The sequence below is a fragment of the Pleurodeles waltl genome, chromosome 2_2 (assembly GCF_031143425.1).
Source record: "Pleurodeles waltl isolate 20211129_DDA chromosome 2_2, aPleWal1.hap1.20221129, whole genome shotgun sequence".
NCBI classification, from domain to species: Eukaryota; Metazoa; Chordata; class Amphibia; order Caudata; family Salamandridae; genus Pleurodeles; species Pleurodeles waltl.
In genome coordinates, this window is record NC_090439.1 from 948,354,213 (window position 1) to 948,426,301 (window position 72,089).

A 72,089-nucleotide genomic window follows, 5' to 3' on the forward strand; every position below is an offset into this window, starting at 1 on the left:
GTTAACTCGTATCCCTGACATGCAGCCAAATTTGTTAAACTCTTGTAGTACAGGATTTAAGCTTTCCTCTGGGTTTCTTAAATATAGTGTAACGTCATCTGCATATAGCGAGATTAGGATATGCCTGGAGGGGGTGCTGCTTGGATATTTGATATAATGCTGACGGAGTACCGCTGCAAGAGGCTCCATCGCCAAGGCGAACAGCAATGGCGAAAGCAGACACCCCTGTCTCGTGCCCCTCTCGATACGGACCGGCGTAGATCGATGGCCGTTGATCCGCACAGTGGCCACCGGACCAAAGTACAGGAGGGCAATTCAAGAAAGATACATGTGGGGGAAGCCCATGCGCTTTAAGATTGCCATTAAGTAATCTCATTCAAGGGTGTCAAAGGCATCTAAAAAGACTGCCATCGCTGGGATCTCGGGATCCATACTCTGCTGTACAGCAAACAAAGGGGGTCATTCTGACCCTGGCGGTAAAAACCGCCAGGGCCAACGACCGCGGGAGCACCGCCAACAGGCTGGTGGTGCTCCCATGGGCATTCTGACCGTGGCGGTACAGCCGCGGTCAGAAACGGAAAACCGTCAGTGGACCGCCGGTTTTCTGCTGCCCTGGGGAATCCTCCATGGCGGCGCAGCTTGCTGCGCCGCCATGGGGATTCTGACCCCATTACCGCCATCCTGTTCCTGGCGGTCGTGACCGCCAGGAACAGGATGGCGGTAAGGGGTGTCGTGGGGCCCCTGGGGGCCCCTGCAGTGCCCATGCCACTGGCATGGGCACTGCAGGGGCCCCCGTAACAGGGCCCCACTGAGATTTTCAGTGTCTGCCTTGCAGACACTGACAATCGCGACGGGTGCAACTGCACCCGTCGCACCCTTCCCACTCCGCCGGCTCCATTCGGAGCCGGCTTCCTCGTGGGAAGGGGTTTCCCGCTGGGCTGGCGGGTGGCCTTCTGGCGGTCGCCCGCCAGCCCAGAGGGAAAGCCAGAATACCCGCGGCGGTCTTTTGACCGTGCAGCGGTATTTTGGCGGTCTCAGCCAGGCCGGCGGCTTCCGCCGCCGGCCGGGGTCAGAATGACCCCCAAAGTGTGCAAATCATGCACGGTAGATCTGCCCGGTATGAATCCGGATTGGACTGGCCTTATTAAAAAAGTCATCAGGAGACTCAGGCGATTAGCATGCACCTTCACTAGAATCTTGGCGTCACAGTTTACAAGGGACAATGGACAATATGAATCACAGCTTGTCGCAGGTTTAATGGGTTTCAGTATGGTAGTTAAGAGGGCCTCCCTCATAATAGGTGGGAGAGCTCCCAACTGTCTTGCCTCACAATAAATATCTCCCAGCCATGGAACAAGTATGTCCGCATAGGTTTCATAAAACTCGGCCAGGATGCCATCGGGCCCTGGGGCCTTACCCGACTTGAGCTGCATCAGGGCCTCCCGAATTTCATCGTGCTCGAGTTCAGCTGCCAGAAAATCTCGCTTCGCATCACTGAGCCAGGCCAGTGCTACCTCCGCCAAGTAACCATCAATATCCGGAGGGTCCGATCTGGTAGAGGAGTATAAATACTGGTAATAGTCAGCAAAGGTTTTAAGTATGTCAGAGGAATCCCTAAGCAGACAACCAGAGGCATCAGATATTTCAAGTACAGTATTCTCCAGTCGGGTCACACAGAGGGTATGAGCAAGGGACTTGCCCGATCTCTCACCCTCCCCATAGGAGCGAGCCCGAGCATATTTGCCTTTAAGCAACACCTCACGTTCTGTGGTTCCCTGATACTCAGTAAGGGTTTCCCGTAGGCATTGTGCAATATCAGCCGACGGTGCCTCTGCCTGCTCCGACTCAAGCCTTTTAAGTTGTGCCTCCAACCCAGCAAGGGTGGCACGGAGGTCTCACAGAATGCCTACGCCCTTAGCCAAGCAGTATCCCCTTAAGGAGACCTTAAATGCCTCCCAGATCTTGGTGACGCTGTCCACAGTATCCTTATTTCTATTTAAAAAATCTGCTATTTCGGTTCGTAGTTCGGTATGAAAGACATCGTCCAGCAAAGTATTAGGGGATAGATGCCACGACATAAGAGGAGTCAATGGAAGGCGAATTCTCAGCTCCAGTGCAACTGTGGTCAGAATACGTGTGTGCCATTTGCGTGACCCCCATAAGCCATAGCACCATGGAGCAGGATATAATCCAATAGTCTAATCTCGACCAGCCTGGGTGTACCACGGAGTAAAATGTACCTTCCCTATCACATGGGTGTAACCAGCGCCACCCATCCACCATGCCCTGCGCCACTATGTCTGCCCTAAGACTCTCCATTGCCCTATGACGTTGTGGTGTTGTCCCCGTCTCCATGTCCATTCTTTAATCCAGCGCTAGATTGAAATCTCCGCCCCATACTAGATATTTCAAGCCCACCTCCACAATATAGCTCCATATGGTATCAAAGAAGGAAGGGTCATCAGCATTAGGTGCATAACAGTTGACTATGGTAACGGGGCACTACAACACCCGCCCCCCAAATAATGGTATACCTGCGCCCGCGTGTCATTTCTGAATCCTAGTGGGATATAGGGGGTACCTCTGTGTATGAGGGTGGAGGTCTCCCTGGAGTATGAAGAGTAAGCAGAGTGCTGGCTGTATGAAGACCAGCGATCCGCAAATACGATTTGTCTCCCCGGTGTAAAATGTGTCTCCTGTAGGAGCGCAATGTGTATCCTGTGTCATTCCAAACACGCCAAAATGTGGCGTCGTTTGCGAGGATCTCCCAGTCTCCTAACATTCCACGTCAGACAGCGTAGAATGTGTCCACCAGGTAAGCCCTGAGTTGTAACCCTAGGTGTCATCATGTGTGGTCTCTAAGGTAGGTGGTCATGGTCTGAGGAGTGCGTAGTCCACCAAAAGGGGGCCAATAGAGTGTCAGGTGCCCAAAAGATATATAGCAGTGTGGCTCAGAACAAACAATAAACTTCCTCACCCTCCCTCCTACCCGCCTCGGCGGCACAAACCTGCTTGGAAGATCCCTCCCCTTGACACCCATAAACACCAGATAAACAATTCAGCATTTCAAAAAATAGATGGGGATTTCCCGGTGGGAGGTCATCCAGAGAGCAGCCTCGAAACTCCCAGGTATCAAGGGGTCACCCGGTTAGATAGTTTTTGCCCAAGAGTGCTAGCGCCCGTCCGGTTCATCGAAGGGTGCACACCGGGGCCAGCCGTAAAGTCACAATCACATGGGGACGCCGCTAGAGGCGTGCAGGATCCCTCCTCACAGAGGGAGTCCAGTCCGAAGAGAAGAGTAATCTCAGTCTTGATCAGATAAGGTAGATGGGTGATCCGGGATCACCTCATCAGGATTTTCCAAAGTCTCTCTCCCACAGGCCCGCTTGAGATATTCGTGTATCTGCTGGGGAGTGGTGAATATCACATTTCTGTCTTTGTGGGTAATTTTCAGCTTCACCGGATATAACATAGGGTAAGATATATTCACCTGTCATAGTTTCTGCTTTACAGCTGTGAATTTTTTCCGAGCCTCCTGGACAGCCATAGTGAAATCAGGATAAATCGACAGTACGTTACCCTCAAACTGCAGGGAGTGTTTTTCTCTACTCAGTCTTAGTGCAGTATCCCTGTCCCTGTAGTTTAGGAGAAGAGCAACAATCGGCCTGGGCGGGGCACCAGGCGGCAGTCTGGACATCAAAGTCCTGTGTGCTCTCTCTACCACTAGAAGCTGTGAAACAGCATCTTCCACAAAAATTGTGAGGAGCAGCCGCTCCACATAGTGCTCCATCCGACCAGTGTTCATAGAGTCTGGAATGCCCACTATACGTAGATTGTTCCGCCTGGACCTGGCTTCCAAATCTTCGTTCTTGAGCGCCTTGACTTTGAGGAGTTTATCCATCTGTAGGAGTTCACGTCGTTTCTGCATAGTATCCTCAACATGGGAAATTCGCTGTTCAGCTTCTATTATTCTCCCTGACTGCTTCTCTAGCCCAGTGGTAAGCAGATCTAACCTTGCAGTCATGGTGTCCATTTTGCTGTCTATTGAGGACAGGCTAGACTGCATGGTAACCAGGACTGCCTTCATTTCGGACTGTTCACCCGGGGGGGGGGGGGCGGTGACACAGCGCTGTCCGCGTGCTTCGAAGGCACGCCGGTTGATCTTTTGGCCCCAAATTGCAGTTTTTGTTGCTCTGCGTCTGATCTCCCCATTGCAGCACCAGATGCAAATCACAGCGGGCCCCTCCGCACCACTCAGCTCCGAGGCGCACTGCCAAACAGAGTGCTCTCTGCATGATAGTGCAGGGTAAAGCAGGCAGCAGTAGATCAGTATGGTGCCCGGAGAGGGGGGGAGCAGTCCAAGCAGTCCCTCCGGTACTGTTGTCACCTGCTTTAACACTCCACTACTGCAGCACAATCCCAGTGTCAGTGACACCTCCCTGGGCCTCCAGGGCCCCTCGCACTCCTCACCTCCACTGCCTATACCGGGGTCTCAGTGACTCCTCCGCAGTCCGCACAGCGAGCCCTATGAGCTCCGGCCCTGCACCAGACGCCCCTCCTCCGCAGCCTAGGCCGCGTACAGCTCCCCAGCAGGTTCAGGCCAGCACCCTCTGTACACGGCTGAACCAACGTGGCCCAGCACGCACCTCATTCAGGGCACTTGTCTTCCGTTCTGCAGTTGCCATGTCGCGGAGCCACCCACCGCCCACCACGGGCCGATGGCTCAGTTCTCCGAGGCCTAGGGAGCAGTCCCAATGCCAGCAGGCCCGTCCTGCATGCGCTCCAAATGCGCTGGTGTTCTGCGGCGTCCTACTGAAATCAACGAAAAGTAGAGGGGGCCTGGTCACCAGCAGGCCCCCCCGCCAGGCCGTCGATCTCAGCACTTGATTTTAGGCAGGATAATGACATATAATTAGGCCGGGCCGCGGGAGCCTCACGGAAATGCGGCCATCTTGCTTGGCTTCTCTCTAGCGCCCCGGGTACCTAGGGTTCTTGATGAACCTACAAGCCCTATATAGCCCCACAACCAGAAAAGTCCAGCAGACGTAATGGTATATTGCTTTAATCTGACATTGCAGGAAAATTTTACAGAATAAAACGTTGAGAAAAATGGTTGATTTTGTTATCTCAATTTCAATATTTATTTAATTTAGCTGTTATTTTCTGTAGGCAAACCTTGTAGGATCTACACAATTTACCTCTTGCTGAATTTAGAATGTTGTCTACCTTTCAGAAATGTTTAGCTTTCTGGGATCTAGCATTGGTTTCTCACCCATTTCTGTCACTAACTGGAAGGAGGCCGTAAGCACAAACAATAGTAAAAATGGGGTATGTCTCACAAAAATGACAAACTTGTGTTGAAAATTAGGGTTTTCTGATTCTAGTCTGCCTGTTCCTCGAAGCTGGGCAGCTGGTGATTTTAGCACCACAAACCCTTTGTTGATGCCATTTTCAGGGAAAAAATCACAAGCTTTCTTCTGCAGCCTTTTTTTTTCCATTTTCTTTTTAAAAACAAGGTTTTCTCTGTATTTTGGCTAATTTCTTGGTCTCCTTCAGGGGAACCCACAAAGTCTGGGTACCTCTAGAATCCCTACAATGTTGGGAAAAAAGGACGCAAATTTCGCATGGGTAGCTTTACTTTAGGTTAATATCCAATACAAATCACAATTTGAGTTGGATCGTAAATACAACCTGATCAATTCACATCTGGTTTGCTGTTAGAAAAATACCTCAAAACTGACACAAAGTGGGACATTTTGAGTTCGGCGGATGGAAAACTCCATCCGCCAAACTCCCAACAGGGTGGCTTCTGCCTATGCAGCGACCTCCCCACCGGAGTTATTAAGGGTTTCCCAGTAGGTTGGTGGGCAGAAACCTAGGTTTCCGCCTACTGGCCTAGCGGGAAACAGGCTACAGCATTATCTCCGGCTCGTACTCGAGCCAGTGGCAATTCTGTAGCCAGCAGGATGTGCCAGCTCCTTCACAAAGTTCACTGTCTGTACAATTAAACTGCAATAGTGCTAGGCAGGGAAGGTCCTGCACTGCCCATGCCAAGTGCAAGTTACTGCCATGAAAAGGTCAAAATCTCCAGGGCAGCGATGCTTGCAGTGCAGGCCTGGCAGATTAGGATCTCTCCACTGCCAGAGCACCGGGATCCAAGAGCCTGGCGGAGCTGGCAGTTCCATGGAAGTCGGACCTCCAGGGTTGTTATGTGGTGGTCGGACCGCCACCGTGAGTTGGGGGTTGTAAGACCGTCACACTTGTAACCAGGCCTAAAGTGTTTATAAATTGGAGTCAAAGTTTCCAATTGGAAAAACAGGGGAACAGATAGAGGTCCCCTGAAACATTGCCTGCTCCACCAGATGCTACTGACACCATTCACAAAAGGCAAGATGTCTATAGGGGAATCAGTTATCTCCATCTTTAAAGTGCTGGTAACTGAAATGGTTCTGACAGTAACCATTATGAGATGTCATTCTGAATCTCAGGTAGGAGGAGATGCCTCTTTCATGCCTGTTCCAATTTTGATTGATCGTCGTTGACTACAATCATTTTGGAAGTTGGAAAGGCTTTTAATACCCACAACATGAGAAAACAAACACTTCAGGAGGGCAAATTGTGTAAATGATCCAATCTTGATCACAATTCACAGTCCTATTTGGTTTCAATGTTAATGATGATATAAAAGGAATCATCATGCAGTCAAACAAGTCTCCAACACTTCATTTTTATTTCCTGTGTCTTTTATTCATAAAACATTTTCTTTATTCCCATCATGAATAGACCCAGTCAACACGTTTCATTCCCCACAGAGGAACTTCATGAGGGCCTGAAAAACACATATAAATATCCATCATGGTACTAACAAGTACACACCTAATGCACATTATCCCACAATATTCTAAGGATTTTACAAAACTTTGATTAAAATATAATTAATCTAGATTCATTGCCCAATATGTATAACTGACCGATCAAAACCTGTACTTCCTTGTAGTTATAATCATTTCAAGCATCTCCTATTATGTTCTCTGGACAATTGTCTTACATCTATTCACTTAACTACCTAGTACATATCTTACCTTGTATTGTTATCAACCATATCACTTTCATTGAATGATGTTTGTAAACGATTCAGATGTCAAAAATAATTTATTTTCGATTTTTACTTTTCCATTCTTTTCGTTGTTCAATTAAATAAACATTCTGCTAGAAAAAACAAATGTAATTTTTATATTATATCTGTTCTCACTAGTTCCACAAGTACTAAATAGTTTCTTGTTGATTGCATGATATATAAATATTTAGAAATCTGACTTTAAGAAACCTTTATTTTTCTCACATAGCATGTTGCTACACAATTCAATGTGCAAGAACCTTCTCAAACTAAAAGATGACTGGCTAACAACCATGTTATATTGCCCATGAAATGAAGTTTAGCTGAAGACAGGTATCATTCAGCGTATTTAAAGGACAAGGTAAAGCCAACTATCGCTTGTATTATCTATAAAAAAAAATGCTATCAAAACAACCACTCTGCTCACAATTAGTGCTTCATACATGAGACGAGATTCAACATGTTAGAAACTATTTCTAATTATAAAGCAAATATCACAATAGTTATCGACCCTCGATTAGTATACCATGCTGTATGCAGTTGATGTAAATCTCCCTGGCAAAGCCCTGCTTTATTATCTCTTTCCTCAATGAGCCAATTTATTACATAGAGAATCTTTCCACTTGCAGTAAACACAGTATGTGTGAAATTAAATTAAAATATAAAGACTCAAGTCCAACATATCCCAACATCAAGTGCAATGAGCATTTGTGCAACTACCAATTCACACATTTTGTTCTATGCAAAAATCTAATTACTTTTATAAAGTACTACTTAGATTCTCCTTCTCTCTGCAAGTAGACTGGTTACCATACCTTCAATTCGGACATGACAAAACATTGGACAAGTCCATCATCACTGCTGTCATCTAGTTGTTCTCCTGCTGCAAAAGGGAACACATAGTCCTGGCCCTTAATATACTATAACCATCATGCATCAATTGCATTCACCTGAACTGGCCATGTTTCATCAAGAATATCGCGTATCCTTAAGTTATAACTCATTGCCTTGCAATGTTTTTATCTGTTAACCCAGTTTATGTACATCAGGGGTATAAGGACCATTTGAATTGGTATTATTACAACTATTAATTTGAGCTTATCTCTACCAATTACACTCTTGCGAGCACCTGTATTGGTTATATATATATATACATGTGACCCATTTTATGCACCATCTTAAAACTGCTGGAACTACCCCATTGTGTTCAGGTTTGAAGAATAGTCTTAAAACCCTGCGATACAATCAGACAATTTCACATCAAGCAGAACAAAGAATTGGGAGAGTAAGTAGGGATACTAAATTACAAAAGAAACAAAGGTGTGTAAAAGAAGAAGGTAGAAAGATGGCATTTGTGTCAACATACAGTCTACAACAAAATTACATCTATAAAATTCTGCAACATCTCTGGGAGCTACTAAGAGAGATAGCAGTCATAAGTATATTGAGTGAAAAACCCAGACAATTTAGTCACCAAAAACCATAGAGTCAAGAAAACACTTAGGCCCATATTTATACTTTTTGACGCAAAACTACGCCAACGCAGTTTTGCGTCAAAAAAGTTAGCGCCGGCTAACGCCATTCTGAAGCACCATGCGGGTGCCGTATTTATTGAATGACGGTAGCCGGCGTTAGCCGCCGGCGCTGTCTGGTGTGCGTTAAAAAAAACGACATACACCAGGCAGTGCCGGCGTAGGGGGAAAATGGCGTATGGGCGTCCAGAAATGGTGCAAGTCAGGCTGAGGCAAAAAATTCGCCACAACCCGATTTGCGCCATTTTTTTACGACGCCCATCCCCCATTGAAATGACTCCTGTCTTAGCAAAGACAGGAGTCATGCCCCCTTGCCCAATGGTCATGCCCAGGGACCTCTGTCCCCTGGGCATGGTCATTGGGCATAGTGGCATGTAGGGGGGCACAAATCAGGCCCCCCTATGCCACACATTTAAAAAAAAAAAAATACTTACCTGGTCTTACCTTAATGTCCCTGGGGTGGGTCCCTCCATCCTTGGGTGTCCTCCTGGGGTGGGCAAGGGTGGCAGGGGGTGTCCCTGGGGGCTTGGGAGGGCACCTCTGGGCTCATTCTGAGCCCACAGGTCCCTTAACGCCTGCCCTGACCCAGGCGCTAAAATCCGGCGCAAATGCAGGTTTTTTAGACCCGCCCACTCCCGGGCGTCATTTTTGCCCGGGAGTATAAATACGACGCATATGCATCGCAGTCATTTTTTAAGACAGGAACGCCTACCTTGCATATCATTAACGCAAGGAAGGTGTTCACGCAAAAAAATGACGCTAACTCCATGAACTTTGGCGCTAGACGCGTCTAACGCCAAAGTATAAATATGGAGTTAGTTTTGCGTCAAAATTGCGTCAAAAAAAACGACGCAATTTCGGCGCAAATGGAGTATAAATATGCCCCTTAGGCCCTCATTACAACCCTGGCAGTCGGTGTTAAATCAGCGGTAATACCGCCAACAGACCGGTGGAAAAAAAATGGAATCACGACCATGGCGGAAAACACCAACATAGACAGCCACTTAAACACTCCGAACGCCACGGTGGTAGAAACAAACACCGCGGCGGTAACCGCCAACAGACAGGCGGAACACAAGGTTCCGCCCACTGTATTTCAACACGCCTATCTGCCACCTTTTCCGGGTCGGAACCGACGCTATCAAAAGCATGGTGGAAACAGTGCACAGAAGGGAAACCACTCACCTCTCGACACCCAACGAGGAACCAGGACGCCATGGAGCCCGAACTAAACGTCCTGCTCATGCTGCCCTTCCTCCTTCTGTATCAGGAGCAGGACAGACGCCGACGACGACCACAGTGAGTACTGCACCTAAAACACAGGGGAGGGTGGGAGGGAAAAGAGAGTGACACACACACACACAATACCTCCACCCTCACCCACAACACCATACACACAAATACATGCAGCAACATTATATATACACCCCCTCACCCCCTGGAAGAACGCAAGGACAAAAGGAAATGATTGTAACAAGTGTAATCAATACAAATCAGATAGTGCAATTTCAAAAATCAGTATATACAAATATGTACACCAACTACACAAGTCCAGATAGTGTTCCAATCATTGTCCGTGGACCAGTGGTTCCAAAATGCATGGGTGAAGCCCACACAAGATACCTGACTCGAAACGGAGAGAACACTACAGGGGCATCAGACCAAAATGAAACAGGCACCTCAGGTGGAGGGGGGGCACCTCAGCCGGATGAACGTACGACACCACTGCTGCACGAGGGGGCTCCATGCCCACTACTGTATCCTGGGGAGTGCAAAGCCACAGTCTCTCAAGTCTTTCCAGTGGGTGGTTTGCCCACTGCTTTATCCTGAGGAGTGCAAAGCCACAGTCTGTTAAGTCTTTTCAGTCAGTAGTTTGCCCACTGCTTTATCCTGGGGAGTGCAAAGCCATAGTCTCTCAAGTCTCTTCAGTGGGTGGTTTGCCACTGCTTTATCTTGGGAAGTGCAAAGCCACAGTCTCTCAAGTGGATAACAGTCTCCACTGGTTCTGGAGGGGGCTTTGTGCCCAGAGTGCTTCATCCTGCCAGGGACTGAGGTAGTGGATGTGAATCTCCACTGGTTCTGGAGGGGCCTTTGTCTCATCCTGCCAGGGACTGAGGTAGTGGATCACTGGTTCTGGAGGAGGCTTTGTGCCCAGAGTGCTTCATCCTGCCAGGAACTGAGGTAGTGGATGTGAATCTCCACTGGTTCTGGAGGGGGCTTTGTCTCATCCTGCCAGGGACTGAGGTAGTGGATGTGAATCTCCACTGGTTCTGGAGGGGGCTTTGTGCCCATAGTGCTTCATCCTGCCAGGGACTGAGGTAGTGGATATGAATCTCCACTGGTTCTGGAGGGGGATTTGTGCCCAGAGTGCTTCATCCTGCCAAGGACTGAGGTAGTGGATGTGAATCTCCACTGGTTCTGGAGAGGGCGTTGTGTCCAGAGTGCTTCATCCTGCCAAGAACTGAGGTAGAGGATGTGAATCTCCACTGGTTCTGGAGGGGACTTTGTTCCCAGAGTGCTTCATCCTGCCAAGGACTGAGGTAGTGGATGTGATTCTCCACTTGTGCTGGAGGAGGCTTTGTGCCCAGAGTGCTTCACATGCAGTGTGGCTGGTCCTATTACCTCACATGGGTGTGTGTGCCACGAGATTGCCTAGGAACAGGTAGCATGATACACCATGGAGGCAGAGACATACCACACCCTGCTGCGGCTTTACCTGCCACCTGCAGGTGCTAACAGTGATGAGAGTCATGCCTCATGTATGCTGGAGAAGGGTCCAGGAAGTCTCCTCGAGCCTCGGGCAGCTGCCCACTGGGAATGATAGCCATGTCAGCTGTGGTGGCACTGTCTGAGCACGTCGTGGGGCTGGTGGCGGTGCTTGCGGTGGTGTCTGTGGCAGAGGTGCTGGCGGTGGTGCATGTGTCAGCACCTGTTGAGAGACACAGCAGGACGTCTCTTGCAGCCTCGGACAGCTGCCCACTGGGGATGATGCTGGGGACTGTTGCTGAGGCAGCAGACGTGCAGGTGGCGGTGCTGGAGGGGGTGCAGGTGGCGGCGCAGGTGGCGGTGTCCACCGCCATACAGGTTGGTGGACTGGTTGACAGAAGGGGTGTCTGTAGTCCCTCAGTCGGAGCCACCATGCCCTGTCCTGACCTGCTCTTCTGCTTGTGCCCCTTCCCCACCTTTGATGTTGCAGCAGGTGTCGTGCCGCTGTCCCCTTTTGGTTTGGAGGAGCCCTTGGTGGCTGGATGGTGCGACTTCTCCCTCCGGGATGTGGGCACCTTCTTCACCTTGGCAGGTGGCGGAATGTCCTTGGCCTAGCTAGGTGGCACACTGGCAGCCCTGTTGGGTGGCACACTCAATGAGGCCGCACTTGCTGGCACCACTGTGCCTGGGGATTTGGTGGCTGAGGTGCTGGGCTGGGCTGGGACCTAGAAAGCCTGGACCTAGGGGAAGGTCGGGGGGGGAGGTGAAGAGAAGAGGTCAAAGTTAGCCAGGAAACTTTTTTTTAACACACTGGGACAGGAAGATGGAGGGGGTTTGGGAGTGGAGGAAGCAGTAGTGGTTGTAGGAGGTGTACGTTTGCTGAATTTGGGTGAAGGTGCATGGGCCGGAGGCTGTTGTGAGGTGGATGACTGTTGGGTGGGTGTCTGCGATTGTGTACTTTGGGAGGAGGGCTCACAGACACACTGGATGAGGATACTGGGGATGTGTGAATGGTAGTGGGGGTGGTGATTGCATGTGAGCGGTGTGTGGTGATGGTCATGCTGGTGATGGAGGTAGTGGCTGAGGATGTAATGCATGCAGGTGTGAGTGGAGATGAGACAGGGAGGGAGGAGGAGGACGTGGAGGAAGGGGACACAGTGGAGGCAGTGGATGTTGCTGTGTCTGCATGGGTATGGTGCTTGTGTGAGCGCCTGTGGGATGTGTTGTGCTTATGTTTGCCATGTCCACTCTTGTGTGTTGATGAGTGTGAATGCTGGTCTGATGGTGTGCTTGGGATAGGCTGAGGTACAGGGGATTGGGTCTGGGTGGAGGAAGTTTGAGGGGGGAGACTGGACACAGGGACAATGGCTGCCATCAGTGCTGAGGCCAGAGCCTGAAATGCTCTCTGATGGGCTGCCTGCCCAGAATGAATGCCCTCCAGGTATGCATTTGTTTGTTGCAAATGCCTCTCAACATCCTGCATGACATTCAAAATGGCAGATTGCCCAACAGTGAGGGATCTCAGGAGGTCAATAGCCTCCTTACTGAGGGCAGCAGGGCTGACTGGGGCAGGGGCTGAGGTGACTGGGGTGAAGGAGATGCCCACCCTCCTGGGTGAGCGGGCACGGGACACATGCTGAGGGGCTGCTGGGAGGGCGGTGCTGGTATGGGGTGACGGCTGTACCTGATGATGCGGTGGGCACAGAGGTGCCCGCCACTGCAAGGGAGCTCCCATCAGAGGAGGAGTCGCTATTGCTGGTGTATGCTCCTGTCCTTGTCGTGGAGATCCCCTCGCCTTCCGTCCCACTGGTGCCTTCAGACTCTGTTACTTCGCCCTCCAGGGCCATGTGGGCTGCAGCTCCCTCCTCCTCCGGTACCACTGCTCCTCCGAAAAATTATGCTAATGCACGCAAGAACAGGGTGACAAAACAAAAAGGGGGGAAAGACAGAAGAAACACATGTTCAGTGCATGCAACACCACTACTGTTGGCGGACACAACACACAGGGAGCAGCCCTATGCACTAAGCCATGCACTAACAGTTCTTAGGAAATTCACATGCCCATTGGGGACGATGCCTAAGCACAATTGCTGCACACCTGGAACCCACAGGAGCCTGACTAGATGTAGATGAGTATTACCAGAAGTGGGTTTGGGGTGCCACAGAGCCTGCCGAACAAGGTACCTACCCTACCAAGTTTGCCCTGGCCTAGGGGATCCCACAGCCCACTCCCCCCAGCCAGACACCTCGTAAAGCATGCAGAGTCAGCTGAATGAGAGTCTACTCACCCCTATGTGGCTGCCGTGATGCCCTCAAGCGCCCACCCAACTCCGGATAGGCCACTGCCAGGATCTGGTACATCGGAGGTTATGGTGCGACGGGCACCCCTTCCACGTTGGGAGGCCATCCCCAGCTGGGCCTCCGCCGTCTTCTTGCTCCAGCGGCAGAGGTCCTCCTATCTTTTCCAGAAGTGGGTGCTCCGTCTATGGTAGACCCCCAGGGTCCGGACGTCTTTGGCAATGGCATGCCAAATACCCTTCTTCTGGTGGGCGCTGACCTAGAGGAAAAGTGAAGTTAGAATGGATGTTAATATCCCGTACATTTCATCTCACGCATTGCCAAACACCTCCCACCCTGAGCCAGACATACATACACACACACTATCCTGATATGCTGGCCTGTCCCCCTCCCCACCCTCTTCCATCCACGACACTCCATACAATCATGTGCCATCCACCATGCTCACAGTGTACTCACCTGTTTGTCTGGAGAACCGTACAGTTGCGTGTATTGGGGGAGGACCCCATCCACCAGTTTCTCCAACTCCTTCGAAGTGAAGGCAGGGGCCCTTTCCCCAGTCACTTTAGCCATCGTCGCTTCCAGGCACAGGTCACAGCAGCACTTGCAGTGTAGGTCCTCTCCTGTTGAAGGTCAGGTATCAAGTGAGAGAACAGTGAGAAAATGGCGGCCACGTCCGCGGCGGTGCGTACCGTCACCACCGGCGTACATCGTCATTGGCTCCTGGGACCCATTGGGCCCAATGTTAACTAATGCTGAATTGCTCCGCGGTCTTCGACCGTCTACCGCAACGGTGTACAACCCCATCGCAGTTACCTCATGTCCCCTTGTCCCACCTTACAGGTCAGACGGCCGCATTTCAGGGGGCCACATGGCAGGCAAAAAAACTGTGTCACACCTATTTAGGCCTGGAATACGGACAGATAAAGGCACATTGTAAATATCTCGCGTTTTAGCAAATAACACATTGTGATACCTAAGTGTTGGATGACCCTATGCTCACTGCTCCCCTCCATAGGGCACGTCTGCTGGGGCAGGTGATGAGATGGCGGCAGCCTCCAGTGTACAGACCCCTGGTGGACCTGTCGACAATGGAAGAGAGACACATTGTTATCACTTACAGACTTGATCTTGCAACAATCCAGGAACTGTGTGCCAGTTGGAGCCAGACCTGATGTCAGCTATCCGCCAACCCACTGGAATTCCCCCTCTAGTGCAGGTTCTGTCTGTACTCCATTTCCTTGCCAGTGGGTCTTTTCAAACAACAGTGGCCATGGCATCAGGGATGTCCCAGCCAATGTTCTCTAACGTGTTGTCCAGAGTGTTGTCTGCCCTGCTGAAACACATGCGCAGCTACATCGTTTTCCCTCAAGTGGAGGATTTGCTAACAGTGAAAGGTGACTTCTATGCCCTGGGACATATCCCCAACATCGTTGGTGAAATTGATTGTACACATGTGGGATTTGTTCCCCCCCCCCGGCAGGAATGAACAGGTGTACACAAACAGGAAAAGCTACCATTCTATGAATGTGCAGATGGTGTGTTTGGCAGACCAGTACATCTCCCATGTGAATGCCAAGTATCCAGGCTCAGTGCATGATGCTTACATTTTGAGGAATAACAACATCCCTTTATGTGATGGGGCAACTCCAGAGGCACTGTGTGTAGCTAATAGGTGAGCCTAAAGTCCCCACACAGTTTCATTTGGGGTCTGGATATGGGAGATTCCCTAATGTTTGGAGGATGTCTAACAGTTGTCCCTCGATATTTGCAGGTGACTCTGGTTACCCCAACCTGTCATGGCTACTGACCCCAGTGAGGAATCCCAGGACAAGGGCAGAAGAACGCTAGAATGAGGCTCATAGGCAGACTAGGAGGATTATAGAATGCACCTTCGGCCTCCTGAAGGCCAGATTCCAGTGCATCCATCTTGCAGGTGGATCCCTATACTACTCGCCGAAGGAGGTGTGCCAGATAATCGTGGCCTGCTGTATGTTGCACAGCCTGGCTTTGTGACGCCAGGTGCCTTTTCTGCAGGAGAATGGGCCTGATGGTGGTCTTATGGCAGCTGTGGAGCCTGTGGACAGTGAAGAAGAAGAGGCAGAAGAAGAAGATGTAGACAACCGAAATAACATCATCATGCAATACTTCAAGTGAGACACAGGTAAGAAGATGGAACTGCTTCCCACATCTAATACTATTGTTGGAGATAGCATGTCTGCCATTTTAACTCTGTGTATGGACCCTGACTTGTTACTTTGCCTTTCCATTTCACAGATCTGGGTCCCAATTTGTGTCCTCTGCTACGTTTACTGCTGGCATGCCGCTGTGTTACATTGGTATGTGAACAAGTACATTGACATTGCTATATTCCAGATGTTTTGCAATTACACACTTGTGAAAGCACAGACTGACTCCAGATTGTTTTGTGATTCAAGGGTGTTTATTTCTGTGCAAATTAGTGGAGGGGCTTGTGACATGGGCTGGGGTGATGGTGGACAAATGTCCATGGCAGAGTCCAGTCTATTTGTTTCACAGGTGCATTGTCCAGTGGGACATAGGAAGTGGAGCAATGGAAGTTTAAGGTGGACAGGGTGACAAAGTGTGACAGAAGGGTGACATTCAGGGGGGTCTTATTTCCTGGCAGGGGTCTTGGCAATGTTCTCTGTCTTGTTCCTAGATCTCAGGGACCATTTGTGGGCTGAATCTCCTTCAGCAGGGGGTGGGGTGCTGGTGGCCTGGTGTTCCTGTGGTGGTGCCTCCTGTCCACTAACGCCGGCGGAGGTGGAGGGTTGTTCATTATCCAGGCTAGTGTCAGGGGCCTGTTGGTGTGCCACTGTGTCCCTCATGGTGTTGACAAGGTCTGCCAGCACCCCTGCAATGGTGACCAGGTTGGTGTTAATGGACTTCAAGTCTTCCCTGATCCCCAGGTAGTGTTCCACCTGCAGCCACTGGGTCTCCTGAAACTTGGCAAAGTACCATGCCCATGGTCTCCTGGGAATGGTGGTAAGCTTCCATGGTGTTGGATAGTTCCTCGTGGAGTGTTGGTTCCCTGGGCCTGTCCTCCCCCTGTTGTACAGCAGTCCTCCCAGCTTTCCTGCTATCCTGTGCCTCTGTCCCCTGAACCGTGTGCCCACTGCCACTGACCCCAGGCCCCTGATTTTCCTGGGTTGGTGGGTTTGCCTGGGTTCTCTGTAGTGGTGGACACACTGCTGATTGATGTTTCCTGGGGACAGAGGGATGGGCCTGCTGGGTGGGTGCTGTGGTGGTATTTCCTGAGGGGGGAGGCTCTGTGGTGGTTCGTGACTGTGTCAGGGTAGCCGAGACTGTCCCGAGGTCCCTGATTGGCCGGGCTGGTCATCTTGATCCAGACGTGCAGAGCTGCTGTCATCACTGTGTGCGTCTTCTGTGGGGGGACTGGATATGTCTGGCACCTCCTGTCCGGTGACGTTGGGTATGGGTCCTGTTGGGGTGTGGATGCATAATCTTAGTATCTGTGTGTGCCATCTTGTGCAACGGGTGAATTAACCTCTACTCCTGTTCTTGCATTATTGCCGTGGCCCTGGTGTGATTGGTGAATCTGGGGCATGAGTGAGTCTCTCTACTGGACATGCTTTGCTGATGGGTGTCCATGCATTGCTGTTACATGCAGGGCTTGGCTTTGGGATGTGTGGGTTGTGGTAGCGGGGTATCTGTGGGGTGTTAGGGTGATGGGTGTGAGGGTGAGGGTGGGAGTATGTGATGGCATGCAGGTAGGGGGGAATATAGTAGTAAAGATTTGCCTTACAGTCCTCCTGCTACTCCTTCGAGGCCCTCAGGATGCATGATCACCAAGACTTGCTCCTCCCATGTTGTTAGTTGTGGGGGAGGAGGTAGGGGTCCACCGCCAGTCCTCTGTACAGTAATCTGGTGTCTGGATACCACAGAACGTACCTTCCCCCATAGGTCGTTCCATCTCTTTCTGATGTCATCCCATGTTCTTGGATGCTGTCCCACTGCGTTGACCCTGTTGACGATTCTCCGCCATAGCTCCATCTTCCTAGCAATGGCTGTCTGTTGCACCTGTGATCCGAATAGCTGTGGCTCTACCCGGATGATTTCCTCCACCATGACCCTGAGCTCCTCCTCTGAAAACCTGGGGTGTCTTTGAGGTGCCATGATGTGGTGTGGGTGATGTGTGAGGTGCTGTCTGTTGTGATATGTGAGGGGATGTGTTGGTGTGTGTTGTTTGAGGTGCATGGATGTTGTATAAGTGATGGTGTTGTGTGTCTGTGGATTCTGGTATTGTGTTCGCTAATCTCTCTCTTTGGCCTTCTTTCAAATATTTGGTTGTAAGGGTTTGTGGGTGATGTGGGTGTGTGATTTATATTGGATTGGGTGTGTGGGTGTGGTCTGTTCATGTGTATCAGGTGAGTGTATTTTGAATTGTCCAATGTGGTTGTGTTTTAAAAATGTGTGTGTATTTTGAGCGCGGCAGTGTGTACCGCCAATGGATTTCTGCGGTTGAATGACCGCCGCATTGATTCATGGGTCGCGATAGTGTGGGCGTATTCTTTGTGGCGTGACATTGTGGGGTTTGGTATCGCCAGTTTATCACTGACCTTTGGTGTGGCGGACTTGTGTGGGTGTCTGTATTGTGGCGGATTCTGAGCTGTGAGTCGTAATACCTGTAGCGGAATGCCGCCGCCGCAACGGTATGTTCGCGTTCTTCAGCACGGTGGAAAGCAGGATTTACCGCCAGGGTTGTAATGAGGGCCTTAGAGTTGATTGGTTACCACAACAACCAAAGGGAAATTTCAAGTGGACGGACTATAATGTATACAAACACAGCATTGACAAACTCGAACAGTTTTCTTATTATTCCACTAGAATGTATAACATTAATGAATTTAGAAATTGCAATAGCACTAATGTAGTCTATATCATGATCTGTAGTTGTATATTGGTGTATGTGAGGTGTACTATCAGGATTTGAAAATCATGTATGCAGGAATATCAAAGAGCCATAAAGAATGGCGATGCGAAACGTCCCACTTATCAACATACACGAGTGAAATATCCTGAAAATTTGAAGTTTTCTTTACATGGGATACAGAAAGTGACCTTCACTGGGATGAGGGGGTGCTTAAAGTTGCTTCTTAGACAAAATGAAGCTAGATAGGTAGTAAGACTAAGGACTGTTGGAAGAGGTCTCAAAACAGAAGAAGAGCTTCATTACTTTTCATAATGGAAACAATATTATAAGTGTGAGGTCAATATGTCTGTAACCTTGGGCTCATGCACCTTTGAAAAGAATGATTGCAGATTGGTAAAGTGACATGTGACTAAGGAACGAGGTGAAGAATAATAGGTTGGCTTGGACTGGGAATATATGGATATTTGATTGGTCACAATTTTGTGCTCTGCTCTAGATAAACTGCGACTTGTCTTGATATTTTGTACCTGATGGATTACAGTAGAGAATAGACACATGGTGATGTAGGAACAGGTGTGCTACCTCAAACACAGACATGTGACTAGTAGTGGTGGTATTATGATTTTGGTCCACAGAGGATCAAATTTGAATACATTTATTGCCATCTGGATGTAGTACATTTGTAAAGATGGGAACATTCAGATTAAGGGATATTTTGGAATGTCTGACTAAATTACGCCATTGATGGCCTTGTGATTCTATAACTGACTCTTGTAACTAATATGGGACTGATAGGGATCTTTCCAAATGGCATCCAAAATTGGACATTTAGATTTAAATATCATAAGTGTTTGAGAGACTGCAATTGGTCGAGGCAGTTTGAACTAATAGTCACAATAACATCTATTAGAATTGTCTCTAACCCACAATGAGCACATTCTTGTTAACTGGCAACATTAATTTTAAATAACATGGGACAGAACACCATCAAGGTAATGTACAACTGTGCAGTAGTAAACGGCAACAATAATTGTAAATAACATGGGACAGAACACCACCTAGGTTATGTACCAGTGCACAGTAGCATGTACAGTTTCCAGCTACATGAGAGATTAGCACAGCAATCAATCCTACTCCGAGTCCAAGGGGGAACAACATAGGTAAGGGCTTAGGCCCCTAATACAGAATCCCACCTAGAAGAGGTTGCAGGACATACCAGCACAGTTCATGATGGCACAACGTCGAGTATACTATGGATCCCGGAGTTTAGATCAAGAGGAAGCCATGACATACTAAACCGCACAAATATTTTAAAGTTATTAAAGGGCCTACCGTGCATTGAGAGAGTAGAGTCCCAGGACATCTACTCTACCAAATTTCTTCCACTAAGGCATAAGCAGGTATCAGAGCCCATTTTTGCCTCATCCAACTCGCTTTACCTATCACCTAAAATCTTGTCTTATGAGGAACTGCTGAGAGCTAGGGGATAAAAATAGTGCACTTCCAGGAGGACCGGTATCCACCCCTATTACCGGCTCAAGAACAATCAGTACATAAAAATGTTAGAAATGGAGTCTTTGGTTGGCAGTCAAGTTACCCCCTGTCCAAGCAAGGACCCTCACTCTTGTCAGGGTAAGTCACACACAATTCAAATTATCTTGTGCCCACCCTCTGGTAGCTTGGCACTGAGCAGTCAGGCTTAACTTAGAAGGCAATGTGTAAAGTATTTGTGCAATAAATCATACAATAACACAATATAGCACCACAAAAATACACCACACAGTGTTTAGAGAAATATATAATATTTATCTGGATGTTTGCAGGTCAAAACGATAAAAGATGCAATAAGAAATTGTAGAGATATCACTGAAAAGTGATATGTAGTGTCTTAAGTCTTTAAAAAGCAAACAAAGTCTCTTTCAAGCACAAAGAACCTGGCTTGGAGTGAAAAATCTCTGCAGAGGGCCACTGCTTGGAAAAATGGTGTGTGTGTCGGTTTCACCCCTTCACACACGGACTTGTGTCGTTATTTTTCACGCGGGGAAGATGTTGCGTTGATTTCCGGTGCACGGACTGTCTCCTCTGTGGGTCGCGGGGTTTTCAGACACCCCGGGGTCTGTGTGTGGATTCCTTAGCTTTTTGTACCGGCTGCGCGTCGTTCCGGTGGGCTGTACGTGGAATTTTCTTCCTTACGGCAGGCGTCGCGCCGATTTCCTCTCTGGAAGTCGTGTGGCGTTGTCCAGGTGGGCTGTGCGTCGAAGTTCCGGTCGCACCGCAGGCGTCGCTTTGATCTTTTCCTTGCGGGGTCGAGCGGCGCCTTTCCGGATCAGCGTGCAGTGAATTTTTCACCGCGGAGCAAGCTGTTTTTTGCCGCACAAGGAGTCCAGTTGAAAAAGAGAAGTCTTTTTGGTCCTGAGACTTCAGGGAACAGGAGGCAAGCTCTATCCAAGCCCTTGGAGAGCACTTCTGCAGCAGGACAAGAGTTCAGCAAGGCAGCAGGGCAACAGCAAGGCAGCAGTCCTCTGTAGAAAGCATTCAGGTGAGTCCTTTAGGCAGCCAGGCAGTTCTTCTTGGCAGGATGCAGGTTCTGGTTCAGGTTTCTTCTCCAGCAAGTGTCTGAGGTGGTAGGGCAGATGCCCTGTTTTATACCCAAATGTGCCTTTGAAGTGGGGGAGACTTCAAAGAGCGGCTTAGAAGTGCACCAGGTCCCCTTTCAGTTCAATCCTGTCTGCCAGGGTCCCAGTAGGGGGTGTGGCAGTCCTTTGTGTGAGAGCAGGCCCTCCACCCTCCCAGCCCAGGAAGACCCATTTAAAATGCAGATGTATGCAAGTGAGGCTGAGTACCCTGTGTTTGGGGTGTGTCTGAGTGATAGCACAAGGAGCTGTCAACTAAACCCAGCCAACCGAGGATTGTAAGGCACAGAAAGATTTAAGTGCAAAGAAATGCTCACTTTCTAAAAGTGGCATTTCAGTTCAATCCTGTCTGCCAGGGTCCCAGTAGGGGGTGTGGCAGTCCTTTGTGTGAGAGCAGGCCCTCCACCATCCCAGTCCAGGAAGACCCATTAAAAATGCAGATGTATGCAAGTGGGGCTGAGTACCCTGTGTTTGGGGTGTGTCTGAGTGAATGCACAAGGAGCTGTCAACTAAACCCAGCCAGACGAGGATTGCAAGGCACAGAAAGATTTAAGTGCAAAGAAATGCTCACTTTCTAAAAGTGGCATTTCTAGAATAGTAATATTAAATCCAACCTCACCAGTCAGCAGGATTTTGTATTACCATTCTGGCAATACTAAATATGACCTTCCTACTCCTTTCAGATCAGCAGCTACCACTTCAATAATGTATGAGGGCAGCCCCAATGTTAGCCTATGAAGGGAGCAGGCCTCACATTAGTGTAAAAATGAATTGGGGAGTTTTACACTACCCGTACATGTAAACTACACAGGTACATGTCCTACCTTTTACCCACACAGCACCCTGCTCTAGGGGTTACCTAGGGCACACATTAGGGGTGTCTTATACGTAGAAAAAGAGGAGTTTTAGGCTTGGCAAGTACTTTTAAATGTCAAGTCAAAGTGAAAGTGAAACTGCACACACAGGCCTTGCAATGGCAGGCCTGAGACAAGGTAAAAGGGGCTACTTAAGTGGGTGGCACAACCAGTGCTGCAGTCCCACTAGTAGCATTTAATCTACAGGCCCTAGGCACATATAGTGCACTCTACTAGGGTCTTACAAGTAAATCAAATAGCCAATTATGGATAAACCAATAAACAGTACAATTTACACAGCGAGCATATGCACTTTAGCACTGGTTAGCAGTGGGAAAGTGCCCAGAGTTCAAAAGCCAACAACAACAAGTCAGAAAAAATAGGAAGAAGGAGGCAAAAAGTTTGGGGATGACCCTGTAAAAAGGGCCAGGTCCAACAAACAACAACGGCGGGAGCAGTCATACCGCCTTAATTTGCCAAAGGCAAGGAGCAGAGTAGCAGGTAATTTGAACTCTGAGAAGCGTGTTGGCGGATCCCTCTGCACTGGAGGATATGCAGGATTGACAATTCAAACAACCACGGCCCAGCTGGTGGAATCCTCTGTAGCGAGAGTAGTGATTAGAAAATAAAGATTATTGGATGTGGCTTTCCCGGCACTTTCAGAAGCAAGCCAAACTGCCTGTTATATGGATTGATACAATGATCCCCTCAGGCATGATGTGACAACACAAGGCACAATATGCATCTGCGCCTGGAATTTGGGTGGCCTGGCACAGAAAATTGAAGAACCACAAATATCGGAACATCTAAGCAACTATTACATCATAGCAGTACAAGAGACTTGGGCACAATCTAACATCCCCCTAATCAAGTTTAACAAATAGAACAGATGGGCAAGTAAAAATTGCACTCATGGAAGACCCAAAGGAGCACTGGTGACTTATGAAAGCATCAAACTCGCCAGAATAGTCACAATGCTAGATATCTATGAACCATGGCTGTATGCGATCCGCTTGGAAGAATGGGATAAGTGGTGGACAACTCCATTTTTAACATCTACATTTACCCAAGAGAAAAAGGAGCTACAGCTGAAAAGCTGGTCAAAATCCTCCTGGAGTGGAAAGTCGAACCACAGATGGTGACACTGGTCCTCACCGGAGACTTTAACCTGAACCTTTTCCAAGATACAAGGGAAGAAGTAGATGTTGACTGTGACACGCCCGCCATTATCCAGCACCTACAAAGAAGAGAAGACAAACTTGGGAAAAAGCTTGCCAAAGGCCTCTAAATTAGCCAGGCTTAAAATGCTAAATGGCTGTCTCTCCAGGGAAACTCCACCATTTTGTACAAGAGGTTCAGGTACAAAAACATCTTACTTGGACTATACTCCAGTCGGTACTAGCATGTTTAGCAGGATACTTGACTTCAAAATAGACCAGCAAACGGAAAGTGATGATCTTCCACAAAACATTTGCCTTTGTGCCAATGCACTGGCCCTGAGCTGTGCACGGATTGTGCAAACAGAAGCTCATACCGAGAACCTAAAACTCCTTTATTGAGTCCAAAAGATATCCAAACACTGGCAAGTAAGGTGGTTGAAATATTGAAGGAAGTATTCATCTACAATGAAAATCCAATAAAAGGTTGGGAAAATCTCCCAGAATGTTTAGTGGTAAAGCATGCGTCAACTGCAAGGGTTAATAACAAATGTATCTTACACGACAACAACATAATCTGGCCAAAGTCACTTTGCCTCACCAGATCATGAATTAATAAAACTCTATGATTACTGATTCAGCACTTCAGAGCCATGCACTGCTGAAATTTCTTCAACACAATCACAGAAGTCTCAAGAGGGCGATCTGGTTGTACAAGAAGGGCAAAGTTGAAGTGTTATGGCCCAAGCTTCTACACAGTTCAAAATCAAATGATTACAGGCAATTTGGAAATGAATAAATGATCTCAACAAGGGTCTCAGGGCAGCAAACAATGTGAGTGCATGTGAAGAAGAATGGGTGTCCTTTTTAAGAGCCGCCTATAAGGAAAACACGGATACTGCTACAACCCTGGGGCCCTCTTCTCGTTTAACATTCAAAGTGGTCCACATCGAAAATAATAGCGGTAGTGCCAAAGACACCCTAGAAAAAAACATCATGGATCTGGAGAAAATTATTTGCTCTCAGGTAACAACTGTGCACAAGGACCCAGCAGAATCCCACCAGCCCTCCTGAAGGAAAACATCATGACTTGGGCAGGATTCCTGATATTAATGTTTATTTATATATTACAGACCTGAAATATCCCAGACAGCTGTAGAGGATCAGTTATTCACCCCATCTTTAAAGGTTGGAAAGCTGCATCACCAATCAACTACTGCTTGATAGCTTTGCTAGATGTGGACCTCAATCATTCTCAACCCTACTTTTACAAGACCTCACAGAACGGTCAACTGCAGCAAAAGAGGTGCCGATTAACCAAACGGGGCTCTCCAATAAGCAGGCTAAACTGTCCAATTTTCACAGCTGTGGTCCTCATAATGAGAAGAGCAAGCGACATGAGCGCACCACTGTTCATGTGCTTTGTGGACTTAAGGAGGCAGCCTTTGACTGCATCTCCCGGGAGCTGCTGTGGGAAAAGTTGCAGCACTGGGGCATCCCTAAAAAATTATTATGAGGAATCCATTTGGTATACTCGGGAATGTGAGTAAGGATCAAGGTTGGGACTGCTGTTGTCTGTCCTGAGACGTTAAAACCTCGTCAGGGTTAAAGCAAGGCTGTGGACTAGCCCCCCCTTTTATTCAGTTTAGTCATCTTGGACTTACCTCCGTTTCTGAATGCAGCAGTGTCACATGCACCAAGCCTTGGTGGCAAAGAGCTGGGTAACATCTTATACGCAGATGGCCTGCTAATGCTAAATAACACCAGAGTAGGCCTTCAACAATTAATTAACAGGTTAGCAGAGTATTCTGTTGAAAACAAGCTAGAAATTACTCTAAGAAAAGACTAAAGTTATGCCCCTTAAATGTCAAATTTAAAAATCTGGGAAATGTCACCTCAATGGGTCAATGATAGAAGAAAAATCGATATATACTTACCTTGGAAGCAAATTGGAACTTAGGGGGTCATTTGCAGCACAAAGGAAGGCCATCCCAGCAAAAGCTGAAGCATTAAACCTTGCCTTTTTTTTTACCCTAAGGAAACCTCTTTGGGGCCACAAACTCAAGGCCTTACTAATGGTGGTGGGATCTAAATATGCTGCCGTCTGGAGGGGAGATCATGCTAGGCCAGGACATCGATATCCTTAAGAAATGCACCTACTTTCTTCAGCTGCCAAAGTCTACCTCCCCTGCCCAAGTAAGATTAGAGTACACCGTGCAAAAGCAAACAATACCTGCCACCACTTGAGGAATTCCTCTGAAAAAACACTTGCACATTATGCACGGCTTGAAATAAACCTAAAACAAGAGAATCGACATTTAGCCACCTACTTGCAGAACAGCTTAGAGAATTTAGGACTCCTGGATGTGTCTGAACAGAACATCAGTAATCCAATTTTTAAGAAAACTTTGAACATCCAGCAAAAAAACTGCCTGGAGGAAATAGGGCTATTGGCATAACATGTACATGTGTGGCTGATGATAAACTCATATGAAACCCGGAAGGAACAACCATATTTGGACCTCATCCTTTCATTAACCATAAAGAAGGAATTAATGAACTTGAGTTTTGCCCTCCTCCCAATGCTTGAGTTAAAACCCAAATGCAGATGTAAGGACAACTGGGGAATAAACTGTGCCAACTTTGTCACCTGACAAATGAAACATTCTTGCATATTGTATGTTTGTGTCCAAATTTATTAGCAGACCGCAGGGCCTTGTTGCACAGAGAATTTATTGCCCTGGGAGTAAGGACTTGTAGGGCTGTGGTGAACGCAACCCTCAACCCACAAAACCCCATGCTAAACGTATGACTAGTGCAGTTTTTAGCCATTTTTAAACGTAAGATAAACGTGCACGAGGGGTCTGAAACAGGATGCGGGAATTGGGAACCCACGGGCCCTAACACCCCATTAGGGATAGGCCATGGGTGGAATCAGAACAACTTTCCCCTCCCTCACGGACACTAAATCAAACTTTCTATGAGCTGGCTGGCCTAGCCAATATTTTACTGTGAAAAAGATCTAAGGCTGAGCTACTACAGTAAGGGTGCGATGCTTACAGACCACTATTGCAACCTTCAAGTAAATGAATATGTTTGTAGGGGCCCCAGGTCAACGGTAAAGCCGCCATCTGACAGTAAAACAGCCCCGTACTTATTGTTTGAACTAAGCACTTTATGCTTGATCGGTCATGACTGTTAAAGATATTTCTTGTATAATTTACAAAGCACTTTTAGGCTCACTGCATGTTATTCAGGTAATGGAATGTAGGAGTCCTAGAATCTGTTTTCGGGCTCCTAGGCCCACGGAAACGCAGTCATCTGTTATAGTTCTGTATTTATTATTTGCATTAAGCACTTTACATAAGATTGATTGTGCTTGCCCTACAGGTAATCCCTGCATAATTTATAACGCACTTTTAGATCGTATTGTATTATCCAAACCACGAGGGGCCCGGTTTAACCATGCCTAGTTTAATAATGCTTTTATGTTCAGTGAGCAGGTCAAAGTTGGATGGATAATGAATGCTGGGTTCCACAGTTGGTTCACTTTGATGCTTTGATTTTAACTATTTATTTCTGGTTAGGGACATCTCCATTTTTATTGGAGATATGTTTTATGTTCAGGGATTGGCATTTGTTTATGGTTTTAGTCAACTAACAAACTACATTTTAATTCAACACGGGGCAGTTCCGGCGATTTTTAAGAAGCTGAATTAAGTGGGACACATATATCTAACCAATACAGGTGCTCGCAAGATTGTAATTGATAGAGATAAGCTCAAATTAATAGTTTTAATAATAGGAATTTGAACTGTCTTTATACACCTGATATACATTAACCGGGTTAACGGATTAAAACATTGCAAGGCAAAGTGTTATAGCCTTAAGGATAGTGGAAGATGACGCCCACAAAAATGCAATTTTCTTGATGAGACATGAAGTTCTGGTGAATGCAATTGGTGCATGATGGTTATATTATATTAAGGGCCGGGACTAACTGTTCCGGTTTGCTACAAGAGAATCCTCAAACGTTTGAAGTGATGATCGACTTGCCCAATGTTTAGTGGTGTTCCGATTAAAGGCAAGCATAACCAGTCTACTTGCCGAAGGAAGGGAAATGTAAGCAATATTTTGCAAAAGTAGATTGATTTTCGCATAGAATACATCTGAATTGGTAGTGGCACAAATTCTTGTTGCTCTTTTCGTTGGGATATGTTGGGCTTTAATCTTTATATGTTGAATTTAATTTTGTGCTTAATATCTTTACCTTGAGTGGGAGGATTCTCAATGTAATAAGTTTGTCGAGGGAGGAGATAGCAAAGCACTACTTTGCCAGGGAGATTTACATTAACCGGGTACAGCATGTTAGACTAAATGAACATAGATAGCTGATTGTGATATTTGCTTGTGAAATATACTGAGAAATAGTTTCTACCATGTTGAATCTCGTCACATGTGTGAAGCACTATTGGTTGTTTTGATAACAATTTTGTATAGATAATGCAAGCAATAGTTGGCTTAACCTCGTACTTTATATACACTGAATGATACCTGTCTTCAGCTAAACTTTGTCTCATGGGTATTATGATAGGGTTGTTTGCCAGTCATCTTTTAGTTTGAGAATGTTCTTGCACATTGAATTGTGTAACAACATGCTATGTGAGAAAAATAAAGGTTTCTTAACATCAGTTTTCTAAAAATTGTGATATCATGCAATCAACAAGAAACTCAGTAGTACTTGGGTAACTCGTGAGAACATATATAATAAAATTACATATGTTTGTTTAAACAGAGTGTTTGTTTAATTGAACAATGAAAGGAATGTAAAAGAAAAAAAAATGAAAGCTAGGATGTTTGACATCTGAATCATATACAGACATCATACAATGTAAGTGTTTTTGTTGATGTCAATACAATGCAAGATATGTGCTAGGTAGTTAAGTGCATAGATGTGAGAAAATTGTCCAGAGAACATGATAGGGGATATTCGAAATGATTATAACTACAAGAAAGTACAGGTTTTGATTGATCAGTTATACATATCGGACAATGAATCTAGATTGATTCTATTTTAATCAAAGTTTTGTAAAATCCTTAGAATATTGTGACATAATGTAATTTGATGTGTATTTTTTAATATGGTGATGGATATTTATATGTGTTTTTCAGGCCCTGATGAAGTTTCTCTGTGGGGAACGAAACACGTTGGCTAGGTCTATTCATAATGGGAATAAAAATGTTTTTATGAATAAAAGACACAGAAAATAGAAATTAAGTGTTGGAGAATTTTTTGGTTGCATGATTTGTTTTATATCATCGGTGAGATTGTAACCACATAGCACTGTGAATTGTGATCAAGATTGAATCATTTGCACAATTTGCCCTTCTGCAGTGTTTTTTTGTCTTCATGGATTGGTTATAAGCATTCACAACTATTTGGAGTTGGCATTTGGATTGATAGAACATTGAGTACTTGACTGCTGCAGGAGCACATAAACCAGGACTGCTGGATATGGAAACGTTTACCCAAAACATGAGTTTAATGCAAATCAAAGAGTCCTTTTGAGGTGGCAAACATAGTGATTTTGCGAATTACAGGGTTTGTGATTTGCAGAATGGGCTTTGTACATCCGGCCCATATGCCGACACATAACTTTTATACCTCTGCCCTCTTTTTGGGACAATTGATGGAATTATCTCTTCAGACAACTCCCGATGCCAGTAGCTGGAATTAAGGGCTGTTGGAATTTTTTGCTTATGCAGGGTCATCCCCAATCTTTTTGCCTCCTGCCTCCTATTTTTTCTTACCTGTTGCTGTTGGCCTTTGAACTCTGAGCACTTTACCACTGCTAACCAGTTGTATGTAATTGGTTTATCCATGATTGGTATATTTGATTTACTAGTAAGTCCCTAGTAAAGTGCACTAGAGGTGCCAGGGGCTGTAAATCAAATGCTACTAGTGGGCCTGCAGCACTGGTTGTGCCACCCACATAAGTAGCTCTGAAATCATGTCTCAGACCTGCCATTGCAGTGTCTGTGTGTGCACTTTTAACTGTAAATTCGACTTGGCAAGTGTACCCACTTGTCAGGCCCAAACCTTCCCTTTTCTTACATGTAAGGCACCCCTAAGGTAGGCCCTAGGTAGCCCCAAGGGCAGGGTGCAGTGTATGGTTAAGGTGGGACATATAGTATTGTGTTTTATATGGCCTGACAGTGAAATATTTCTAAATTCGTTTTTCACTAATGCAAGGCATGTCCCTCTTATAGGTTAACATGGGGGCTACCTTTAAATCTGATTAAAGTGTAGATTCCCTTTGGGAGCGGCTGGACACATGGAGTTTGGGGTCTCTCAACTCACAATTTAAAAATACATATTTTAATAACATAGATTTTACGATTGTGCGTTGGAAAGTGCCACTTTTAGAAAGTGAGCATTTTCCTGCTTGTACCATTTCTGTGACTCTGCCTGTTTGTGGATTCCCTGTCTGGGTCAGTTTGACAGTTGGGCTGGTTGCACCTCACACTAGACATTGACAAAAAAGAAGCTGGGGTGTAGTCTGCATTTCCTGATGAGCCATCTGTGCTAGGAGGGAGGGGTCACTTACATCTGAAAGGGCTGTGCCTGTCCTCACACAATGCAGTCTCCGACCCTCTGGTGAGTGTCTGGGGCCTGGCCTGGGCAAGGCAGGATTTCACATTCAAAAGAAACTTTACTTTGAAGTAGGCCTACTTCAAAGGAGAAATTGGGTATAAGAAGGGCACCCAAAACCACAGACTTTAGATCACTTCTGGACATCAAGCGGAACCTCTGCCTGGAGAAGAGCTGAAGAGCTGAGGACAAGTGCTGCCTTGCCTGTGACTGTGCTTTGTGGAGCTATCCTGCAGTTGCTGCTTCTGCCAGAGTAAGAGGGCAAAGACTGGACTTTGTGCCTTCCATTTTGTGAAGAAATCTCCAAGGGCATGATTTGGAACTTGCCTCCTGTTGTTTGAAGTCTCAGGGACAGCAAAGACTTCTCTCTGCCAGCACCTGGAGTCTCTGGAGAGACTCCTGCTCTGACAAGTGGTGCCCTATCCAGTCCCTGGGCCCTTGAAAGGAAAGCTGGTGGAAATCCAAGTAAATCAACTTCGGATGACTTCGGACCGATGTCGCTGGTGAATCCGGTCAGGCGCATCGGCTTGTTTTCAATCTACTGTACTTGGGGGTCTACGCAACTCCGTGTCCGGCCCCGCTGGTGTTGGCTTTTTGGGAACGACTCCGTCACAACGCCGTGTTAACACCTCATCAAAACATTTTGGGGCATATTTATACTCTGTTTGCACCGAATTAGTGTCATTTTTTTTTTTACTCTAATTCGGTGCAAAACTAACTCCATATTTATACCTTGGTGCTAGACCCCTCTAGCACCAAATTTATGGAGTTAAAGTCATTTTTTGAAAGTGGAGACCTACCTTGCCTTAAAATGAGATGCAAGGTAGGCGTTCCCGTGCAAAGAATGACTCTATGGCCTTAACGCCATATTTAGGGGCATATTTATACTCTGCGGCATATTTATACTCTGTTTGCAATGAATTAGCGTCATTTTTTTTACTCTAATTCGGTGCAAACCTAACTCCATATTTATACTTTGGTGCTAGACCCATCTAGCACCAAGGCCCTGATTTATACTTTTTTTGCACCGCATTAACGTCATTTTTTTATGCAAAAGTGGCGCAAACTTACAAAATATTGCCCCTTATTTATACTTTTTGCTGCAAAACTGCACTAACTCAGTTTTGCACCAAAAAGTTTAGCACCGGCTTGCACCATTTCTGTGCACCAGCCGTGCACCATATTTATGGAATGGTGCAAGCCGGTGCAAAGGGTAGGCTAGAGTTTTAAAAAATGACTTTAGTCGGGTGGGGCTGGCAGTATAGAAGAAGAGGGTTTAGCACCAAAAAATGGCTTTAGGCAGGTTAGAGTAAAAAAAAATGACTCTAACCAGATTAGCGTCATTTTATGGTGCTAAACCTACCATGCCACATGACTCCTGCCTTAGAAAAGGCAGGAGTCATGCCCACCACCCCAATGGCCAGCACAGAGGACAGGGGTCCCCTGGGCATGGCCATTGCACCCTGTGCCATGTATGGGGGCCCATTTCAGGGCCCCCCTATGGCCCTTTCAAAAAGAAAATGCACTTACCTGTACTTACCTGGGATGGGGTCCCCCATCCTCGCAGTCCCTCTAGTGTGGGTGGGGGTGCCCCTGGGGCCTAGGGAGGGCACCTGTGGGCTTATTCCATGGTGTCCACCATGGAAATAGGCCCACAGGTCCCCTAACGCCTGCCCAGACCCAGGTCTTAAAAAATGGGGCAAAGCAAGCTTTGCCCCATTTTTTGACCCCTCCCTTGCACCATTTTTGCATAGGAGTATAAATATGGCGTTAAGGCCATAGAGTCATTTTTTGCACGGGAACGCCTACCTTGCATCTCATTAAGGCAAGGTAGGTTTCCACTTCCCAAAAATGACTTTAACTCCATAAAATTGGTGCTAGACGGGTCTAACACCAAAGTATAAATAAGGAGTTAGTTTTGCACTGAATTAGAGTAAAAAAAAAAGGACGCTAATTCAGTGCAAACAGAGTACAAATATGCCCCTTAGCGTAAAAAAATGATGCTAATCTGGTCGGAATCATTTATTTTGACTCAAAACTGCCTAACGTAATTTTGTTTTAAGCTAGCCTACCCTTTGCACCAGCTTGCACCATTCCATAAATATGGTGCCCAGCTGGTGCTAAAAAATGGTGCAAGCCGGTGCAAAACTTTTTGGTGCAAAACTGCGTTAGTGCAGTTTTGCACCAAAAAGTATAAATAAGGCCCTTTGTGTTTTTAAGCGCTATTTTTGAGTTTATTCTTTGAAAATTCATAACTTGACTTGTGTATGTCGAATGTTTTTCATTTTGGTCTTGTTTTGTTTAGATAAATATTTCCTATTTTTCTAAACTGGTTCTGTGTCATTTTGTAGTGTTTTCATTAAGTTACTGTGTGTGTTGGTACAAATACTTTACACCTAACACTCTGAAGTTAAGCCTACTACTCTGCCAAGCTACCAAGGGGGTAAGCAGGGGTTAGCTGAGGGTGATTCTCTTTTACTCTGACTAGAGTGAGGGTCCTTGCTTGAACGGGGGTTAACCTGACTGTCAACCAAAGACCCCATTTCTAACAAGGGCACATAGTTGTCATTTTATTCCATATTTACACTGTTTTGTAGCGACTTTCTCGTACAAAACGAAGTCAACTGTCTTTAAAATCTAACTCCATGGAACTGATTTTAGATGATAAAAGTCAATACATATGCAGATTCAAACTAGTATAAAATGTACAATCTTTTTGTATAAGGCCCGAGGCTTTAGGTAACTTTTCGCAAACAAAAATTTTCATCTTTACAAACCCTGCCACTTAACCAACACATTCTATTCTTATGGTAAAGGGAGAAAAACAGCAAGCAAAAATTAAATATATTCCACATACCCTAAACCTCCTCACTTTAATGTTATATAGGAGCGACAGATCTCTGTGAAACAGGTAACGCCTGATTAGTAGCAGAAAAATGTAGGAAAGCGAATAATAAAGTACCGACCATCGTCTGTTCAAGAACAGACGTGTCATTTCACTGCTTCGAATTGTGTAGTTTTTATGCTTCGAATTGTGTAGTTTTTATGACACGCCACGTCTGATTCTGAACAATAAATACTCCGAACGGGCGCACTTGGACAATAATGTCTGAAGTTAATGTCAGACACTAAACTCTGAAAGCAACGTTCTGCACATTATGGAAAATGTATCATCTTTTCTGCAGCTGCGTCCGGTGGATGTAAGCAGGCCAGCAGCTTTTCCAGAGTACCTGAGTGGCCAGGTCTGGGCAGTCTGCGTTGTTTATAGAAGGGTAGTTTGAAAAATGACTATCTTGCCAGAGCTAAAGGCAGGCTAAGAAGGAAATCATGAAGGCTATATTAAAGACGGTGTTATGTAGGCCTACACAATTCATCTTACAGTGAGACTGTTTCCCTATTAATCACGTGTTTCTGAAGTATCATCTCTCATTGCGAGGAACAATGTGGTGCTGCCCTAACCAGCGACACTTGCAGTCTCGTTTGGGTATTCAAGGGAAACTAACCTGCCAGTCTGAAACATTTTTTCATCTACGGGTGATCTCCGGAGGCTCCTCCGTTCTAGAGGTCTAATATAGATGAGATAAGAAGGTTAGAATGAGTTATGGCGGTAGAACACGTGAGATTTTCCACTCTGAAGGGCAGTTGTGGACTAAATCTTGATTTGATAGTGGAAAACTCCTATTTTCTTGCCACTTATTTTTATCCATCTTCTCATTTGTAATAATAATCAGGCATTTATTAGACGTTCACAATAATTATCTTCCACATTTGGGCGTGGATTCAAACACAATGATCCCTGTTTTTTAGGGATCCTATAAGCACATTATGCTGTGATAGTAAATTATCAGGGGCCCTATAACACCTGCAATGAAGACTGCAGTGACAGTTACCAGACAAAGAGACTAATGAAAGGTTTGGAAGGGACTGGACATCTTCCAAATTGTGGAGGAAACTCTAAATGTAGAATTCAATGCATAGGCTGAATTTCCTCCAAAACATTATGCCCATAGTGAAGTAAATTCTGACTTCCACTCCTCAATGAACGTTTGCTTCAGAAATTGGACCATTTTCGTTTCCTCCAAACTGAATACTATCTATATTAAGAAGACAAAACACAGTAGAATCACCAGTGATGTGAAAAAAACAAGCAGGCAAATCTCTATAGTTAAGAAGATGAAAACTGGAATTGTCAGTGGCCGGTATTAAATAATGAGAAAAGATTTGCAGGATCTAATATCTGATGTGTAGATATAGGACTGTTTAATAACTAGTTGGAGTAAAGGTTGAGCAAACCAGGTTATTTTTATGACTACCAGACAACTTTCATAACTGGTGCTTTCCTAAAAAAATAAGGCCCAGATTTAAGAGGGTCTAGCACCACTTTAGCGCCTCATTAGCGTAATTTCATTGACGTTTCTTTCCTTAGAGCAGAGTGCGGCCATCCTGTTCAATAACATGCACTATTTTGGTCCTTGGTCAAGACTGCTGCACCTTTAGATGTATGCGGACGGTGGACAAGAATATCTACACCACAGTATGAACATTGACATATCTAATTCACTTGTAAGTGAACAAAAGTGGACTTTTTGACAATCCAGATCCTCTGCCTGAGGTTTCGGCAGAGCATACTGTATTTCTTGCTCCACCATAGATAAATGACTGCATATCAGAGCCTTAAAACTCTCTTGAGTTCTTGGATCCAGGACACATTATTGTAATTTCTGCAGACACCTCCGAGCTCAAAGCTCTACGCAGTGGCTTATGCAATAAATACACAACGGCATGAAGTTGACATATTTAACAAATGTGTGGACAGTTTATAGCATAAGAGATAAACTTTTGAATGGGCACTACATCCATCTCACCAATCGACTTGAGGAATGTCAATGGTGATTGATGTCTACACTTGTTAAAAACCCTGATAATGTAATCTCTTAGTTCATTTTGATGGAGATGCACCAAATGCAAAGTATAGAGAGACAAATGTAGTTTTTAGGTGCACTCTTCACTCCATAAGAATGTATAATGGCAATATAGTCCAGGTGAATTATGGCTAAATTTGATTCACAAAATACCCATATCTATTTTTCACTGTGAGAAAAACATGAGAGAAAGAATTGTAGCATATGACCAACCTAGCCTTAATGCTTTATGTATCTATAAAAACGTATAAAACAGGCAATTTTTTGCAGTGATACTTAGGCCCATATTTATACTTTTTTAGCACCGTATTTGCGCCACTTTTTGACGCAAAAGCGGTGCAAACCTACAAAATACAATTATTTTGTAAGTTTGCGCCACTTTTGCGTCAAAAAGTGGCGCAAATGCAGTGCTAAAAAAGTATAAATATGGGCCTTAGTATATCCAAATATGATACACGTTAATGCACTTGTCAATCTATCAGTGTTACAAGTCGGGTCTCTAGTTAGCATAGGTATGCACCCTGTCCGAACAGGGACCACAATTCTAGTCAGGTTAAGTCAAATACACCTCCCAAATATACCTGTGTGCTTATCCTCTGCCTGCTTTGCACAGAACTGTCAGGCTTAAAAGGTAATGTGCAACATTTAAGAGGCAATGTGCAACTGTTAGAACTGACAGCCTTAGGGTGGTCATCCCCCAACTTTTTGCCTGCCTCCCTCCACTTTACTGACACTGTTTTTGCTGGTTTTAGGACTCTGCACACTTTACCGCTGCTAACCAGTGCTAAAGTGCATATGCTCTCTATCTTAAAACATGGTAACAATGGTTCATACCCAATTGGCATTGTCGACTTGCTTGTAAGTTCCTAGTAAAGGGCACTACATGAGCCCAGGGCCTGTAAATTAAATGCTACTACTGGGCCTGCAGCACTGGTTGTGCCACCCACATAAGTAGCCCCTTAACCATGTCTCAGGCCTGCCATTGCAAGGCCTGAGTGTGCAGTTTCACTGCCACTTCGACTTGGCATTTAAAAGTACTTGCCAAGCCTTAAACTCCCTTTTTTCTATATATAAGTCACCTCTAAGGCAGGCCCTAGGTAACCCATAGGGCAGGGTGCTCTATAGACAAAAGGCAGGACATGTACATGTGTGTTCTATATGTCCTGGCAGTGGAAAACATCTACATTTTAGGGCTACCCTCAAATCCTGTTTGAGTGGTAGATTCTAATCAGAAAGGGGCAACCAGGTCATATTTTATATTGCCAGAATGGTTAGAGTAAATCCTGCTTATTGGTGAGGTTGGATTTTATGTTACATTTTAGAAATGCCACTTTTAGAATGTGAGCAATTCTCTGCACATAAAATCCACCTGTGCTTTACAGCCTGTCTCCAATCCACATCTGGGCTGGGCCGGTTTGCAGCTCCCTTGTGAATTTCACCCATACAACCACAAGCACAGGAAACTCTGTCACACCTGCAATCATCTGCATACTGAATGGGTCTTCCTGGGCTGGATTGATGGAGGGCCTGACACTTACATTTCAAAGGCTAGTGGCCTACCCCCACACAATGGGCTGCCAACCCCCTACTGGGACTCTGGCGGACAGACCTGTACTGAAAGGAGAACTTGTACACTTTAAAACCCCTCTTTGAAGTCTCCCCCACTTCAAAGGCATTTTGGGGTATATAAACTGGGTCTCTGACATCACCAACTCAGTCACTTCTGGACCTGAACCTGCAACCTGTCAAGAGGAACTGCTTAGCCTCCCAATGGACCCATCTGGACTGCTTTGCTGTGAACGACTGCTGCCCTACTGTTGCCCTGCTGCCCTCTAGCTTTGGTGAGAAGTGCTCTCCAAGGCCTTGAATTGAGCTTGCCTCCTGTTTTCTGAAGTCTCGGGCAAAAAAGACTTAGGGCCCCATTACAAGTTTGCCGGAGGGGATTACTCCATCCCAAATGTGTCGAATATCCCGCCTGCGGTATTACAAGTTCCATTATATCCTATGGAACTTGTAAAACGGCAGACGGGATAACCGTCACTTTTGGGGCAGAGTAAACCCCTCCACCAAACTCGTAATGAGGTCCTTAATCTCTTCAAGGAAACTCCTTGTATGCCAAAAATCAACGTAAAGCCTGCCAGAAATGATTCACAGTAACCAAAGAAAACAATAAAATCAATGCACAACCGAACTGGAATGACGCAGCCCGACTTCCAGCTCAAAGATCAATGCAGCACCTGCATTGCGACCAGAAATTCGACACACGACCCTACCCAATCGAGAAACAGCTGAGCCGGAACGACGCAGCCTGACTTCCTGAGTGAAGAATAGACGCAGCACCTGCTATGCAACAGTAAATTTGACGCATAACCTACCAGGTTGACGCAATGCCTGTGACTTCTTCCAGCACGTCGAGGATTTTCCTCACCTTGTCCCTGGGTATCCATAGATTCATGCATCGCAGTGAGGAACCAAGATTGCATGCTGGAAATCGACGCAAAGCCCCTTGTTCATGGAAAGAAATGACGCATCGTCTGTGACATGTCGGAAAATCTGAAGCACACCTTATTTTTCACACAATTGATGCAAACCAGGTACTTTGTGCAGACAAGAGACAACTTTTGATTTCCAAGATTAAAGACACTTTTTAAACTTGCAAAAGTGATAGATCAACTTGTGCTTATTGAATCTTTATCATTTTAACCTTAATTTAACCAGAGAAATATCTTATATTTTTCTAAACCTGTGTTGTGTATTTCTGTGGTGTTTTCACTGTGTTACTGTATAATGTATTGCACAAATACTTTACACATTGCCTTCTGTAGTGCTTTCCTCTTATCTAGTTTCTAAGCACTAACATAACACAACAGAAATGCACTTCTGAAGTCAAAGAAGACTTTTATTGTTGTTAATTCTTCCCCAACCACAATATTTATGAATGACGAATTAGTTGCTTTCAAGTCCGCGTTAATCAAACAAAATATATCAGTTTGCAATATACACAGCAGGTTATATTTATAAGATATTGAATGCAAAGCAAAACAAATACTTCACCGTGTAGGAACTATTTACAGCTACATCTTTCTAAGGTCTGCAAGCTGATGACCCCTGTCAGCCGCGAGAAAGAGTTTCATCTACCCACACGGGATGCTGGCAGCTGGCGCCAAGCTCCAGCACGAGGTCCGGCAGATTCGAATCTGACTCTCTGCAGCCTGTGTCATTCGTTACAAAGGTGTGCCCCCTCCTCTCAGACCTGGGAAACTGAGCAAGCCTTTTGGAGACTGGCCAGGTCTCCAAGACTACTCCTGTTCCCAAGCTCAAGCAAAGAAAAAACAACACCCATGTGCTCTCTCTTATCATGTCTAGTCTACTGTGAGAAAAACATCTTGGTTCTCTGGTTCAAAAACACAGCTTGGAAAAATACAGCTTGGATTCTCAACTGCAAGATCTTACTCCACGTTAAAGGCAATAGGCAGCTAACCTAAATATCAAATGCAATGTCATGTTAAAGGCAATAGGCAGCTAACCTAAATATCAAATGCAATGTCTAGTGTCATGTCAAAGCCAATAGGCATCTAAGCTGAATACAAAATGCAATGTCTTATATCATGTCAAAGCCCATAGGCAGCTGAGCTGAATACAAAATGCAATGTATAATATCATGTCAAAGCCAATAGGCAGCGGAGCTGAATACAAAATGCAATGTATAATATCATGTCAAAGCCAATAGGCAGCTGAGCTGAATATAAAATGTAATATATGATATCATGTCAAAGCCAATAGGCAGAATATCTAATAGCATGTCAAAGTCAATAGGCAGCTAAACTGAATACATCATGTCAAAGCCAATAGGAATGCAATGTCAAAGCCAATAGGCGGCTAGACTGGATACAGCATGTCAAAGCCAATAGGCAGAATACAGAATGTAATGGCTAATGCAATGTCAAAGCCCATAGGCGGCTCAACTGAATACAGAAAGTAATGGCTAATGCCATGTCAAAGCCAATAGGCAGAATACAGAATGTAATGACTAATGCAATGTCAAAGCCCATAGGCGGCTAAACTGAATACAGAAAGTAATGGCTAATGCCATGTCAAAGCCCATAGGCGGCTCAACTGAACAAAACATACCATGTGCTACTGGTGAACATTGAGCAACTAATATGCGCAGTGGTGAAACACAAAGTCATTGGTCAAAACAAACTTTAACAAATGGCAGTACATTCCGCCCTTTGACCAATGAATTTTTGTTTCACATATCTCTTGTTTCAAACAAAAAAAAAAAACATCAGATCAAAGCAATCCCTGTAAAGCAATAGAAGCGGATTAACACATTGATTTCATAACCTTTCACATCAGATACATCTACATAGAAAAGACTGAGCAATTTTTTTTTTTTTTTTTTCTCTGAATGAGTCTCTAATTCAACAGTGTTAGCAATTTGATGTGGCATGAGTTCTACTCATGTAAAGGTGCACGGTCCACCTGAAAGGTTTGCTGGAAGATAAGCAAAAGTCAGAGTTCCATACGAGAGGGGAAAGAAAAAAAAAAAAACACAGCTTAGTTCCCGTGGAAGAATGCAATCAAACAAGTTGAACTTGAACTGAAGGCGCAGTTTGCGCAAAATGGATCCATGGTGCTGGCACTTTACTCAGCCAGGTTCAGGTTGGGGATTCGGTCCCTTCCCCGACCCCACACGCACACACCGGAAGGGGGACCACACAGCACACTCAGGGACAGTGGCGAAACGTGGTAGGATCTGCAAAAGAAACAAGTATGACTTTTCTTGCAAATAACATTTTTCATTTAAACTGCACCCTTCCTCTTTCTTTCCCTGTTTTATGATCAGCAGGACGTTTTTGGGGCCCTTTGTTATATTCACTGCAGGTTCTGGAGGGTCACTTAGGGCTTCAGCCCACACATCAGCACTGAGGTTTTTATCTGCTGCGCCACAGCTTCCCTTTTCTTGCACTGTCAGAAGGGCTGGGGCAGACTCCTTCTTTAACAAACCTCCATTCACTGCATTTTTGCCAATTTGGGCCATTCTGTCTCCAATTTGTTTGAATGAATCAGATTCTTTTCTAGGTATCAGCATAATTTCGATTTTTCCTTGGTAATTTGCAGCAATCACTTTCCCTAAAACCTGATCAATTTGCCATTTCTGTTCTGGTAACTTTCCTCCCCCCAACTGCTCTGTGACTGCTTGCATGACAGATTGCTTTTGTGCATGCTGCACAGTTTTTATCAAATCTAGGGGAATGTACATCTCTCTCATCTCTGCCCACCTGTAAGTGGCTTTTTCTCTCAGCTGTTCACATTTCTGGGGCACCCACTTAGCCATCCCCACTAAGGCAGAATTCTGCGTGAACACTTCTCTCTCTGAATTTTTCTCATTAACATCTGCAAGGTAATTGAACCAGTTAGGTGCTAAAACATTAGCAATAAACCAAAAATCAGCATAAAAATGACACATCTCACGTAGCTCTTGCTTTAAAATCTGACACACATTATACAACGCTGTTCCTTCTACGGTGCCAGAAAACAACATTTCAGTCAATGAATCATTAGTAAAACAAACATGCTTTTTATCTTCAGTAGACACGAATTCAAATGGTGCACACAACTTCATTGGTAACTCTTTTACCTGTGGTACTCTAGCCCTGTCTTGCAAGTACCAGATCCATTGTATGATTCTAGCTAGGGGCACTATTTTCTTTCCTTGTTCTTGAGTTACATGTACATAAGTATTTCCTTCTTGCACTGCGCAGAAACCTAAAGTCTGCATTATTTCATTTGCCAAATCACAAGCGCGCAGCTGCATATAATTTTTCACAGTGACCATATACAAAAGTGTTAGGATTTCACTCAAATGAGGGCTATTCTTTTTCCAAAAATCAAACAAGCTAATGAAACTCGGGGTGTCTTGCTCTAAAATCCTTCGTTTTACTTGTGCATTTTGCAACGGTAACTCGTAAATCACATTCTGGTCTCTCTCGTCCGTGTTATCAGTTAAGCAATGCATTTTGTCTGCCAAAAACCCTGGCTCACATGAAAACTCAGTGCAGCTCGGAGCTGTCTTAACCCCCTCATTACTGGAATGGGACAAGAACGATTCTTCAAAAACAGCCCTTTTATAACTTTCAGTCGGGCTAATTTGCTCACGTAAATTCCTATTTTCATGTTCCAACTTCCTACATTTCTCCTGCATTTCTCTGTAAGCAGATAAAGGTATCCAGACCTTTCTGTCATCATTACTTCCAAAACACACGTTTTCTACATCAGGCATTTTAGCTACACATGCATTTTCTTCTGTAATTCCCCAAACAGAAAACAATTCACAGTTTTTCTTAGCACCATCAGGCAGTTTATCAACACATGTCTCAGACATGGTCTGCAGTGCTACTGTGATTCCCCAAACAGAACAATTTCTGTAATTCTCCAAACAACAAAAACAATTACACTTTTAAAGTGTGCACTTAGAAATCTACCAACTCGTCAACACCCTCTTAATCACCTCTTAATGACCGACCCCACTCCTGGTACCAATTGTAGTGCTTTCCTCTTATCTAGTTTCTAAGCACTAACATAACACAACAGAAATGCACTTCTGAGGTCAAAGAAGACTTTTATTGTTGTTAATTCTTCCCCAACCACAATATTTATGAATGACGAATTAGTAGCTTTCAAGTCCGCGTTAATCAAACAAAATATATCAGTTTGCAATATACACAGCAGGTTATATTTATAAGATATTGAATGCAAAGCAAAACAAATACTTCACCGTGTAGGAACTATTTACAGCTACATCTTTCTAAGGTCTGCAAGCTGATGACCCCTGTCAGCCGCGAGAAAGAGTTTCATCTACCCACACGGGATGCTGGCAGCTGGCGCCAAGCTCCAGCACGAGGTCCGGCAGATTCGAATCTGACTCTCTGCAGCCTGTGTCATTCGTTACAAAGGTGTGCCCCCTCCTCTCAGACCTGGGAAACTGAGCAAGCCTTTTGGAGACTGGCCAGGTCTCCAAGACTACTCCTGTTCCCAAGCTCAAGCGAAGAAAAAACAACACCCATGTACTCTCTCTTATCATGTCTAGTCTACTGTGAGAAAAACATCTTGGTTCTCTGGTGCAAAAACACAGCTTGGAAAAATACAGCTTGGATTCTCAACTGCAAGATCTAACTCCACGTTAAAGGCAATAGGCAGCTAACCTAAATATCAAATGCAATGTCATGTTAAAGGCAATAGGCAGCTAACCTAAATATCAAATGCAATGTCTAGTGTCATGTCAAAGCCAATAGGCATCTAAGCTGAATACAAAATGCAATGTCTTATATCATGTCAAAGCCCATAGGCAGCTGAGCTGAATACAAAATGCAATGTATAATATCATGTCAAAGCCAATAGGCAGCGGAGCTGAATACAAAATGCAATGTATAATATCATGTCAAAGCCAATAGGCAGCTGAGCTGAATATAAAATGTAATATATGATATCATGTCAAAGCCAATAGGCAGAATATCTAATAGCATGTCAAAGTCAATAGGCAGCTAAACTGAATACATCATGTCAAAGCCAAAAGGAATGCAATGTCAAAGCCAATAGGCGGCTAGACTGGATACAGCATGTCAAAGCCAATAGGCAGAATACGGAATGTAATGGCTAATGCAATGTCAAAGCCCATAGGCGGCTCAACTGAATACAGAAAGTATTGGCTAATGCCATGTCAAAGCCAATAGGCAGAATACAGAATGTAATGACTAATGCAATGTCAAAGCCCATAGGCGGCTAAACTGAATACAGAAAGTAATGGCTAATGCCATGTCAAAGCCCATAGGCGGCTCAACTGAACAAAACATACCATGTGCTACTGGTGAACATTGAGCAACTAATATGCGCAGTGGTGAAACACAAAGTCATTGGTCAAAACAAACTTTAACAAATGGCAGTACACCTTCTAAGTTAAGCCTGACTGCTCAGTGACAAGCTACAAGAGGGTGGGAACAAGATAATTTGGATTGTGCGTACTTACCCTGACGAGGATTGTGGTCCCTATTTGGACAAGGGTGTATACCTCTGCCAACTAGAGACCCCATTCCTAACTGTAACACAATGAAAACATCACACAAGTTTAGAAAACTAGATAATATTTATCTGAGTAAAACAAGACTGAAATGGCAAAAATCCAATCTGTAGAAGTTGAAATATTGTTTTCTAAGATTAAATGTAAAATAGTGCTTTGAAGTCACTAGTGATCAAAAGGTTACTTGAGATCACGAGGACCTGTGCAAATCCTAAGTTCAGGCTGACTGTAATGGGGTATAGGCCAGCTACAGGACCCATGCAGGGTCCACTGGGAAAGTACCTTGTATGGCACAAAGTGTTGATACCAAGGGCACCATGAATTGGTATTTTCCACTCAGTAGGGTCACTGTATCATCACAGAACTCCATTGAGATGAATGCAATGCATCATTATTGAGCTGCACAGGCTGTTGATCTGATGTCATAGAGCAGCCTGTGCATCAATGTCGAAGGAACGATGCAGCAACATCTTGCACACACTTGAGACAATGCTTTGCTTTTTCCAGAATTCAACTGCAGAACCCACTTATGAGGCTCAGGACTGAAGAGGGGCACTTCAGTCAAATGTAGGACTCACAGATGGCAGAGTCCAGCAGTACCAGGAGTCACAAGCAGTCTTTGATGTCCCTGAGACTGCAAAAGAAAAGGGTGCAAGCTAGCAAGCTCTTGGAGACACTCTGGTTCAGCAGGATGGGTCTAGTCTTTGTCTTCAGCAGGGCAGAGAACAGCAGACAGAAGGGCCACTCAGCAATGTAGAGAAACAGTTCTTTGGGACAGGAACAGCACAGCAGTCTTTAGCAGAGTTCTTCCCAAATCCGGAGGTGATCTGAGTTGCTAGGGTCAGAGCACCAGTACTTACACCAAAAAGTGCCTTTGAAGGGGTGACTCCAAAGCAACTCCTTGAAGTGCACACATCCCCTCTTCAACCCAGCCCTGGCGCCAGACTATCAGCGAGGGGGTTGGGCGGCGGGTAATCAGCCCTTCCAGCCCAGGAACACCCATCAGAATGCAGATGAATGCAGATGAGTCCTTTGTCACACCCACCTTTCCTGTGTTTTTGGCTGTCTAGGGGGAATGCACAAAGTGTAGCTGTCACCTGGCCTAGACATGTATTAGAGACAGAACAGTAAGAGCTGAGACAGGTCCACTTTCTAAAAGTGCAAAAAGAAGAAGTGATGGATGGAATGCTAAAGAAAGTGAAACATACAGCCCAGTCCAGAGATCTGGGCCTGAATCCATTGTTTTTTGCTACCCATGCCATCCCAGTTTGGACTCAGCCATTTGCAAATCAATCTTGACCCTGCTCCCTGGGGAAGCAATCCAGCCCAAACTCCAGGTCAGGTCCTCCCTGGACCAGAAACAAGCATCCTAGGACTGGTTTCAGCGTATCACCCTTCATCAGCCAGACTGGCTTGACTCCAGTGGCATGGGGAGCATAGGTCCCACATCTTGGCATACCCATCCCACTTAGGGTGACAAACACAAAAAGAACAAGTGATGGACGGAATGCTTAACAGCATTCCCTTCATCTGTTCTTTTCTTTTTAAAAGTGTCATTTCAAAAATAGTAATGTTAAATCCGACTTTACCACTCCAATGATATGAAACATGATGTAGCTAATCCGTTCTGATCAGCAATTGAAGCTTAAAAGTATATTACTGAATTCCCAAAGATGGCCTATGAGAGGAATAGGCCTCACAGTATTGAAAAATGACTTTGGGAGTTTTTCATTACCAGGACATGTAAAACCTAAGCGTACATGTCCTGCCTTTTACTTACATGGCCACCTGCCCCATGGGATAACTAGGGTCTACCTTAGGGGTTACGTAAATGTAACAAAAGGTGAGGTTAGGCTTGACAAGAGGTTTTAAAAGCCAAATCCAGATGGCAGTGAGGCAGCACACACAGGCTTCTAAGCGGCACGCCAAAGATATGTTTACAGGGCTACTTTAGTGGGTGGCACAATCAATGCTGCAGGTCCATTAGTAACATTTATTTTACAGGCCCTGGGTATATGGTATACCACTTTACAAAGCGCATTTTGGATTATTTTGCTTTGCCCAATTCAGCAAACATGCCATTTAGCCTGAAGTATTTGTGGCTGTTAGATCTGAGATCAGGCAGATAAATAATATGTAACATCAGTAAGAATCCAACTATGTCACACACTTACCATTCCTGGGATTATGTATATTGCTCACCATCTGCTCCTCACACCCCAGGTAGGCACACACTCCCAGCTCTTTCCGCTACACATTCCAAAACCATGAACTTGATGACTGTTCACTGCTGTGTAATATTCTTTTTTCTATATAAATCTCTTTAATTAAGTAGCAAAAACAGCTATTGCACAATGTAGCATATGAAAATAAGGAACACAGCATAAGTCTACATCTCAGAGACAAGTTACAGTGGTTTGCAAGCCAACAAAGGTATGCATTGCAATCAAAATACACCCTGGTGATATATTCTGTTGGATCAAATCTGGAGCCCCCCACCCACCTGTGTGCTCCCATTTGGAGAACCACTCCTTACTCCCATATGTATCCCACCCTCCCCAGATTTTCTCCCACTTTTTTGGGCATCCCCTAATCTGGTAGATCACTCTTTCTAGGCCCCGGCACCAATCCACTTCTGACTGCCATTCCTGTACACTGGGTGGTGACTCAACGCCCCAAAGCACAAGCTATGTTGCTATGTGCTTGGCCACTATTGCCACCACAGCTAACCATAGTCCCTGATGCTTCAGCCAGGTTTCCTCCCCTACTAGATTAAGAAGAAACAACTTGGAGTCCAGGGGTACAGTCCTCCCAAGCACCCAGGTTGCCACCTTCGAGACTCTCCACCAGAAAGCCTGTCCCATGGGGCATGCCCATAAAATATGATAGAAGGTACCTTCCAGCCCACACCATCTCAAACACTGAAGTGTCTGTGCTCTTCTCATCTTGCACAGCACCACCCTAGAGCAGTACGCCCTGTGTATAATTAAACTGGATCAGCCAGGAACTGGGCCTTAATCTCAACTACCATGGGACTTTGCTTCACCGCCGCTCAATCCTCATCATCCAATGATCCCATGTCTGCCCTCCATGTAACGTGGAGGGGTATCATTGGGTCCGTGGAGTTGTTCATCAATTTCCCATATATCATAGAGATGGCCTTTACCTCCAATGGTTCTGACAGAAGGTGTTCTTCTAGGGGGGCTGATTCTGGCAATCGCTCGCCTTCCGAGACATGTTGGCACAGTGCGTGCCTCAGCTGCAGATACTTAGATCGCTCAGTGTCCGCCAAAGCATATTCTTGTTGGAGGACATTGAACGTCACAAATGCCTGTCCTCGCCAGCTATCACAGAGTGGGCTCTTCCCAATAGAGACCATCTCCAGAACCCATCCCAGGGCCTGGGTTCCCCCAGTAGATCACTGCACCACAATGGGGTTTGGGCAATCAAAGTAGATTCCCAACTCAAAAAGCGTGTGACAACGTTACATGTGTACTGGCAATATTTTCAAGCTTGTGCTAGTGTACAAGGAAGATTCATAGCTCTCCCCGCCCATCGCATCTCTGTCCACATGGAACGCTGGTTTCCCTTGATCTGCAAAGGCCCAGTCATTAATGGTCCGCAATTGTGTCACCCAATAGAAGTGCAAGGGGTCCGGGATGGCCACACTGTGAAATATTCTTGCCTTTCTCAACCCTTGACTCATATCTACTTTCTTCAGATCCAACATTCTAAACATCAAAGTTCACACCAACTCAGAAATATATCTACATCATAGTCAAGTTGATTTTCACATTTGCGAATCCTAACTCTCACTACGTTATGTTATGTATGTTATGTCAATTTATATAGCACACTAATCACCTGTAGAATTATAGGAAGAGCCAGATCTTCAGCTTCTTGTAGAACTCTGGAAATGAGAAGGAGGCTCTGATGTGTTGTGGGTGGTCGTTAAATGATTTTGGTGTGATATAGGAGGAGAAGCAAACTCCTGCTCTGGTGTGTGTACGTAAGAGTGAGTCAGAGTGTGGGGTTCTGGCAGGCTGGTGAAAGTGTATGCGTCAAGTATGCAGTCCTAGTTTTGTGCAAGGCTGTGTATGTGTGTGGGAGGAGTTTGTATCGGCTGTGTTTGTGAATGGCGAGGCAGTGGAGCACTCTGAGTTGGGCGGAGATGAGGGTGAGGTGTGGAAGGGTAGGTATGAGTCTTGTTGCAGAGTTCTGGATAATCTGAAGTCTGTGTAGATGCTACTTGGAGATCCTGCATTGCCATAGTTGATTCTGCTTGTGATGAATGCTTGTGTGTACATCTGGTGTTCTGTGGCAGCCACTTGAAGATCTTGCTTAGCATATGTATGATGTGGAAACAGGCAGTGATCACCACGTTTACTTGTGCTGCTATGTTGAGCTTGCCAGCCAGGATGATTCCCACATTTCTGGCATTGTTGGGGGGTGTTGGTCCTAGCTATGTCAGCCACATTGTGGCATCTAGAGGGAGGTCCAGTTTCTGAACACCAGTACATCCATCTTGTCGGAGGTGAGATTCAAGCAGTTAGTTCTGATCCATTCCGCCACCATGGCCATGCAACAGGTAAAGTTGGGTCTTGTGGTGGTTGTCTTGTCCATCAGGGAGAGGATAAACTGGGTGTCACTGATATAGGAGATGAGAGTGATGCTTTGGGGTCAGATGCTGTTGGCGAGCATAGTCATGTAGACCTTCAATAAGGTAGGAATGAGAGTTGATTTCGGGGAGACTCCAGCCGTCAGTCTCTTGGTCTCCAATGTGAAGGGTGGGAGTCTGACTTTTTGAGTTCTTCCCATGAGGAAGGAGCAGATCCAGTGAGTACAGGTCCTTCGTTGCTGAACACATGGGGGCATATTTATACTCTGTTTGCGCCGGAATTGCGTCGGTTTTTTTGACGCAATTCCGACGCAAAACTAACTCCATATTTATACTTTGGCGTTAGACGTGTCTAGCGCCAAAGTCCATGGAGTTTGCGTCATTTTTTAGCGTGGACACCTACTTTGCGTTAATGATATGCAAGGTAGGCGTTCCCATCTAAAAAAGTGACTCCGAGGCATGTGCGCCGTATTTACACTCCCGGGCAAAAATCACGCCCGGGAGTGGGCGGGTAAAAAAAAATGACGTCCAGCCGCTTTTGCGTCGTTTTTTTGCGCCTGGTCAGGGCAGGCGTTAAGGGACCTGTGGGCTCGGAAGGAGCCCAGAGGTGCCCTCCCATGCCCCCAGGGACACCCCCTGCCACCCTTGCCCACCCCAGGAGGACGCCTATGGATGGAGGGACCCATCCCAGGGAACATAAGGTAAGTTCAGGTAAGTATTTTTTTTTTTTTTTTGTGTGGCATAGGGGGGCCTGATTTGTGCCCCCCTACATGCCACTATGCCCAATGACCATGCCCAGGGGACAGCAGTCCCCTGGGCATGGCCATTGGGCAAGGGGGCATGACTCCTGTCTTTGCTAAGACAGGAGTCATTTCAATGGGGGTTGGGAGTCGAAAAAAATGGCGCAAATCGGGTTGAGGCGATATTTTTGCCTCAGCCTGACGTGCCCCATTTTTTGGTGCCCAAGCTCCATATTCCCCTACGCCGGCGCTGCCTGGTGTACGTAATTTTTTTTGACGCACACCAGGCAGCACCGCCGGCTAACGTCATTGAATAAATACGGCGCCCGCATGGCGCTTCAGAATGGCGTTAGCCGGCGTTAGATTTTTTGACGCACAACTGCGTTGGCGCAGTTGTGCGTCGAAAAGTATAAATATGGCCCATGGAGTCTTCTGCTGAGTGTGCTGTAGGAGGTCGTGTCAAATGCTGCAGAGAGATTGAGCAGTATGAGAGTGGCTATTTCTCCTCAGTACAGAATGGTGTGGATATGGTTGGTGGCTGTGATGAGTGTGTTTTCATTGCTGTATTTTTTGTGACTATGAATTGAGTGTTGTCCAGTTGGTGGTGGTGCTCAAGATTGGTTGTGAGTTGCTCATTGATGAACTTCTCTATCACTTCGGCTGGGTATGGAAGCAGGGAGAAAGGAAGTTTGCTCAGTTGGCTCAGGTCTGGCTCTCCATTGTCTTTGTAGCTGTTTGCTGCGTTGTTTGGAGTCTCAAAGATCCTCTGAGTGTCAGCTGTTCTCCTTTGCTTGTTGGGCTTGATGGCTTGAGGGCATCTGCACAGTTCTTGATACAGACAATGAAGTTAGTGATGTCTTTTTGAGGCTGTTAAGGTTAGGTTGATCTGTGGGGAGGGTGTTGTGCCAGTCTGCTTCAGAGATTTTGCCCCAGCTGTGGCTGGGTAGGCTTACTGGTGCGTGTGTTGACTTGGAGTGTGTTGATTCATAAGTAGATGATGGAGTGGTCAATCCATGTGAGTGGTAAGGTAAAGTTGCACTTGATGCTATCGCTGGTGGTGAAATGTGTGTCCTGAAGTGTTTTTTGGTGCTGTAAAGAGCTGGATTAGTGCAATATTGTTCAACCTTTCGAAGACTGCTGTGGAGCAGGGGTCGGTCCTGTTTTCTAAGTGGATTTCTTTAAAACAAATTTTTATTGATTTTCCTAAGGAAGAAAAGATAAAACAATACATATCAGCATGCTATTGACATTCACAGTGATTATCACAGATCTCAGGAGATACAACCTAATCCACCTTAGTGAACGGTTCATAAAAGAATATACCATATTGGTACATAGACAAATATTCAAAAATCGATTTTTAGCATATATGTGAATTCCATACCATAATGTGCAAACCCTTAGTATATCCAAAAGGCAGGACAAAGAAAAAAAAAGGTGACAAAAAACAACAAAACATACCCCCCACCCTAACCCTAACTTGTCTTCTGTGTGATGCAATTTTCGGACTGTGATATTGTGTAGACGGGCCATGAGGAGGCAGGAGGGGACCCCGCAAGGAGACTGTGAGGAGTCACAACCTCAACAAGAGAGTAAGTTGTCTTACCTATGTGGTGTGCTCCCAGTGGTTGGGTGGGGTGGGGCAGAACCAGAAAGTGTATTAGAAACTCCTGGTCCATCCCAGGACAGTTTTTAGGTCCCATCCACCTGAGAATTAAATCATTCTAGAAGAGCGTCTCACTCCTTAGCTATGGGTTGCTTCCTGAGTCTGCAGTATTCATCCCTCAAAGTAGAGCTTCGTCACACCAACTAGTCACTAAGGAGGTCTGGGGGGGATTTCCATTGTCTAATAATATGCTGCTTAGCTAACAAATAGTGCAAGATCCATGAAGCCGGACAAGATTTTGGAGGTTCTCAAGCATGGGTAGAAACTCATCAGGCAATGTTCCATTGAGTTTCAGTGGGGGGTGTCTCCCATATCTGCTAATGCAGTATGCACATCCACCCAATTAGCTTGCAAAGTAGGGCATGGCCAAAGCATGTGCACTAGGTCTGCCAGATCAGTGTGTCACCTGGGGCATCCTGAGGGTCCCCTAGGTTTTTTTTTTCTTTTTAAATAAGCTTGTGTATGACAGTTAACATTTTATTAATTTTATTCTGGAATTACGGGGAATATTGGTGAGCTATGCAAGGGAAATGGCATTATTTGTCAGTAGGGCCTGACCTAGGTCTTCTTCCCACCAAGCCGGGAGAGGGGCTAAGGAAATGTGCAAATGTGTGTGCAAGCCTCTGTAAAGCCACTTCACGAGATCACGATCAGTGCTTATCATGTACACTGCTTGTGTGAAAGTGTGCCCCTGATTCCACCCCAGTTGGCACCCAGTGCTTAGAAATATAATGTGTAACATTGACGTGAGTGAGGAAAAGGGAGTTTGGCATGCCAAGGGTATGGATAAGCTCTTGGGGGCATATTTATACTCTGTTTGCACCGAATTAGTGTCATTTTTTTTTACTCTAATTTGGTGCAAAACTAACTCCATATTTATACTTTGGTGCTAGACCCCTCTAGCACCAAATTTATGGAGTTAAAGTCATTTTTTGAAAGTGGAGACCTACTTTGCCTTAATGAGATGCAAGGTAGGCGTTCCCGTGCAAAAAATGACTCTATGGCCTTAACGCCATATTTAGGAGCATATTTATACTTTGCGGCATATTTATACTCTGTTTGCACCAAATTAGTGTCATTTTTTTTTCACTCTAATTCGGTGCAAAACTAACTCCATATTTATACTTTGGTGCTAGCCCCATCTAGCACCAAGGCCCTGATTTAAACTTTTTTTGCACCGCATTAACGTCATTTTATGACGCAAAAGTGGCGCAAACTTACAAAACATTGGCCCTTATTTATACTTTTTGCTGCAAAACTGCACTAACTCAGTTTTGCACCAAAAAGTTTAGCACCGGCTTGCACCATTTCTGTGCACCAGCCGGGCACCATATTTATGGAATGGTGCAAGCCGGTGCAAAGGGTAGGCTAGAGTTAAAAAAAATGACTTTAGTCTGGTGGGGCTGCCAGTATAGAAGAAGAGGGTTTAGCACAAAAAAATGGCTTTAGGCAGGTTAGAGTAAAAGAAAATGACTCTAACCAGATTAGCGTCATTTTATGGTGCTAAACCTACCATGCCACATGACTCTTGCCTTAGAAAAGGCAGGAGTCATGCCCACCACCCCAGTGGCCAGCACAGAGGTCAGGGGTCCCCTGGGCATGGCCATTGCACCCTGTGCCATGTATGGGTGCCCATTTCAGGGCCCCCTATGGCACTTTCAAAAATAAAATGCACTTACCTGTACTTACCTGGGATGGGGTCCCCCATCCTCGCAGCCCTCTAGTGTGGGTGGGGGGTGCCCCTAGGGCCTAGGGAGGGCACCTCTGGGCTTATTACATGGTGTTCCACCATGGAAATAGGGCCACAGGTCCCCTAAAGCCTGACCTGACCCTGGTCTTAAAAAATGGGGCAAAGCAAGCTTTGCCCAATTTTTTGACCCCTCCTCCCTCCCTTGCACCATTTTTACATGGGAGTATAAATATGGTGTTAAGGCCATAGAGTAATTTTTTTGCACAGGAACGCCTACCTTGCATCTCATTAAGGCAAGGTAGGTTTCCACTTCCAAAAAATGACTTTAACTCCATAAATTTGGTGCTAGACGGGTCTAGCACCAAAGTATAAATATGGAGTTAGTTTTGCACTGAATTAGAGTAAAAATAAATTTACGCTAATTCAGTGCAAACAGAGTATAAATATGGCCCTTAGCGTCAAAAAATGATGCTAATCTGGTCAGAATCATTTATTTTGACTCAAAACTGCCTAACGTCATTTTTTTTTAAGCTAGCCTACCCTTTGCACCGGCTTGCACCATTCCATAAATATGGTGCCCAGCTGGTGCTAAAAAATGGTGCAAGCCGGTGCAAAACTTTTTGGGGCAAAACTGCCTTAGTGCAGTTTTGCACCAAAAAGTATAAATAAGGCCCTTGGTGTGTTGCAACCCCATCAAGAAACATGTCCCCAATCATGTGTTTACCCACGGACTCCCAGGGCTCTAATCCGGCAGCTATCGGTAAACCCTGCATTATTAGCAATCTCCTCAATAGTATATTGGGTGCACATGGAGATGAGGTTGTTGTGTATTTCAGGACTTGCTACCAATAAGTGAGTGTGTTACCTAAGAGTAGTAGTAGTTGGGAGGGGTGTATGACTCCCAGTAGTAACAGCATGTGCAGTTTACCTGTTAATAGCATGTGTGGAGTGAAACCTGTTTCGGTTATGTTGAGCCCTGCAAGCCAGTAAGCTAGCCATTGCAATAGGCCTGTATAACAATAAGCCTGAAAGTCCAGGGCGCCAAGACCCCCCTCAGCCAGTGGTAGATATAATTTGGCCAGACTCACTCTACGCCTACCCAGTCCCCAGATCAGTAGAGTATTAAGCTGTTTACAGCAGTTAGCTGGTACTGCTACAGGTAGATTTACAAAAACGTATCAGATACAGGGTAGCATCACCATCTTTGAGAATGCCAGCTGGCCTGCCACCAAGATGGGCAGTGTGACCCAGAACCATGCCTACGAACTGAAGAAGGCAATGGTCTTGTTTATATTACCATCCAGCAGATCCGCAGTAGTCCTGTATATCTCTATCCTGAGGTAGCAAAATGGATATAGTGCAGTGGGTATTGTGTATGTGGCTTGTGGCAGGGTTTCCCCAATGGGTATTCTGTGAAGGCAAAAGCATTAGATTTGGAGTGGTTTATGCATAAGCTAGTGAGATTCCCAAACAATGTAAGCAGGGAGGCTAGGGGCGTGAGGTATGGTACATAAATGATCATATCATCCATTTACATAGGTACAGCATGTTGACATGACCCTTGCAAAATACACCAATCAGTTGCCGATTGTCTAATATTTTCTGCTAGTGGCTCAATCGCTAATACAAAGAGGAGAGGAGATAGTAGACACCCCTGCCTAGTGCCACCAGAGATGAAATAACTGGATGGAACAAGAGGGCCAGTGCATGCCCTCAGCGTATATGGTTATCATGAAGGTGTTTAATCCATTTAATATGTCAGCGGAATGCCAGATTTAATGAAGATGGCAAACTCATAATCCCATCCCAAGGTGTTGAACACCTGCTGTAGGTCAATGGAGAGGCATCCCCTGGCAGGGTAGGTGTCCCTAGCCCTTTTCTTAACCTGGTACAGCCATCTAATGTTTAATGATGTGCCACAGCATGGGACCAGCCCATTATGGTCTGTGTGTATTTGGTCTGGTAGTAGGGGGAGTGGTCGGGTTGCCAAATTTTTACTGCGTATTTTGCATTCGGCCGTCAATAGGGACAGGGGCCTGTAGAAGGAGATTTCTGCTGGATCGGGCCCAGTCAAGACGCAACAGGGGCCTGGCATGTGGTAGGAGGAAGGGAGCCAGAATCCCTGGAAGTCCGACACAGCCTTTCCAAATGTGAGAGCATAACATTTGACAGGGAGGCCACCTAGGTCATGAATTGTATTGAGGGCAGTTCATTACAGATTTCATCTTGAATTAATAGAGCACCAAGTTCCACTCCAAGGGGGTCCAGGAACCAGGGCAACTGTAAACCATCTAAAAATGTGGCAATGGCAGTAGAGGAAGGGTGAATTGGGCATGTAAAGCTGGGCATAATATTCTCTAAAATTAGAGTTAATATATAGCTGATTTGTGTGTTGGAACCCCATGGGAGTGTGCACAGAGAGAATGGGAATAGGGGATAGAGGTGGACGAGTCGTGTATGTCAACAGCTCTCATGGCTTGTTACCCTCCATGTGTATCTTCTGTGAGTATGTATTATAGAAGTTCAGCATACTGGATGCAGCAGTCCGGTAGTTTATCTGCACAGGAAACATTATGCGTTGCCTCTCATTCCAACAACCCAGATGCGTTTCAGCTCATTTGATGTCATGCATTACAGTATATTGTGACCCTAACATTTCTGCGATGGGCACCCCTACATTTCCACTTTGAACACTTCCCACTCAATCAGGGGATATGAGGCAGTGCAGGTGTTCTTGGCAAAGTAATTGGTGATGGTAGTGCCCAGAATGTCTTTAAATACTGTGTCCTCTAGGTGGAGGGGACATAGATGCCACATGGGGATAGGGCTGGAAATGTAGCCCCAGGACAAAGTAAGTTCTAGGGGGTTGTGATCAGAGAGAATTTATGTGGAATTTGTGACATTTGCAGCCCTAGTTGTGGACCAAAAAAACTATTAAGTTGGGAGTGCAGTTTGTGCAGTGATGACTAAAATGAGTACTCTCCCAGTCTCATATTATGTTCTCTCCATGCATCTGACAAGAACCACACCAATGCCCAATTCCTCAACATCCTGGCTTGTTTGGATGGTGGAGCATTAGAGGGGGGAAATGGGAGGGATCAAATGAGTGTCTATAGCTGCGTTGAAGTCCCCATCAATCAACCAAGAGAGTTGGGACCAATTCACTAGTATGCTACAGAGATGGGAAAGGAAAACATATTGTTTCTAATTTGGGACATAAACGCTACCCAGGCACATACGGTTTACCATCTAAGTTCCCATGTATGAACAGATAGCAGCCACTGACCTCTACCCTTGATGACACTACATCAAGAGGGACACCCGCCCATACCCAAATTGCCGTCCTTGTGCATATGCCAAAGATGTCATTGCAAATGGTTGCCCCCTCGATTTCACACATACATTTGTGGATTCAATAGAGAAGAGGTGCGTCTCCTGTGAGGAGACAATATGAGCATTGCAGTGATCTACGATGGATCGGACACGGTAACGCTTGTGGGCCGAGCCCATACCCCATGTATTTTAAAAGCATTCAAATCTGTAGACATTTATATAACAAGCAAGCAACATGTATTTCTAGAACCTCAGACCACCCAGAGCCCCCAGAAAGTTGTATATAAAATGCATGACAGAAGATAAACCCCATACAAGTGAATCCCAATATTTGGTTTAGCAAGGAACATTAATTCGACCATAACAAATAAACATTACATAATAAAGCATGAACTGTTGCAATTGCTATGAGGGAAGGTCAGTCCAGTCAGAGACAGCAAACAGAGTACGTCTACTCAAAAGGTAACCATTAAAGACTTCCATGCACTGCCTAGTGGAATAGAAAGTAAGAGGGTAGTCCCCATTTGTCAGCAGGGCCTTTAATAGCCAATAGATAGCAAGGCCCAAGGATCTGTGTAGGTGAGGTTAGTAAATGATGTCAGATATTTGCGGAGTCAGAGTGAGGAATAAAGCTTCACTGGCATTAGAGTCTGAGGGACATATTTACAAGAAAGTGGCACCTAATGACACCATGGTTGTGGCGTATTTATGATATGGTTCACCATGGCAGTTGTTAGCACAATAGCGTCAACATGTTTGACGCTGTTGTGGCACTTTGCCACACTAGCATAAAAAATATGATGGTAGTGTAGCAAAGCACGGGGGCCCTTTGAATGTAATGGGTGCATCATTTTAACACCTGTTCTGTGCAGGTGTTAAAATGATCGAAACAAATGGTGCAGTGACATATTGTAAATTTCACTGTGCCATTTATCTGGCCTCCCTGTGCCAAAGGCTCCCCCCTGCATACATCATGCCTCATGCAGGCATAATGTGGTGCATGGGGTTGCAAAGTGGCCCAATGCAAGCATTGCACCACTTTGTAAATATGGTGCTGCAGAAAGACCACCTAAGGATCAAAAAAATGATGCTATGGTGGTGCTCAGGTGGCCCAAGAAAGAAGCTTGTAAATGTGCCCTTGAGTCTAATGTTGCTCCATTCGAGGAGATGGTTGGAGAAACACAAGACGTTTGGTTCCTCCAGTAACTGCTGCGGAGAAGGAGCCACAGTGGGAGATAGTGGCCATTGAGAAGTCCTGTACTGGTGATGTCGAGAGAGAGGCACCATGAAGGGTCACTCTGGTACTCAGAGGGTAGGGCAGTCAGGCATTGGGGTAGTGTGTCTCCTACCAGTTCCACAATGCCAATGGAGTGGCAAAAAATAAGGTACATTGGTCATGTACGATGCTCAGATATATTGGAAACAGTAAGGTGTATGCCAGGCCTTCTTTGAGGAGTTGTTTCTTGGCAGTAATAAAGGAGGATTGTTTATGCTTGACCACCAGGCTATATTCAGGAAAGCAGAACACATTGGCAGTGCCCATAACTATGGGAGCTTTCTGTAGCGCAGTATCACAGTCCCTGTAAATCAATATCAGAAGCAGGAAGAAAACATGGCAGGAAAAGTAAATAAGGAGCTGTGGGAGCCAGGCAAAGACACAGAAGGGGAGTCAGGACCTTCAGGAAGCACAACAGAGGGAGGGAGCAGAAGGTCTGCAATGGGTGAAAAAGGCATAAGAAAAATTGAAGGAAGGTCAAAAGGCACAATGAATGGAAGAGAATATAACAGTTTCTCACCCTCAATAATTTTAATTCAAACTAACAATCTCACATTTCAACAAACTAGGTTGGCTAATCACACAAAAGAACACATAATCTAACTACTTTTCCTTTTCATACCCATCAGTTTTTTCTCAACACTGTTCATAAGCTTCAGCAACCATATTACCAACAAAAGGACATAGATTATATGCTCTTCCCTCTGTCTCTAAAGTTAGGTCCTAATTCGCACAGTAAAAGCTGACAATTTGTAAACTAATACGTTTCAGCTAGTGTGTTGCAACTCCTCAATATGCATAGCCATGTATACTCCGATAAGGTGCTTATTGTAGAAAATGGGTTACTGGTTGAGGGGGCGAAACCCTTCTCAAGCAGTAACCACATATCTTCTCAGGGTGAAACTACAAGCAAAACCTAAAATAACCTGTGCTCAGCCTCTTTTTTTAGCTTTGCACAAAACAGTCAGACAACTCAGAGACAAATTACAAAGTGTTTGTGTGATACTTCAAACAGTAGCACATTGAAAACACAAAACAAAAGGAGCCCACAGGAGAGTTAGAAAACTAAAACAATTTGTAATAAATAAAACAAGACCAAAACAACAAAAATCCAATTAGTTGAGCCAGAGATATTCAATGTTAAATGTTTTAGTAAAAATAGCACCAAAAGGCACAAAGTGGCAACTGTGATATCTGGTTGCACCAGACCAAGACAAAGTCACAAGTTCAGGCAAACTGCAATGGAGCGCAGGCCGGCAACAGGGTCTAAGGGCCAGATGTAGGTAGGTTTCATTTTGCGAGTTGCAAATTGCGAGTACTAGCGACTCGCAATTTGCAACTCGCAAAATGAAATGCAGAAAGGTGTCTCAGACACCTTCTGCGACTCGCTATGGATGTTAATGAGGTGGGTCGCAGTTTGCGACCCCATAGCGAGTCAAGGCACTCACAGGGATGGTGGCCTGCTGGAGACAGCAGACCACCATGTCTGTGAATGCTTTTAAACAAAGCAGTTTTTTTCTTTTCTTTTTGCAGCCCGTTTTCCTTAACCCGTTCTGTGCCCAGGACGTAATGGTTATGTCCTGAGGCACAGTGCTGCTGTGCCCAGGACATAACCATTACGTCCTGTGCACAGAGCCCAGAGTGTGGGGTTCCCCCCCACCCCCCCAAGTAAGGGATGGAAGGGGAAGCCCTTCCCCTCCCACCCCCGACCCCCGCAACCCCCCCTGTGACATTTCTCTTTCAATCCCATGGGGGAGGCCCGGAGGGGCTTCAAAGGGAAGGAAATGTATTTCCTTCCCTTTGAAGTCTCTCACAGGGTTTCAAAAGCCGGATTGCTTGCAATCCGGCTTTTGAAACCCTACTAGACACCAGGGATTTTTTTTTATTTTTACTGAAACTGTCAAAAGGGACCGACCCCTTGGGCAAGGGTCGCTCCCAGGGAGGGCATTTTTTGGGGAAGGCCTTTTGTGCCCCCAGGGGGGGCAGAAACCTCTAGGCACCAGGGATAAAAAAATGTTTTTTTTCTGTTTGTTATGTTTTCTTTTTTTTTTAGGTGGGGAGCGACCCCTTAGGCAAGGGCCGCTCCCCTAGGGGGTAAATTATATTTAGGCCATTTATGCCCCCCTTGGGGGCAGATTGGCCTATTTTGATGAGGCCAATCTGCCTCCAAGGGGGGCAGAAACCATTAGACACCAGGGAGTTTTTTTTTTGTTGCATGAATTTCACGCTTGGGGAGCGACCCCTTAAGCAAGGGTCGCTCCCTGGGGGGGGGGAATTATTTTAGGCCATTTCTGCCCCCCTGGGGGTAGATCAGCCTATTTTGATTAGGCTGATCTGCCCCCAAGGGGGGCAGAAACCTCTAGGCACCAGAGATTTTTTTTTTTTTTTTGTTTTACAGATGGGGAGCGACCCATCAGGCAAGGGTCGCTCCCCTGGGGGGCAAATTTTATTTACACCATTTCTGCCCCCCTTGGGGGCAGATTGGTCGATTTTAGGTCAATCTGCCCCCAAGGGGGCAGAAACCACTAGGCACCGGGGATTTGTTTTTTGGTGCCAATGTCACGCAGGGGGAGCGACCCCGTAGGCAAGGGTCGCTCCTGGTGGGGGGGTGGGGGTTGGGGGTGCAAATTTATTTTAGGCCATTTCTGCCCCCCCTGGGGCCGGCTGAGCTAGAGGCCAAAATCCACAGGTAGGCACCTTGCAAAAAACACCTCTGTTTTCTGTGAAAAAATATGTTGTGTCCACGTTGTGTTTTGGGCCATTTCCTTTCGTAGGCGCTAGGCCTACCCACACAAGTGAGGTACCATTTTTATCGAGAGACTTAGGGGAACGCTGGGTGGAAGGAAATTTGTGGCTCCTCTCAGATTCCAGAACTTTCTGCTACAGAAATGTGAGGAACATGTGTTTTTTTAGCCAAATTTTGAGGTTTGCAAAGGATTCTGGGTAACAGAACCTGGTCCGAGCCATACAAGTCTCCCCATCTTGGATTCCCCTAGGTCTCTAGTTTTCAGAAATGCAGAGGTTTGGTAGGTTCCCCTAGGTGCCGGCTGAGCTAGAGGCCAAAATCTACAGGTAGGCACTTTGCAAAAAACACCTCTGTTTTCTTTCAAAAATTTGGATGTGTCCACGTTGCGCTTTGGGGCGTTTCCTGTCGCGGGCGCTAGGCCTACCCACACAAGTGAGGTACCATTTTTATCGGGAGACTTGCGGGAGAGCGCTGAGTGGAAGGAAATTTGTGGCTCCTTTCAGATTCCAGAACTTTCTGCCACAGAAATGTGAGGAACATGTTTTTTTTGGCCAAATTTTGAGGTTTGCAAAGGATTCTGGGTAACAGAACCTGGTCCGAGCCACACAAGTCACCCCATCTTGGATTCCCCTAGGTTTCTAGTTTTCAGAAATGCATAAGTTTGGTAGGTTTCCCTAGGTGCCGGATAAGCTAGAGGCCAAAATCTACAGGTAGGCACTTTGCTAAAAACAGCTCTGTTTTCTGTGATGTGTCCACGTTGTGTTTTGGGGCACATCCTGTCGCGGGCGCTAGGCCTACTCACACAAGTGAGGTACCATTTTTATCGGGAGACTTGGGGGAGCGCTGGGTGGAAGGAAATTTGTGGCTCTTCTCAGATTCCAGAACTTTCTGCCACAGAAATGTGAGGAACATGTGTTTTTTTAGCCAAATTTTGAGGTTTGCAAAGGATTCTGGGTAACAGAACCTGATCCGAGCCACACAAGTCACCCCATCTTGGATTCCCCTAGGTCTCTAGTTTTCAGAAATGCACAGGTTTGATAGGTTTCCCTAGGTGCCGGCTAAGCTAGAGGCCAAAATCTACAGGTAGGCACTTTGCAAAAAACACCTCTGTTTTCTTTCAAAAATGTGGATGTGTCCACGTTGCGCTTTGGGGCGTTTCCTGTCGCGGGCGCTAGGCCTACCCACACAAGTGAGGTATCATTTTTATCGGGAGACTTGGCGGAACGCTGGGTGGAAGGAAATTTGTCGCTCCTCTCAGATTCCAGAACTTTCTGCCACAGAAATGTGAGGAACATGTGTTTTTTTAGCCAAAGTTTGAGGTTTGCAAAGGATTCTGGGTAACAGAACCTGGTCCGGGCCACACAAGTCATCCCATCTTGGATTCCCCTAGGTCTCTAGTTTTCAGAAATGCACAGGTTTGGTAGGTTTCCCTAGGTGCCGGCTGAGCTAGAGGCAAAAATCTACAGGTAGGCACTTTGCAAAAAACAGCTCTGTTTTCTTTCAAAAATTTGGATATGTCCACGTTGCGCTTTGGGGCGTTTCCTGTCGCGGGCGCTAGGCCTACCTACACAAGTGAGGTATCATTTTTATCGGGAGACTTGTGGGAACGCTGGGTGGAAGGAAATTTGTGGCTCCTCTCAGATTCCAGAACTTTCTGCAACAGAAATGTGAGGAACATGTGTTTTTTTAGCCAAATTTTGACGTTTGCAAAGGATTCTGGGTAACAGAAACTGGTCCGAGCCACACAAGTCATCCCATCTTGGATTCCCCTAGGTCTCTATTTTTCAGAAATGCACAGGTTTGGTAGGTTTCCATTGGTGCCGGCTGAGCTAGAGGCAAAAATCTACATGTAGGCACTTTGCAAAAAACACCTCTGTTTTCTTTCAAAAATGTGGATGTGTCCACGTTGCGCTTTGGGGCGTTTCCTGTCGCGGGCGCTAGGCCTACCTACGCAAGTGAGGTATCATGTTTATCGGGAGACTTGTGGGAACGCTGGGTGGATGGAAATTTGTGGCTCCTCTCAGATTCCAGAACTTTCTGCCACAGAAATGTGAGGAACATGTGTTTTTTTAGCCAAATTTTGAGGTTTGCAAAGGATTCTGGGTAACAGAACCTGGTCCGAGCCACACAAGTCACCCCATCTTGGATTCCCCTAGGTCTCTAGTTTTCAGAAATGCACAGGTTTGGTAGGTTTCCCTAGGTGCCGGCTGAGCTAGAGGCCAAAATCTACAGGTAGGCACTTTGCAAAAAACACCTCCGTTTTCTTTAAAAAAATTGGATGTGTCCACGTTGCGTTTTGGGGCTTTTCCTGTCGCAGGCGCTAGGCCTACCCACACAAGTGAGGTATCATTTTTATCAAGAGACTTGGGGGAACACTGAGTGGAAGGAAATTTGTGGCTCCTCTCAGTTTCCAGAACTTTCTGCCACAGAAATGTGAGGAACATGTGTTTTTTTAGCCAAATTTTGAGGTTTGCAAAGGATTCTGGGTAACAGAACCTGGTCCGAGCCACACAAGTCACCCCATCTTGGATTCCCCTAGGTCTCTAGTTTTCAGAAATGCCCAGGTTTGGTAGGTTCCCTAGGTGCCGGCTGAGCTAGAGGCCAAAATATACAGGTAGGCACTTTGCAAAAAACACCTCTGTTTTCTTTAAAAAAATTGGATGTGTCCACGTTGAGCTTTGGGGCATTTCCTGTCGCGGGCACTAGGCCTACCCACACAAGTGAGGTATCATTTTTATCGGGAGACTTGGAGGAACGCTGGGTGAAAGGAAATTTGTGGCTCCTCTCAGATTCCAGAACTTTCTGCTACAGAAATGTGAGGAACATGTGTTTTTTTAGCCAAATTTTGAGGTTTGCAAAGGATTCTGGGTAACAGAACCTGGTCCGAGCCATACAAGTCTCCCCATCTTGGATTCCCCTAGGTCTCTAGTTTTCAGAAATACAGAGGTTTGGTAGGTTCCCCTAGGTGCCGGCTGAGCTAGTGGCCAAAATCTACAGGTAGGCACTTTGCAAAGAACAGCTCTGTTTTCTTTCAAAAATTTGGATGTGTCCACGTTGCGCTTTGGGACGTTTCCTGTCACGGGCGCTAGGCCTACCCACACAAGTGAGGTATCATTTTTATCTGGAGACTTGGGGGAACGCTGGGTGGAAGGAAATTTGTGGCTCCTCTCAGATTCCAGAACTTTCTGCCACAGAAATGTGAGGAACATGTGTTTTTTTAGCCAAATTTTGAGGTCTGAAAAGGATTCTGGGTAACAGAACCTGGTCCGAGCCACACAAGTCACCCCATCTTGGATTCCCCTAGGTCTCTAGTTTTCAGAAATGCACAGGTTTGGTAGGTTTCCCTAGGTGCCGGCTCAGCTAGAGGCCAAAATCTACAGGTAGGCAATTTGCAAAAAACAGCTCTGTTTTCTGTGATGTCTCCACGTTGTGTTTTGGGGCATATCCTGTCGCGGGCGCTAGGCCTACCCACACAAGTGAGGTACCATTTTTATCGGGAGACTTGGGGAGCGCTGGTTGGAAGGAAATTTGTGGCTCCTCTCAGATTCCAGAACTTTCTGCCACAGAAATGTGAGGAACATGTGTTTTTTTTAACCAAATTTTGAGGTTTGCAAAGGATTCTGGGTAACAGAACCTCGTCCGAGCCACACAAGTCACCCCATCTTGGATTCCCCTAGGTCTCTAGTTTTCAGAAATGCACAGGTTTGGTAGGTTTCCCTAGGTGCCGGCTAAGCTAGAGGCCAAAACCTACAGGTAGGCACTTTGCTAAAAACAGCTCTGTTTTCCGTGATGTGTCCACGTTGTGTTTTGGGGCATATCCTGTCGCGGGCGCTAGGCCTACCCACACAAGTGAGGTACCATTTTTATCGGGAGACTTGGGGGAGTGCTGGGTGGAAGGAAATTTGTGGCTCTTCTCAGATTCCAGAACTTTCTGCCACAGAAATGTGAGGAACATGTGTTTTTTTAGCCAAATTTTGAGGTTTGCAAAGGATTCTGGGTAACAGAACCTGATCCGAGCCACACAAGTCACCCCATCTTGGATTCCCCTAGGTCTCTAGTTTTCAGAAATGCACAGGTTTGATAGGTTTCCCTAGGTGCCGGCTAAGCTAGAGGCCAAAATCTACAGGTAGGCACTTTGCAAAAAACACCTCTGTTTTCTTTCAAAAATGTGGATGTGTCCACGTTGCGCTTTGGGGCGTTTCCTGTCGCGGGCGCTAGGCCTACCCACACAAGTGAGGTATCATTTTTATCGGGAGACTTGGCGGAACGCTGGGTGGAAGGAAATTTGTCGCTCCTCTCAGATTCCAGAACTTTCTGCCACAGAAATGTGAGGAACATGTGTTTTTTTAGCCAAAGTTTGAGGTTTGCAAAGGATTCTGGGTAACAGAACCTGGTCCGGGCCACACAAGTCATCCCATCTTGGATTCCCCTAGGTCTCTAGTTTTCAGAAATGCACAGGTTTGGTAGGTTTCCCTAGGTGCCGGCTGAGCTAGAGGCAAAAATCTACAGGTAGGCACTTTGCAAAAAACAGCTCTGTTTTCTTTCAAAAATTTGGATATGTCCACGTTGCGCTTTGGGGCGTTTCCTGTCGCGGGCGCTAGGCCTACCTACACAAGTGAGGTATCATTTTTATCGGGAGACTTGTGGGAACGCTGGGTGGAAGGAAATTTGTGGCTCCTCTCAGATTCCAGAACTTTCTGCAACAGAAATGTGAGGAACATGTGTTTTTTTAGCCAAATTTTGACGTTTGCAAAGGATTCTGGGTAACAGAAACTGGTCCGAGCCACACAAGTCATCCCATCTTGGATTCCCCTAGGTCTCTATTTTTCAGAAATGCACAGGTTTGGTAGGTTTCCATTGGTGCCGGCTGAGCTAGAGGCAAAAATCTACATGTAGGCACTTTGCAAAAAACACCTCTGTTTTCTTTCAAAAATGTGGATGTGTCCACGTTGCGCTTTGGGGCGTTTCCTGTCGCGGGCGCTAGGCCTACCTACGCAAGTGAGGTATCATGTTTATCGGGAGACTTGTGGGAACGCTGGGTGGATGGAAATTTGTGGCTCCTCTCAGATTCCTGAACTTTCTGCCACAGAAATGTGAGGAACATGTGTTTTTTTAGCCAAATTTTGAGGTTTGCAAAGGATTCTGGGTAACAGAACCTGGTCCGAGCCACACAAGTCACCCCATCTTGGATTCCCCTAGGTCTCTAGTTTTCAGAAATGCACAGGTTTGGTAGGTTTCCCTAGGTGCCGGCTGAGCTAGAGGCCAAAATCTACAGGTAGGCACTTTGCAAAAAACACCTCCGTTTTCTTTAAAAAAATTGGATGTGTCCACGTTGCGTTTTGGGGCTTTTCCTGTCGCAGGCGCTAGGCCTACCCACACAAGTGAGGTATCATTTTTATCGGGAGACTTGGAGGAACGCTGGGTGAAAGGAAATTTGTGGCTCCTCTCAGATTCCAGAACTTTCTGCTACAGAAATGTGAGGAACATGTGTTTTTTTAGCCAAATTTTGAGGTTTGCAAAGGATTCTGGGTAACAGAACCTGGTCCGAGCCATACAAGTCTCCCCATCTTGGATTCCCCTAGGTCTCTAGTTTTCAGAAATACAGAGGTTTGGTAGGTTCCCCTAGGTGCCGGCTGAGCTAGTGGCCAAAATCTACAGGTAGGCACTTTGCAAAGAACAGCTCTGTTTTCTTTCAAAAATTTGGATGTGTCCACGTTGCGCTTTGGGACGTTTCCTGTCACGGGCGCTAGGCCTACCCACACAAGTGAGGTATCATTTTTATCTGGAGACTTGGGGGAACGCTGGGTGGAAGGAAATTTGTGGCTCCTCTCAGATTCCAGAACTTTCTGCCACAGAAATGTGAGGAACATGTGTTTTTTTAGCCAAATTTTGAGGTCTGAAAAGGATTCTGGGTAACAGAACCTGGTCCGAGCCACACAAGTCACCCCATCTTGGATTCCCCTAGGTCTCTAGTTTTCAGAAATGCACAGGTTTGGTAGGTTTCCCTAGGTGCCGGCTCAGCTAGAGGCCAAAATCTACAGGTAGGCAATTTGCAAAAAACAGCTCTGTTTTCTGTGATGTGTCCACGTTGTGTTTTGGGGCATATCCTGTCGCGGGCGCTAGGCCTACCCACACAAGTGAGGTACCATTTTTATCGGGAGACTTGGGGAGCGCTGGTTGGAAGGAAATTTGTGGCTCCTCTCAGATTCCAGAACTTTCTGCCACAGAAATGTGAGGAACATGTGTTTTTTTTAACCAAATTTTGAGGTTTGCAAAGGATTCTGGGTAACAGAACCTCGTCCGAGCCACACAAGTCACCCCATCTTGGATTCCCCTAGGTCTCTAGTTTTCAGAAATGCACAGGTTTGGTAGGTTTCCCTAGGTGCCGGCTAAGCTAGAGGCCAAAACCTACAGGTAGGCACTTTGCTAAAAACAGCTCTGTTTTCCGTGATGTGTCCACGTTGTGTTTTGGGGCATATCCTGTCGCGGGCGCTAGGCCTACCCACACAAGTGAGGTACCATTTTTATCGGGAGACTTGGGGGAGTGCTGGGTGGAAGGAAATTTGTGGCTCTTCTCAGATTCCAGAACTTTCTGCAACAGAAATGTGAGGAACATGTGTTTTTTTAGCCAAATTTTGAGGTTTGCAAAGGATTCTGGGTAACAGAACCTGGTCCGAGCCACACAAGTCACCCCATCTTGGATTCCCCTAGGTCTCTAGTTTTCAGAAATGCACAGGTTTGATAGGTTTCCCTAGGTGCCGGCTAAGCTAGAGGCCAAAATCTACAGGTAGGCACTTTGCAAAAAACACCTCTGTTTTCTTTCAAAAATGTTTATGTGTCCACGTTGCGCTTTGGGGCATTTCCTGTCGCGGGCGCTAGGCCTACCCACACAAGTGAGGTATCATTTTTATCGGGAGACTTGGGGGAACGCTGGGTGGAAGGAAATTTGTGGCTCCTCTCAGATTCCAGAACTTTCTGCCACAGAAATGTGAGGAACATGTGTTTTTTTAGCCAAATTTTGAGGTTTGCAAAGGATTCTGGGTAACAGAACCTGGTCCGGGCCACACAAGTCATCCCATCTTGGATTCCCCTAGGTCTCTAGTTTTCAGAAATGCACAGGTTTGGTAGGTTTCCCTAGGTGCCGGCTGAGCTAGAGGCAAAAATCTACAGGTAGGCACTTTGCAAAAAACACCTCTGTTTTCTTTCAAAAATTTGGATGTGTCCACGTTGTGCTTTGGGGCGTTTCCTGTCGCGGGCGCTAGGCCTACCCACACAAGTGAGGTATCATTTTTATCGAGCGACTTGGGGGAACACTGAGTGGAAGGAAATTTGTGGCTCCTCTCAGATTCCAGAACTTTCTGCCACAGAAATGTGAGGAACATGTGTTTTTTTAGCCAAATTTTGAGGTTTGCAAAGGATTCTGGGTAACAGAACCTGGTCCGAGCCACACAAGTCACCCCATCTTGGATTCCCCTAGGTTTCTAGTTTTCAGAAATGCACAAGTTTGGTAGGTTTCCCTAGGTGCCGGATAAGCTAGAGGCCAAAATCTACAGGTAGGCACTTTGCTAAAAACAGCTCTGTTTTCTGTGATGTGTCCACGTTGTGTTTTGGGGCACATCCTGTCGCGGGCGCTAGGCCTACTCACACAAGTGAGGTACCATTTTTATCGGGAGACTTGGGGGAGCACTGGGTGGAAGGAAATTTGTGGCTCTTCTCAGATTCGAGAACTTTCTCCCACAGAAATGTGAGGAACATGTGTTTTTTTAGCCAAATTTTGAGGTTTGCAAAGGATTCTGGGTAACAGAACCTGGTCCGAGCCACACAAGTCACCCCATCTTGGATTCCCCTAGGTCTCTAGTTTTCAGAAATGCACAGGTTTGATAGGTTTCCCTAGGTGCCGGCTAAGCTAGAGGCCAAAATCTACAGGTAGGCACTTTGCAAAAAACACCTCTGTTTTCTTTCAAAAATGTGGATGTGTCCACGTTGCGCTTTGGGGCGTTTCCTGTCGCGGGCGCTAGGCCTACCCACACAAGTGAGGTATCATTTTTATCGGGAGACTTGGGGGAACGCTGGGTGGAAGGAAATTTGTCGCTCCTCTCAGATTCCAGAACTTTCTGCCACAGAAATGTGAGGAACATGTGTTTTTTTAGCCAAATTTTGAGGTTTGCAAAGGATTCTGGGTAACAGAACCTGGTCCGGGCCACACAAGTCATCCCATCTTGGATTCCCCTAGGTCTCTAGTTTTCAGAAATGCACAGGTTTGGTAGGTTTCCCTAGGTGCCGGCTGAGCTAGAGGCAAAACTCTACAGGTAGGCACTTTGCAAAAAACAGCTCTGTTTTCTTTCAAAAATTTGGATATGTCCACGTTGCGCTTTGGGGCGTTTCCTGTCGCGGGCGCTAGGCCTACCCACACAAGTGAGGTACCATTTTTATCGGGAGACTTGGAGGAGAGCGCTGGGTGGAAGGAAATTTGTGGCTCCTCTCAGATTCCAGAACTTTCTGCCACAGAAATGTGAGGAACATGTTTTTTTTGGCCAAATTTTGAGGTTTGCAAAGGATTCTGGGTAACAGAACCTGGTCCGAGCCACACAAGTCACCCAATCTTGGATTCCCCTAGGTCTCTAGTTTTCAGAAATGCACATGTTTGATAGGTTTCCCTAGGTGCCGGCTAAGCTAGAGGCCAAAATCTACAGGTAGGCACTTTGCAAAAAACACCTCTGTTTTCTTTCAAAAATGTGGATGTGTCCACGTTGCGCTTTGGGGCGTTTCCTGTCGCGGGCGCTAGGCCTACCCACACAAGTGAGGTATCATTTTTATCGGGAGACTTGGGGGAACGCTGGGTGGAAGGAAATTTGTGGCTCCTCTCAGATTCCAGAACTTTCTGCCACAGAAATGTGAGGAACATGTGTTTTTTTAGCCAAATTTTGAGGTTTGCAAAGGATTCTGGGTAACAGAACCTGGTCCGGGCCACACAAGTCATCCCATCTTGGATTCCCCTAGGTCTCTAGTTTTCAGAAATGCACAGGTTTGGTAGGTTTCCCTAGGTGCCGGCTGAGCTAGAGGCAAAAATCTACAGGTAGGCACTTTGCAAAAAACAGCTCTGTTTTCTTTCAAAAATTTGGATATGTCCACGTTGCGCTTTGGGGTGTTTCCTGTCGCGGGCGCTAGGCCTACCCACACAAGTGAGGTACCATTTTTATCGGGAGACTTGGGGGAGAGCGCTGGGTGGAAGGAAATTTGTGGCTCCTCTCAGATTCCAGAACTTTCTGCCACAGAAATGTGAGGAACATGTTTTTTGTTGCCAAATATTGAGGTTTGCAAAGGATTCTGGGTAACAGAACCTGGTCCGAGCCACACAAGTCACCCCATCTTGGATTCCCCTAGGTCTCTAGTTTTCAGAAATGCACAGGTTTGGTAGGTTTCCCTAGGTGCCGGCTAAGCTAGAGGCCAAAACCTACAGGTAGGCACTTTGCTAAAAACAGCTCTGTTTTCCGTGATGTGTCCACGTTGTGTTTTGGGGCATATCCTGTCGCGGGCGCTAGGCCTACCCACACAAGTGAGGTACCATTTTTATCGGGAGAGTTGGGGGAGTGCTGGGTGGAAGGAAATTTGTGGCTCTTCTCAGATTCCAGAACTTTCTGCCACAGAAATGTGAGGAACATGTGTTTTTTTAGCCAAATTTTGAGGTTTGCAAAGGATTCTGGGTAACAGAACCTGGTCCGAGCCACACAAGTCACCCCATCTTGGATTCCCCTAGGTCTCTAGTTTTCAGAAATGCACAGGTTTGATAGGTTTCCCTAGGTGCCGGCTAAGCTAGAGGCCAAAATCTACAGGTAGGCACTTTGCAAAAAACACCTCTGTTTTCTTTCAAAAAATTTTATGTGTCCACGTTGCGCTTTGGGGCATTTCCTGTTGCGGGCGCTAGGCCTACCCACACAAGTGAGGTATCATTTTTATCGGGAGACTTGGGGGAACGCTGGGTGGAAGGAAATTCGTGGCTCCTCTCAGATTCCAGAACTTTCTGCCACAGAAATGTGAGGAACATGTGTTTTTTTAGCCAAATTTTGAGGTTTGCAAAGGATTCTGGGTAACGGAACCTGGTCCGGGCCACACAAGTCATTCCATCTTGGATTCCCCTAGGTCTCTAGTTTTCAGAAATGCACAGGTTTGGTAGGTTTCCCTAGGTGCCGGCTGAGCTAGAGGCAAAAATCTACAGGTAGGCACTTTGCAAAAAACACCTCTGTTTTCTTTCAAAAATGTGGATGTGTCCATGTTGCGCTTTGGGGCTTTTCCAGTCGCGGGCGCTAGGCCTACTCGCACAAGTGAGGTATCATTTTTATCGGGAGACTTGGGGGAACGCTGGGTGGAAGGAAATTTGTGGCTCCTCTCAGATTCCAGAACTTTCTGCCACAGAAATGTGAGGAACATGTGTTTTTTTAGCCAAATTTTGAGGTTTGCAAAGGATTCTGGGTAACAGAACCTGGTCCGAGCCATACAAGTCACCCCATCTTGGATTCCCCTAGGTCTCTAATTTTCAGAAATGCACAGGTTTGGTAGGTTTCCATAGGTGCCGGCTGAGCTAGAGGCCAAAATCTACAGGTAGGCACTTTGCAATAAACACCTCTGTTTTCTTTAAAAAAATTGGATGTGTCCACGTTGCGCTTTGGGGCGTTTCCTGTCGCGGGCGCTAGGCCTACCCACACAAGTGAGGTATCATTTTTATCGAGAGACTTGGGGGAACACTGGGTGGAAGGAAATTTGTGGCTCCTCTCAGATTCCAGAACTTTCTGCCACAGAAATGTGAGGAACATGTGTTTTTTAGCCAAATTTTGAGGTTTGCAAAGGATTCTGGGTAACAGAACCTGCTCCGAGCCACACAAGTCACCCCATCTTGGATTCCCCTAGGTCTCTAGTTTTCAGAAATGCACAGGTTTGGTAGGTTTCCCTAGGTGCCGGCTGAGCTAGAGGCCAAAATCTACAGGTAGGCACTTTGCAAAAAACACCTCTGTTTTCTTTAAAAAAATTGGATGTGTCCACGTTGCGCTTTGGGGCGTTTCCTGTCGCGGGCACTAGGCCTACCCACACAAGTGAGGTATCATTTTTATCGGGAGACTTGGAGGAACGCTGGGTGGAAGGAAATTTGTGGCTCCTCTCAGATTCCAGAACTTTCTGCCACAGAAATATGAGGAACATGTGTTTTTTTAGCCAAATTTTGAGGTTTGCGAAGGACTCTGGGTAACAGAACCTGGTCCGAGCCACACAAGTCACCCCATCTTGGATTCCTCTAGGTCTCTAGTTTTCAGAAATGCACAGGTTTGGTAGGTTTCCCTAGGTGCCGGCTGAGCTAGAGGCCAAAATCTACAGGTAGGCACTTTGCAAAAAACACCTCTGTTTTCTTTCAAAAATTTGGATGTGTCCACGTTGCGCTTTGGGGCGTTTCCTGTCGCGGGCGCTAGGCCTACCCACACAAGTGAGGTACCATTTTTATCGGGAGACTTGCGGGAGAGCGCTGAGTGGAAGGAAATTTGTGGCTCCTCTCAGATTCCAGAACTTTCTGCCACAGAAATGTGAGGAACATGTTTTTTTTGGCCAAATTTTGAGGTTTGCAAAGGATTCTGGGTAACAGAACCTGGTCCGAGCCACACAAGTCACCCCATCTTGGATTCCCCTAGGTCTCTAGTTTTCAGAAATGCACAAGTTTGGTAGGTTTCCCTAGGTGCCGGATAAGCTAGAGGCCAAAATCTACAGGTAGGCACTTTGCTAAAAACAGCTCTGTTTTCTGTGATGTGTCCACGTTGTGTTTTGGGGCACATCCTGTCGCGGGCGCTAGGCCTACCCACACAAGTGAGGTACCATTTTTATCGTGAGACTTGGGGGAGCGCTGGGTGGAAGGAAATTTGTGGCTCTTCTCAGATTCCAGAACTTTCTGCCACAGAAATGTGAGGAACATGTGTTTTTTTAGCCAAATTTTGAGGTTTGCAAAGGATTCTGGGTAACAGAACCTGGTCCGAGCCACACAAGTTACCCCATCTTGGATTCCCCTAGGTCTCTAGTTTTCAGAAATGCACAGGTTTGATAGGTTTCCCTAGGTGCCGGCTAAGCTAGAGGCCAAAATCTACCGGTAGGCACTTTGCAAAAAACACCTCTGTTTTCTTTCAAAAATGTGGATGTGTCCACGTTGCGCTTTGGGGCGTTTCCTGTCGCGGGCGCTAGGCCTACCCACACAAGTGAGGTATCATTTTTATCGGGAGACTTGGGGGAACGCTGGGTGGAAGGAAATTTGTGGCTCCTCTCAGATTCCAGAACTTTCTGCCACAGAAATGTGAGGAACATGTGTTTTTTTAGCCAAATTTTGAGGTTTGCAAAGGATTCTGGGTAACAGAACCTGGTCCGGGCCACACAAGTCATCCCATCTTGGATTCCCCTAGGTCTCTAGTTTTCAGAAATGCACAGGTTTGGTAGGTTTCCCTAGGTGCCGGCTGAGCTAGAGGCAAAAATCTACAGGTAGGCACTTTGCAAAAAACAGCTCTGTTTTCTTTCAAAAATTTGGATATGTCCACGTTGCGCTTTGGGGCGTTTCCTGTCGCGGGTGCTAGGCCTACCCACACAAGTGAGGTACCATTTTTATCGGGAGACTTGGGGGAGAGCGCTGTGTGGAAGGAAATTTGTGGCTCCTCTCAGATTCCAGAACTTTCTGCCACAGAAATGTGAGGAACATGTTTTTTTTTGCCAAATTTTGAGGTTTGCAAAGGATTCTGGGTAACAGAACCTGGTCCGAGCCACACAAGTCACCCCATCTTGGATTCCCCTAGGTCTCTAGTTTTCAGAAATGCACAAGTTTGGTAGGTTTCCCTAGGTGCCGGCTAAGCTAGAGGCCAAAATCTACAGGTAGGCACTTTGCTAAAAACAGCTCTGTTTTCTGTGATGTGTCCACGTTGTGTTTTGGGGCATATCCTGTCGCGGGCGCTAGGCCTACCCACACAAGTGAGGTACCATTTTTATCGGGAGACTTGGGGGAGCGCTGGGTGGAAGGAAATTTGTGGCTCTTCTCAGATTCCAGAACTTTCTGGCACAGAAATGTGAGGAACATGTGTTTTTTTAGCCAAATTTTGAGGTTTGCAAAGGATTCTGGGTAACAGAACCTGGTCCGAGCC